Genomic DNA, 61,323 nt, shown 5'->3' on the forward strand with positions numbered 1-61,323 from the left:
CTTTTTTTCCATGTCTCTTACCACTGCTTCAACCTTGGACGGCTTCACAGCTACATTCTGCCTTGCCTATGCCTCTTACAGCACAATGCTGCTGCCAAAAGGGCTGAAGCCTGAAAGCAGCTTCACACTCTGCAGCTGAGTGCCAGGCAATGATGCAGACCCAGCACCTCCACTTCATAAAGCTCCTAATCACCACAAGCCAAGGAATTGGGAAATTCAACCCCAGGTCTCCCACCCAGTGCCACATCACACAGTCACTTCAGCCATGGAGAGATTATTTCTGCTGTGGCTGCTCCTAAACAATTCTGGCCACGGCCACTCTCCACTGCTCTCCTTTCCAGCTCCCTGAACCTGACCCAGTGGAACCCCACAGCAGAGTTCAGTGCCTCAGGACAGCAGCAGAGGAGTGAACAAGGCAAACCAAGGCACAGGACTTTACCAGAGAGGCAAGCCCTGCGTGCAGAAGGAAGACAAGGGCTCTGCTTCCTCTCTGTGGTCAATGCATTGACTGTTGAACCCAGGCCACAAAAGGGAGACATTCATTTCTCACTAGCTGAAGACATGGCAAGGCTCATTAAATTCTAGCATTTTCATGCTTTTCCATTAAGTAAATGTACTTTTCAAGGCCACTTACAACTCTATTCATCAACAGCTCAAAAAATGAAGTAGAAGGACCTACAATGAAAATCCTTTTTCTGTTGTTTCCAATGTCAAAGGGGCTTCTAAACCCTTCATTTGTAGGATTTTCATCCATTCTCACATTTATATGCACAGCATTGTATTTCCATGTATGATTATTTGCCAATGCTAAAGTTCTTAGGAATTCAAGTAATGGAGTATGATCTGAATAACTGTGACATGAACTAGGCTGCTGTAGACACCGCACGCACAGTGTGAAAAGGCAAAAGGAGGCTCTGCAAACATTAAGGTGGAAAAAATACAACCAAAGTTCATGAGCCTTACTTTCTCCTAAGTTTGGAATAATCTGCATCCTCACTAGCCCTCCACACAGTCCCAAAGTAGGCTAATTCAGAAGAACATTTATGAAATGTGGATGTAAACTAGAACAATTCCTGGAGTTCAAGGGGAGAAAAGCCTCTGCAGAGCCAAGAAGTGGCTTTACAATAGTTGACAGCTTTAAAACAAACCGAGGGAGAGTTATTGCAGTTGACGCAGCATTGCTTCCAGTTTGATTTTCCTTCCAGGGCCAGCAGAGGAGCTGTCACAGGCAAACATGTGGGAAGGGGAGTTGTGCTGAAATTCCCGCTGCGGGCGCGTTCCGCGCCCCGGGCTCGGAGCGGCCCCTGCGGGAGAGCGGCCGCACCGCACCCGCACCGCGGAGCGCCGGCCCCGGGACGGGGCTGCTGGAGCTCTGACACCGCTCCTCCTCCAGCAGGGCATGGGGACGGGGCTGCTGGAGCTCTGACACCGCTCCTCCTCCAGCAGGGCATGGGGACGGGGCTCCTGGAGCTCTGACACCGCTCCTCCTCCAGCAGGGCATGGGGACGGGGCTGCTGGAGCCCTGACACCCATTCCTCCTCCAGCAGGGCATGGGGACGGGGCTGCTGGAGCACTGACACCCATTCCTCCTCCAGCAGGGCACGGGGACGGGGCTGCTGGAGCTCTGACACCGCTCCTCCTCCAGCAGGGCATGGGGACGGGGCTGCTGGAGCTCTGACACCCATTCCTCCTCCAGCAGGGCATGGGGACGGGGCTGCTGGAGCTCTGACACCGCTCCTCCTCCAGCAGGGCATGGGGACGGGGCTGCTGGAGCTCTGACACCCATTCCTCCTCCAGCAGGGCATGGGGACGGGGCTGCTGGAGCACTGACACCGCTCCTCCTACAGCACCAGGACAGGGCTCTCCAGCACTGACACCCACTCCTCCTCTCCTCCTCCAGCACGGCCCCACAAGAGCCCCTGCAGCAAAGGCAGACACAGAACAGCTGCGTCCCTCGGAGTCCTCACTGTAAAACGCTGCCGAGCAGGAGGCTTGAAGGGCCAGTTATTTTGGGGTAATACCAAGCTATTAAAAAAGATAAAGAGTGCTTAAACATCAAAAGGAAAGCACATTTTGTTCGGAATAAGTGTGAAAATTCTTTTACAGAATCAATTCTGTAAAGAGAGAGGGAGAACTGTTGAATCCCATTCCACAACTCCCATATACACTCTGCCATATGTACACTCCATACTCATTGAGGGGAAGCTTTTTCCCTGAGTTTGTCTCTCCTTCCTCATGTCCCTCAGGCTCTTCATTTCAGCCACCATCCCTTCAAGCCAAACCAGGAAAGTCATCCAAAGCTGCACAGCCTTCAGCCAGGACAGGCTGGGAAATGACTGGGCCAGGCTCAAGGAATTTCCTCTCTGTAGGAGGTAAGTCCCCCACAGCAACTCTTGCCAGTCCAAAGAGCAAATATTGTCCTTATAGCAGCACAGTGTGCTGCCAGTAGACCTCTGGCCACATCTCAGCACTATCTCCACCACACACTATGGGTATTCCAACCTATTATCTATATTTTTTCCAGAGTTGTTAAAGTCTTTGTTCTTTAAACTGATACTACCTGAATGTAATTTTAACAGGTCACCTTGGTGCAATTCTCTGGTATAATTCAACATTCTTATGGAAAACGTAAATGCTTCCTACTGAGGAGTGATAAGCGCTCAGAAATAAATCCTGTGCCATACCATCTCGTTTGAAAGTGAAGCTATAGAATCTGAGGCAAGTCATAAAACAACAAAGAGGCAAAATGAGCTTATTAGCACCCTTTCATGCATTTTGGATTCCTCTCTTCTCTCTTATTTTCAAAACTTGAACGTACATGAGAACGTTGAGAAAATCAGTTCCCTAAGGCATTCTTGCCCTACGGCCACAACTGGCACCCCAACAAGCATAGAGAGAGGTTTCAAAGATTTTATTCCATATCTCATGGCTTAAACTGTGCCTTAGTTTGCTTGTAGGATTTATTACATCAGTGGAATACAGTTTTTTTTTTTAAAGTCAAACACTGCTATTTACATAGAAAACACATCTCTTTGCCTACTGAAGCACAAGCTTTTAAGAAAAGTGTTTATTAAAATTTAAGTATAATAAAAGCAGTGGTTCGGTAAATTTCAGATATTCATGGCAGTACATTTTCTTTGAGAGGTTCTTGGGTTTGCTTTATCATTTCTGACATTTCATATAGCACGTTATAAGCTTTTGCAGGGGAACAGCACTTTTACTAGAGCAGCAAATTGCACAGGTGGGAGAGGTTGATGCTAAACATTATTAAAAGATCTTCCTTCCCAAAACAAGAAATGAATGCAAAAGCATAAAATCATCTGGGAGCACAAATTCTTTAGAAAAACATTAGAAATAAATAAGGAATAGTCTGGTTTTTAATAAGAAAGTCACCTGTGCATCTGTCTGTTAACTCTGCTTACTATACACATCTTCAATCGTCAGATGAAACACTGCACTGTGATTTAACAAGACAGTACAGGTAGTTTAGAATACTTTCCAGATTTCTGTCATTTATATGTCAAAAGACTCCAGCTGACATGGCTACAGCACAATTTTCCAAGATCATTTCCAAGGAGTTCTAAGGCCCCATAACAAAATCAAAATCAGATTTTATTTAAAATACAGACATTAATATTCACTTTTGTAACAACACTGAGATTATCACTACTTATAAATTCTGATAATGGCAGCTTCTGGAAACGATTTGTTGCTCTGCCTCTCCAGCCCATTTGGTGACTGCTTTGATATATAAATTGTTTGCAGATCTACACACTCTGAAATTCTTCAGAGAAATATCCATCCTTCTTGTTTAAGTTCATAACTGTCAGAGGCATCTCCCAAGTATCAATACATTTTCAACTTGATTTACATTGGGGTAAATTTTCACAAGGCCTTTTTTATTTTGTGTTTGTGGAGATTTCCCTGTTTGTTTTTCTGTTGTTGTCTCTCCATCTACTGTCACTTTTCAGTTTCCACAACAGTGGTGGAAACACTGTGTTTATTTCTAAGTTCTTTCATAGATTGTATGATCCATTTTAATGGCACACATCCTTTTGAAATTACTGTCCTCTGTTCAATTAACACATTTTATGTTCACTTTCTGCCAAAATGCCTAGGGTATGTGAACCTTCTTCACTCTGCATGTTTTGCTTGCAGACAGAAATGAAGCAAGCAGTTTTCTTTAAATTTCAAGTTAATAAATCCCTGAGTAATTAATTGACATAAAATGTCTATACTATACCATTGGGCTACCAAGGCAAGGACTGGCACTGCACAATTTAGCCTTCCAAAAGCCCCAGATCCTTAGTCTTGGAAAGTCTTGTGTTTACCTAAGGCCTCTTGATAAAGCTGCCTGATCCTCTTCCTGCTGAAATCAGTGCTGGAATTGCCAGTGACCTCAATAAGAACAAGGTTCCAACACCACTACCCCAAGGCTTTATTATTTCCAATTGTCTCGGTACACATCACAGGCATTAAGAAATGTGTCTCCACCTCAAAAGTAAATCCTGTGGGTGTGCAGCAGTAGATAAAACCACTTTGCACTGAGATAGCACTTTCTGTTTCAATACATTTTACAACCGATTATGCCTTTCAATCCTTCCAGTAAGATAACCACTTCATACTACAGGCTGGAAAACCAGCACAGAGTTACTGTCATTTGCCCAGTGAAGCAGGGGGGAAATTCCAACATCCAGCCCCTTTGAGTCCATGCCCCTCTGCTGCTGGGAAGGAAGCAGAGAGCCTCTGTAACTAATCACCATTTCTCTTTATGAGAACTGAGCTACAGCTTCATAATCCTTTGTTAACATCCACATCTGTGATCTGATTCCACAGAAGAAAAAGAGGTTATTTTACTGTTCAAGGCCCAGTCTCAGTTTTTTGAACCTGTCTTACATATCAGTATCCAAAAGCTTCTCCAAGCCAGCTGGGTAGAGTTTAGACAGTGTTTCTAATCCCACAGCACAATTCCAGACTCAAACCTTCTTTGAAATAAAGAATGAAAAGCTTGGGCAAAGCACCTGTAATCAGCATCTGAAATGTCCTGTTAGGACACACACTTTCCTCAGAGCTTCCCCTGCCTTTTTGCTGGCCACAAACTTTGGCTACAGTCAGCAGAAAAGCAGAATGTTTATTCTTCAGGCACAACTAGCAGCACATCTCTGAAAACTGCCAAGTAATAGCAAGCCTGTTTCCTAGCATTCACTCCCTTTTTTGCAAGACTCATTGTTTCCAGCCTTCCTGCCCTTTTCCTCTAGATTTTTTTTTTAACCTGTATTCCAAAGCTTATAAGAGATAACTGCTTTGGGCTTCACAGCATGTGTCTAGGCTGGTCCCTATGTCAGATCAACCTTATCTATGAGTACCTGTGCAGAAGAGACACTGCTGTAGTCTTCAAGGATCCCAACTGCTAGACAGCAGAAATACTTGGTCTTGTTTTAAATTACCCAATATCCTCCCCTTCAGTATTTGAAGATGCACTGTGGCTCAGGGAAGATTATGTTAGCATTAACTGATCTCACACACCTGAATTTTGCCATTGTCCTTACAATCTTGCATCCTCACCTGTCAAATTAATATCATTAGAATGGCTTCAGTGATAGCATTTAAAAAAGCAGAAAGTGGTTTGAGCAAAGCAGATACCTGTTAACAGGTACTACAGAAGGAATAAGTGGGAGAATCTTCCTCCAGTTGCTAAATAAAAAAAGGAATTACTGCATGCCTTCCACTCCCCCCTTAATTCTAGTTACCAAGTTCTTGCTCTCATTAGATACCTCAGCTGAGTCACACTTGGTGGGTCAGTTGGAAATGCCTCATTTACTCTTGCTTGTTCACTCTCAACTCCTCTTTATTTCTTGGAATGGTATAAAAAGAATTGGCCCATTTGCATACTTACTCTCCTACTATCATGGTGTACTTAAAACTCCAAATAATATGACAAAAATATCACTTAAGTATCCTCCTGACATACTGATGGAGTTCTGAAGGGTGAGTTTCTGTGGTAAGAAAAGTTTGTTTTCCTTGGCTGGAAACACATGAGTTATACATTACAGTGAGGCAGATCATATTTACAATTGAATGTGCCTATTAAGATTTTCATACCCCAGACACACAGCAGAGCTGGGGCTGCATCTGCCAAGGCAGTCAGGAGATACTAATGAAGCACACAGAACTCTGCTGCTGTCCAGAGGAAAGCTGATAGTAAACCAACAGACACAGTCACATGGGTTTGTTACATAATTTTGGTCTTTACTAAAATAGCCAAAATGCCTGGCTGTACTGAGAGAATCTCTGTGGAGGAGTTTGTGTTTACAGTGGTTCTCCCAACCTGGAACTACTGACTGTAAAACACCCATTAAAACACTCCAGTTTTAGAGTTAACAAAAAACAGTGAAGAGGCCACAGGCCTACCAGGTGATTAGGAAAGGCACAGGGCAGACTCTAATTTCCCTTCAACAGGGTAAATTTTTCTCCCCAGAGCTGCAATCTGCACCTCTCCCCAGCTGTGCCTGTTGCCCAGTCCTGCTCCCGTTGGCATCCCAGCTGCCAGAGCACACACCCAGCACTGCACTCCAGGACAGCTCTGCCCTTGCACTGGTGCAGCCCTCAGGCACCACTGCAGGAGGGCTGCAGGGGAATTGTGAAGGTTACAGGCAAGATAATACCAAAATAAATAAGCTGTTGGTAGCCCTGATTTCTAAGAGCTCCCTCGTACTGCAGGCCTGAGGTAATCAACAGCTGGGCAAGGGGCCAGGCAAGGCTGAGTCTCTGCAAGCACACACAGCTGAAGCTGTTGAAAGACAATATAAAGGTGGTTTTGTCTCAGCTGTCTGAGACAGCCCCAGAACTCCACTGAGACTGTGGAAGGGACCTCAAGAGTCATGGACTTGTCTTATTATTTAAGGAAGTCACATCAGCTGAGGCCCTTAAACTCAGTTGGACACTGTGCTAACACATTGAGCAAATACTTCAGTGCATTGCTAGAGACTCTCAGCATTTATTTATTTTTCATATTGAGATACAAAGTGAAAACATTCTTCAGAGGCCATATTAACCGTAAATTATTAAGAATTTGTTCTAATACTGACAGTTTAAAAACTGCATGGGCTGGGTCATGGAGCTTTGGAACTGGAAGAAAACCAGCTCCTTCAAACACAGGAGCTGGAATGAACTCAGATAACACCAACAGAGACATCAAATTTAGCACACTGAACAAGTTGTTCTTTTTTCTTTTCCTTATTCCATGTAAGACTCCTGAAACCATTCTTCTTATACAATGTGAAATAGAAACTATTAAAAAGAGATAGTGAATGTGAATAAATATAAATATTGGAAATGTAATAGCATGTTAATAGATTACAAAACTGTCAACAAAAATAGAGAAATCACAGTTCTTATGACAGCTGTCCATACTGATACTGTGACCACAGAAGGCTTGGTTTTAGATGAAATAACATTATACTTAAAGGGAAGGTTCAAAGCAAAATATACTTTAAATCAAGAAAAATATTAACATTAAGAAACAGAAGGTTCTGATTACCAAAGAAAATTTCAATATGAAATTTTCAATTTCAAATAAACATACACAAAAACCTTTAGGTTATGGGAAATTCTCCTGAATGCTCTGCTCAAAACCACTTCTTTATTATGTGCTTGACATTTGTCTGAATTTAATACCTGTATGTGTACCAGGAAGAAAACATTTGCAGTGTGTGGTGGATGGATATTATAAATAACTTTTCCTCATCTAGTTTTTACTCATAGTAGGATCTGCAGTGGGATGAAATAAACAGAGCATAGCTTAAGCTCCCCATAAACCAAAACAAAAGGCACCACAATATTTCATACAGGTTATATACCTATATATCCGTTTTCTGACAGCAAGCTGGTCCTTATGGCGTTTTGCAGTGAGGTACTGAACACTGCATAAAGATGACTGGGGATTTATCGCCCTCTTGTGAACAAGGGAACAGTTACAATCTTCCTGAAAGTGAACTGTGCAGTTGTTGCTGCTGCTAAATAACCCTATAGTAAAAACACATCTGTACAATTAGTAAACAGAAATTCAGGTTAATAAAAAGGCAGGTCTGCTGGTTAATTTAATAAACTATAATAATTTTATCAGAAAATGATAAATTTCAAAATTAAAAATAATTCTAATTCAAATCAGAACAAGCAAGATATTTTTTCTATGCAAGCAGGAAGACAGTAATCTAAATTCCACAAAATCACTGCCTAAAGCACTGATATCAAATATACAGACTAGCTCAAAGGTGTGTTAATCCCTGACTGCAGCCCCAAAACATCCTTCAACTTCAAACGGAGCAGGAGGATGAAAACACCTATTTTTGCCGTGCAGAAGATGTGGCCTTTTAACTGCAAAGACCAATCATGGGTGTAAATCCAAATTTGTTTGCAGATGCCAGTGAAGTTTGCAGACAGGAGCAGGGGTTCTTGGTCCAGCACTCCACAGCAGCTCCAGAGGAAACAGGCTAGCTCAGCGCTGGGAAGCCATCACACTGCTACTGAGTTATTTTTACAGAGCTTCCTCTTTGTGGTACTCCTTTCTTCCCTGAGGCTCTGCACCCACTCAGGGTGTCACTGCTGCTTTCCTGCTCCATCTCTGTCTGCTGTCCCTCTCCTTTACCAAGAGAGCACTGAAATCAGGGCAAAAGCCATAAAATGTTCAGGCAAAGTCACCACCCCTCATCAGACAAAACTCCAAGGCCAAGGAGCTGCTGGACACCAGGGTTTCCATTTCACACCCTGCCCTAAGGATGGGCAGCTACATCAATCCTTCCTTCTATCTTCCCTTCTTCATGCACCCCTCACTAACTAAATGCTCCAAAGGGAACCCTTCAACCTAAACAACCCTGCTGTCGCAGACATCTTTTATGAAAAATCCTTTCCTGAGGATTTTTCCTCCTGAGAAGCTGAGAGGCCTCAGGAACAAAATGTAAACACTGATTATCTGCTGCTGTGGAATGCAACAGGTGGATCTGTGATTGGCCCATGTTGGTTGTTTCTAATTAATGGCCAATCACAGTCAGCTGGCTCGGACAGAGAGTCTGAGCCACAAGCCTTTGTTATCATTCTTTCCTATTCTATTCTTAGCTAGCCTTCTGATGAAATCCTTTCTTCTATTCTTTTAGTATAGTTTTAATGTAATATATATCATAAAATAATAAATTAAGCCTTCTGAAACATGGAGTCAAATCCTCATCTCTTCCCTCAACCTGAGACCCCTGTGAACACCGTCACACCCTGCAACTGCTCACTGCACACACTTCCCTTTGTCCCTCACCAGCCAGAGTGCCCATGGGGACCATGGTTCCCTCTCAGGCCCAGCCTAGGATGTCCCCACATAAGCACAGCCTTCCCTGGGCAGCCACGGGCCCTTCCTGGGTGCGTGCACAGCACACCCTGAGTGTTTATACAAACGCCTTCTGGTCTTCTGTCACCACACCTACTAACAAGATGGCTCTCTACTGCACATCTGCAACAAAGAAACCTCACCAAAACTCTCTCCTGAGAGTATTATCAAGGTATGATATCAAGAAGCCAAGTGTTATTTGATCACAAGTAACAGAGGACCCTCGTCCTGAGAAGCAATAACAACACTGCCTTAGAGGAAGCTGGGAGCTTCTGTTTGTTTGTGCTGCCTTCCCTAATTTAAAGTAAATAAAGCATAAATCCTATCCAAATGAAGGCATCACCGAGCCCTACTAGCACAACATAATAACCATTTCCCTGAAAAACTATGTATTAATACCACTTAGCATAATGAATATTTAAAATGATACTGCAGTAAAGAATATAAATTCACCTATGTCTTTCCTCTTCTTAGTAGTGACTGTTAATAAACAGCTTTATAGCTACTATATTTAAATGCAATTAGTTCCATACGTTTCCAGCTTAATAAGAAATAATACATATTCATTTCTGCTCATTAACAGTCAGTATATAACTCTTAGCTAATGAACATTCAATTATGTTCTCTGAATACATTGTGGGATAAATTCTCTTTTTGTTGCTCATATCAGTTCACTTCAATTCAGTTGCTGCTAATTAAAATTCTTTTGCCTCATGCAGTCAAACCTGGGTTTTTTGGAGTCCCTGGAGACTTTTTTAGGAGTTCTGTTTTATCTTTATGTACAGTCAGCTCCCTAATTAATGCTTTAAATAGGGTAAACTTTACTGAGGCTCCTGGGTTCAGTTCAAAGGAAAAAAAAACCCAACCAGTAATTTTATATCTCATTCTCACACAAATCACTAGAGTCTCTCTTTTTCTTGTAAATCAACTTTTTTCCTTTTGTTTTCAGGTGAGTTCAATAATCAGGGAAGGTGCCAGTTTGAGAGCACTGGGAGCTGGAGATGCCCTATCATCAGTTGAGAGCTTTCCTTTCCCAGAGGAACAGAAGAGAAATTCTTGTCAAGTTGTCTAGTTCTGCAGCCAGCTCAGGTGAGGAAGGAGCAATCTCCAAGGGTACGTACCCAATGGACTCCTTGAGACAATACCACCTCCATTTTCACTCAGCATCAGCAAGAGTCAATGCTATTTTTCCCTAAATTGTTATCAGAGCTGGCTCAGCAATCTATCTGCCTGTCTAGGACCAAAAATCCAACCAAGTCCTGCCTACTCCACTGAGACTAACACCACACAAGCTGAGCATCTGCTGAAGTGTCTCCCTTTGCAGAGGTCATTATCAGGTATGACTTGCTAAATGAAGTGATAGGTTCTTGTCTCTGATTTATTTGCCTTAGTAAGCATTGAAAAGAGAAGGGAATTCAGCAGAAGAAGCTTCAGGGAACTTTCAGTATAAAGTTCTCCTCTTTGGTGCAGCATGCTAGGACTCCTTTACCTGCACTTCTGGGCTGGCATGGATAACGTACTGGGGACAGCAAGCTCCCTGGGACGAAAACAGCTAAAAAAATCTCTCAAATTGAACAAAGCATTTGAAAACTTACCAAGCAAACACTGTGAACCTTATGTGTATCAATATAAGGAATATAACACAAACACAGAAAGTCTAACTTTTAGGGAAGAAGGGACAGAGGCAGAGAAACAAATGTCTGTAAGAGAAAACATCTAGGAATACCCAAGAGAAATATTAGCTTAATGGGTGTTTCAATTCTATTTAACATTAAATGAAAACTCCAAGATACATCTATCTCAGCACCTGCCTTAGAAGAAAAGAAAAGGTATGTCTTGGTTTGTGTATACATGCATGCCCCATGTGTGCCTGCTTGGATGGGTAGATGCAAGCAAGTCAGCACCTCATCCACTCCCCAGGTGCCTGAGCACTGTGAAATGAACAGTCCAGAACTGCTTTCCTTGCTTGAAGTCTCACTAAACCAGTGAATTCTACTGAGAGACATGCAGATCTGGATTCCCAGGAGACTGAAGTTTATTGACAGAACCCTAAGGACTTTCACACCCTGCGTTATCCAGCCTGCCACAGTGCCATTTATGTGGCATGAGCCTGTATGGTGCACAGGCAGGGCATAAAGGCCTTACCAGGATAACCCTGGAAGAGCGTCCCAGGTGGAGAAAGACAAATTCCAAAACTTGTGTCCCACTTTTTGGCTGCCCAAACTCCAAAGACAAACTCCAAAACTTGTGTCCCACTTTTTGGCTGCCCTGACTGCTGCAGAGACCATGCTGTCAGCTGGGCACAGCTGGGCACATACAAGGTGCATTCTATGTGAGCATTCTTCCAGGAGGGGGCACAAACTCAACCAGCACTAGGCCACCATGGCCTAGGCAGCAAGCAAGAAAGCAGGAGAGATGGAAAGCCAGAAAGCAAGCCAGAAAACGAGAAAGAAAGCAAGAAAGCAATCAAGCAAGAAGTTGTTGAATTGAGAACAGAAACACATGGCCATCTACTGCTGTCCGCATACACATTTCTCACAAGTAGTTCACATTTGGTACCACAGAAAGAAACTGTAAAATCAGAATGGCACTTTGCATGATGAAGTTTTTTAGCTAGTCCTTGAGAGGAGTTGTTTTTCTCACAAGCAGTGAACAGATGCTGCCCAACTGCTGTGTGCAGCAGTGTTACACGGCCAGGCCAGGAGATGGCAGATTTTTGTCAGACAACAGCAGGGAGCAGGTCAAACACGAGCAGGTTTTCAATTTCTGTATCAAAAATGTCTTTGTACATGTGTTTTTTCAAGGTAAAACAACAGCCCTGATCAAAAGAATTAAACAGAAAATTGTTAAAAAGGGAACGTCCTTTTAGCCTCTGGTTCAGATAAGGAATTACTGACAGAAGAGTTAAAAAAATGTTTGCAAATATTTCATATTCTTAGCATATGCTTTTGCCTATCACACATTTTATGATAAGAAGATAAGTTAGGGTATATTTTTACAAAAATTAAGAAGAGAGTAAACTGTCCCAAAGGCAGCTACAATAAGGCAGATATCTTAGTCCATTTTAGACTGCATATATACAATTTATATTAAAAACTATAAAGCTGCATGCACTTAAGAAAAAGAGCTGTATCTGTCTATGAGAGAGAAAAATTCCTGTCTTACACTAGGGAAATGTGTACTGGGTTTTCACGTATCACTAATATGATTCATTTGGATTGTATACAGAAGCTACACCCGCTCCAGAGCCACTTTTCTACAGTTTCTAGACAGAATCAAGGTATAGGGTAAGCTTCTCAGGAAAAACATACGCTGTCCTAGTGACCTGCAGAACTAAAGCTGTAGTTTCAACTAAGAAAATTAATGAGTAGCAAGCTAATGCTACTTATTCCACTGATGTCTATCTTTAGCACCATATAAAGCTTTTGGTGAAAGATTCCACATATCAGCTTTGCACAAACTTGGTGGTGTTTTATGTTAGCAGTCCAATTGATCAAGATTCAATTTACCACAGATTCATACACAAAAAAGGAATTAGTATTCAAAAGAGATGCTGACCCTAGTTTAGCCAAAGAATTAAATATAATCTCACTGTATTATGTGTTCTGAACATTAAAGGTTCTTCTGCACTGTGCTTGTATTTTGGTACTTGTGATGTTAAGCCTTTCAAATGGTGCTATAGCTAATCAGCCTTAGAAGAGTAGAAATTTTATAATCAATATTATTGTTTTTCATAAATGTACAAGTCACCAGAAGCACTAATCTAGATATGAATAGCATCATGTCTGCAAGGCCACAGTGTGAGTCACAGTATCAGGCTAGTGGTAAAAAAAAAATTCTAAAAATAAAAGCAGACACTATTATATAGTGATATAATAATATAATTTGTCAGACACAAATTAATCCTGCCCACCCAGTTGCACTGGTCAGACCTCGTAGCAGTAGCGTTTCCTGTTTGGGTACCTCAAGAAAGATGTGGATTTATTGGAGAAAAGCCAGAGGAAAGCTTTAAGAATGCTCAGATATGTAGAAACGAGCACCTGGGAGGGAAAATCTGAACACATTAGTCTGGTGAAAGCATAAGAGAATCATAACATTACACAAGTGTACAAAAACTAGCTGCAGAGAGGAAAGGGACCAGTTCTTGCATCCACTGAGGGCGGATAGCATCTGCAATGAGAGAAATTCTTCTCAGATACAGAAAAAAATCATTTCAAGACATTACCAGAGAAGTGCTGGAATGGATCCACTAGGGAAGTCATGAGCTTTTAAAAAGAGTTTATAAAATCATCTGCCGAGAGTGATGGAGGTGGAATTGATCTTTCTCCTCTGGAGTTCCCCCCAGAGTTACTTTCTGTGACAATTGTGCTGATCCAGTTCGTTCTCAGCTCTCAGCTTTTTCAGAAGACAATGCTGGTTTCAAGGACTGGCAACCACAGCGAAAGCCTGGAAACCAGCCAAGGGAAATCCTACACTCATCAAGCTTCCATTATAGGCAGGCTTCAGTTAGCCCAAATATATCATTATGACTACTCCTTAAGCACCTGCAGTTGCAAAACACAAATAATTATTCTATAATAATGAAGTTTTATGAATGCTGATGGTATCTTTGTGGAAGCAGAGACGTCAAAGTGGGAACGGAACCATGAGATGTTTATAATTAGTTTCATTAGAGCAACATGAACAGTCTGGCAACATAAAGACAACTGTTGTGCCAGGAAGTACCAATATATTCATGGGAAGGACAAATTGGAAAAGCACCACAGCAAAATGAAGTGTTTGAACCAATGTCACACAAGAAGCCAGTGGGCTGAGCCCAGTGTGCACTGCACAGACAGACTGACGGCTCAGCCCCACCACTGGACCGGATTCCTGTGAGAACCAAGAAAAGCCTGCTTCCTAAATGTGGTCAGCGTGGAACTTCCTCTGGGGTGAAACCGGCAGCAGCCAGGCAGGCGGGCAGAAGGTGCCGGAGGACGCTGTGGTACCGCACGGCCGGCCCTGCACGGCTGCTCCTGGCGCATCCCTCAGGGCACACCCGCGGGAAGGGACCCCACGGGCATCCGGCACGCCGCGAAAGGCTGCAGCGGATCTGCGGACCTCACGTGCTCCAGAACCGGAATGACTGTACCAGCCTCAGCAGCGGTGAAAATGCACCTAGAATTGCACCTAAAATTGCCCTAGAAAAATTGCCCTCTGCCGTGCGCCACGACCGCGCCGGCCCCTCTCCTCACCTCTCCCAGCTAACGGCCCGCGTTACTCCCAATGCTTACGAACATCGCCCTGCGATCGCACCCGGCCAACGTGGCTCAGCTGCGGAGCCTGCAGCGCGCACGGCGCGGGGCAGGGCACGGCACGGCAGGGCAGGGCTGCGGGGACACGACCCCGGCGCGGGGCCGGGCACGGGCAGGCACGGCCGGGGCTGCGGGGACACGGAACCCGGCGCGGGGCCGGGCACGGGCAGGGCACGGCCGGGGCTGCGGGGACACGGAACCCGGCGCGGGGCCGGGCACGGGTAGCGCTGCGGGCACATGGAACTCGGCGCTGCCACCGCCCGCCCTCGGCCGCGGCGCAGCGGCGGCCGCCCGCCCTCACCTGCCCGAGGCGGGGCTCCCGCGGTGGGCAGGGCCGGCCGGAGCCGCTGGCCCCGGGCTCCGCCGCCGGCTCATGCGCAGCCGCCGGGGGTGGCGGTGGCGATGGCGCCGCGGGTGTTGCCGCTGCCCAGGCAGCAGTCCTTCAACCCGCCCATCGTCCTCAACCCCTTCGTGCACCCGGGCTCCCTCAGCACCGGCGACAAGCTGCGGGTAAGGCTGGGGGGCGGGCGGGAGAGGCCGCCGGGGCCGGGCCGCGCTGCCCGGGCTGGGATGCGCACGGCAGCGCGGCGGGCACGGCGCCCCGGGGCACGGCTCAGCCCGGGCGCGGCTCCGAACCAGCGCTCCGTGCCGCGCCCGGGCCTCCGCGGGGCTGTCAGCGCTGAGGGCTGGGGGCACCGGCCGCTTTCGAGCCCCCTTGCCAGGGCAGAGCGCGGTGTGAGCGATCGAGGTTTGAAAGTGCCGCCGGCAGCCGGGGCTGCGGGGCCCGGCCTGCCCTGCATCGCCTGTGCCCAGCGCCGCCCGTGTCCCGCGCCCGCAGCGGAGCGGAGCAGCCCCGGCTCTGGTCACATCCACAGCTCCCGGCTTGGCCGGGAACAGGCTGCTAGTGACAGCATTTCCTTCCCTGTACGGCACAGTTTGCTTCCTGCTCTAACCTAGAGAGCGGATACACGGGGAAGTTATGTAAACGGTCAAAGATGCAATGGGTAATCAGCATAAAAAAGTCACTGTTTTTGAAATTAAGTTCTTCAACCTTTCAGAGTCCTCAAGCTGCATGCTTGCTCAGTGCATACACAGGGGCTTCACACTGCATGCACACTGACTTCAAACTTAAAACTTTAAAGACAAGATTCAAAACAAGCTTTTGGAGATATTTGTGCAATCATTGCTGATAACACATCATGCCTAGAGAAAACAGCGGTCCTGTTTCGATAATAAGCATTACCCATCAGTCAGTCATGTCAGATGCCTCAGCTTTAGAGTTGAGATGTCAATTCCTCTCTGATATGAAAAGCTAAAACAGAAGATAACTTTTTTAGTCATGCTGTTTCAGATGCTTAACTGGCCTTAAGCTGATTTTAAGCCTGGGATGGGGTGGGGAGAGTGAATCTCTTGGTTCCATATTGCAGGATGTACAAGAGGAAATGGTACCCCATATTCCACTGGGTCACTGACTGGTGTCACTGGGGGAATTGGATCAGGCCTCTGAGCTGAGTCCTGTCCTAGTATGACTTGTGTACAAGCACACACTAGACTTAGAGGATTCTCATACAACTAAAAAAGCTTTGATTCTTAAAAACATTCTTTAAAAATTAGCTTATGAACCTAACATGAATATACAATTGAGGACAATGAGGACATCAGTGCGTAGGTGAAATTACAGCATTTTCTGCTGATGTTTATAAATATATGAAACTGACATACAGCTAAATATTTTATGTTTCATATAGATCTTTGTCAAGTTATAAACAATGTTTGCCCTGAAGATAGCTGAGTAGAGGAAATGTGAGAAAGCTGGAAAACAATTTCAAGTCCTTTTATCCCCTTGTTTTACTAGAAGCCTGGAACACATTTCAAGTGCATCTGGATCAGTAGCTTTAGGCATGAACCCTGAAGAAGCCAGTTTCTTAATGAGGTTCCAGAAATGAACAGCTTTCTGTGCTGCCTGTCCTTTTTGGAGGGTGCACACACTACTTTCAAAAGCTTGCATTTTTAAGTTACTCCATACAGCACCTGGAAGGAAAAGCAATCATCTGGGTTAGGGCCTGGTGCTAGTGAGCTGAGGAGCAAAACAGCCACAGAATTGTAAAGCAGAAAAACACATAAGAGAACTTTTTGTATTGTGGTTTGCTCCCTTCTGTTCTTTTCCCCTTTGGTCATAAGGACTGGAATACTTCCTGCTGATTGCTTTGTGCTGTGAACCTCTGCTCCTCTCTTGCTCAGCACTGCCAGTCAGACCTGCTGGGAATCAAGGCCTTACCAGACAGTGTTACTATAAACTTCAGAAAAGGGAAGTCTCCCTTCCTGTTCACATCAAGTGTAGTGTTTCTCCATTCTTGCATGTTAAAGATAGTCTTGTTATGTCTCCCCATTCTGTACTATTCCTTTAACATACACTAAACAGACATACAATTTGAAAACCCTCTTTCTTTGGGAATCCACAGCAGGATTTCCATGTGCTGGTGACCTTGCAAGTAAAGGCTGCTGTGTGCCTGATGAATGGAACTTGAAATGAGACAGGGTAGCTGTTTGCATTTCATTCAGCTTCAAATATAAAAACAGCCAGACTGAAAAGTGAGTGAGAAGATTTTACAATTTCTTGCCAGTCCTTTTTAATAGTTTACAAGCCACCCTTTATTTGTCATTCTTTAGAATGTGCAAAGCAAGGATCAGTTGGGCTGTGCTAAACATTTTCATGTGCCAAACGATTTTAAGCAGTTGTCAAATACTTCTGGTTTCCATCCTCTGACTGAAGTTGGCTGCAATTCCTTGTTGAGATTTTTACTGGGTTTTAGTTCTTTTGCTCCTGATTGCTCCCTTGCTGTCCTAACTTCTGAACTGCGAATCTAAAGCAGAAATTCTAGTTAAGTCATTACTGGATTCCAGTTTATTCAGAAGTGATGCTCAGTGGACTTTGCAGTGGTGAACATGCTAAAAGCAGTATTTTTGGAAGCAAGCAGCTGGGCTGCCTGGCAGAGCTGTGACATCCTCTGGATGCTCATGGAGCACTGTCTTGTCCTGTGTGTACTGCTGGGGGACAGTCCATCTGATCACAGCTTCAGATGTCAGAGTATTGCAGTGGGAGCTGGGCTTCACTCTGCTCCCCAGCCTGCTCTGCTGCTGCTTCTGAGATAACTTGACAGCAGCTACAGTTGAACAAAATTGTATATGGAATTGTGTGGCTTTCTGATACACCTGCTTTTCCACTTTTAAGGTTCCTGCTATCAGTGGAGGTATAATCCCATGTATTGATCAAAGATCAATCAGCTATGGGAGCGGGACCTGGACTGCCAGCACTGCTGCAGTGACAGGATGTGCAGTTATTGCAGACACAGTAAACAGAAAGTACATGGGTGATTCAGTATGTGGGAAAAGGTTCTTTGGATGACTCAGAATAATTCTATCTTGGTGATTACTGCACAGAAGCTGGAGTGGCTTTGATCCTACTGAGTAGTAACTACACTTTGCATTTTTCTTTGTATGTTTTTATCCTATGCTTTCCCTTTTCTAGTCTAGCTTGACCTTCCTTTTTTCTGTCCTTTTCTTACCATGCTCTGCAGCTGATGGAGCAGAAACCAACTCTGCCTCATTACACAGTGACCTAGAAAGCCAATAGCTTGCATCAGCAAATCAGTACCACCTGTGCATCTGCCTAAAATAGATTAATGAATTTATTAAAGTTTTGAAGAAAAGATTGTTTTGCTTTTGCTATTGCATCCTTTATCTTTCATTTTAGGTCAGTACATATATTTTTTTTTTTCATTAAGAAAAACATTAAGTCAAACCACACTGACTTATGCTCATGCTGCCCATTTTGGATAACTGAATGCAGCTGAGATGTTGAACTGGACTATAGATCATAGTAAAAGAGGATGCATATAGAGAAAAAAACTCCAAATCTAATTTTGGGAGACAAGCAAGGAGTCCTTTTTGGTTTATCTTCCTAGCTGACTTTTTCAGATTTGCCACAACTGGCACCAGAGTGAGTGAGAGCAATAGGGTCAAACCCGTCATGGTCATTTTTGTGATCCAGAGCAGTCCTTTGCCCATAAAGTTATGGTTAAAATCCCATAGCTACTTACACAGAAATGTTAAATAAAAGAAAGAAGTAATCAGACCTAAATGTTCAGATCTCTCCTGGAAACACACTGTGTGGCAGTGCTTGCAGAACATAAACATCAACACAGTGTACCTGCTTATCGTGCTCATCTTAATTTACTCTGTGTATCCACTGTCATGTTTGGACTGTTGCCACTGTGCCTGTGGTAACACAGAAGCGAGTCCTGAAGGCCCCAAATTCATCTTAATCCTCATCAGTATCAGAGGGTTTAGAGCCAGATGGCACAGCCTCTCCTGAAGAGTGACAAGGGGAGGGTAAGAGGACATTACATGAAGATGGAAGGGATTTGGTGGGAGGGAAAGGACTGTGTTGGTGGAAGGAAAATTAGAAACAACTGACTATCAAAAAATTGGATAAAGTATACACTAAGGTGCTTATTTTCAAATATACCACAGTTGTTCCTTTTTAAAGAAAAGAGGTAAATTAAAATCCACTGTGATGTTAATAATCACAGCTCTAGGAGGTTGCAAACTGTTTTGTAAAGCTGTCTTACAAAAAGCCTTGCTTTTTCTGTACAGTAAGAGGCCATTGTTAGAGCTGACTAGAAAGGTTGATTTTGAGAGAGGAACACTGTTGTTCCATTGTAGATTTTCTTAAAAACCAGTAAAGCATAAAACGTAGTAAGCTCACAAGAATAAGTTAAACTCTCTTAACTCTCCTTCAGTAACTTATCCCATACACTTGAACTGGTGGAGCTGTTGGTGTGTGACACACTCTCAGATAAGTTTTGGGGGACTTGAAGAAACAGCCCAAATAAATTTTTTAAATGACTATTACAGGTTTTTTGGGTGTGTTTTGTTTTTGTGCATAGGTTTGCACACAAACTGGTCCTCATCAGTGAGTGCCAGCAGAGCTGGATTAGTGCCAAAGGGAGTTGAACCCCTTACTGGTTTCCCAGGAGTGCTGGGCTCTGACCTGCTCACACAGCTCACCTGCCTCCCAGCCCCAGCCTTGCTCAGTCTGCAGAGTGTTTGTTGCACCATAAAGCCAACCTTCAGGATACAGTTTCCAACCTAATGTGCTGGGGTAAAACAATTACGAATTTCTTCCTGCCCTGCCCTGTATCAGAGCTGCCTGTGGTGCAACATGGTGCCAACACACCTGTTTCCCGGAGCTATGCATGAAAATAAGCAAGCTAAATATTCCTGTGGGAGGGCTGGGGATGATGTTTGAGGATTATTTGCAATCAGGACATCTAAAACCTGGGTTTTGTTAAAGTCCCAACTGGGGGAAATGATGTTGTGCTGTGTGTGCACAGCTCCCTGGAGCAGCAGTAAGGACCACTTGCAGCAATATTGTGACTCAACACAGGATTTGTCATTTGAAAGGGCAAGACTACAATTAGTCATTTTAAGGATCCTACTTGACTTCTAGATAGGCAGCTAGTGATAGAAAGCTCTGGAGTGGAGATATATGTCAGCTGGGCAAACTCATCTGAGCTGGTTGTGTGCTGCAGACCAGGACCAAATATAAACTGGAGCCAGCAAACTTAGTTTACCTTCTGTGTCTAGCTACATCCAAGCCAAAAACATAAATACTCAGATACTCCAGTTCTTCCTGAAATGGGAACTCAGAAGTGAAAATGAAATACCATTAATTACTTCCCATAAGAGCACTGGAATCATTAAATCTTCCCTTAAATCATAAAGCAATAATGGTAATGGTAGTACTTTAAAATCGTTGTAAAGTAACTATACAGATAGCAGAGTCCTTTCTTTGTTGATACCATTTCTTAAGATTTTTCACCTCTTCTTTTCCAGATTGCTCTCCAGGGGATTATTTTGCTTCCCCTCCGTCTCATTTCCATCACATTCCTTTTACTGCTAGCTTGGCTGTCTGCGTCAATTGCAACTTTCTGTCAGCCTGGAAGAGGATTTCTGCCACTGGAAGGATGGAGAAGGTGAAAAACTGACCAATATTTGTGAAAACTAAGCTTTTTTTTTTTTTTTCTAATAACACAAAGCCACAGTCAAAAGCTTTTTTTTCCTTTCACTCCTCCTTTTGATTAAAGAGGATTCCTCAGTTTTACCCATTTATATGAAGCAAATTTTTAATAAGTGTATTTTACAAGAATAGTGGACCTTTTTAAATAGGTATATTTTCAGTTGTCTTGAAGCTAAAAAAAAAATTATAAAAACATTTATAGACTATCTGTAAGCCAGGACTTATTTCAGTAATAATCCTTACAGGAATATTTGAGAAAATAAATTCATTTAGCAAGTATTTTGTAACATGTCATAAGCTGAGCTCCTGTGTAGCCTTTGTCATTTCTGCTATGCTATGATTCTATGACAAAATTAGCTTTGACAGCTCCTCTCAGCTGCAATGCCCTTGAAGTGGTATTTCACAGCTGCTTCTGTGGGTTCTGGGTTTCAGTCCCTCACTTCTGACCTCAAAGTACTGAAGTTCCTTTCTAGCCACAATGCACTGCAGCTGCAGGAGGAGGAGGAGACACAGGAGGTGAATTCTAGCAAGACCAGAAGTTTAGGGAGAGTCCCTTTAAAGGAATGTGTCCTCTCTCATGGGAACATGTTCCAGTAAGGAAACATTGTTATTTAATCTTAATTAAAACTGACATTAAAAAAACAGTATCAGTTGCATAAATTCTTATAGAAAGACACTAAATCTGCTAATTACCCCACTCAAAATAGTGTTATGGTACAATGCCATGAAATATGCCATGAGAAATAGTGTACCTGGGAAGAGGCTGTACCCTGCCTTATCTTCCATCAGGAAAAGTGATGTCCCCTTCCCCACTTCCCTTTAGCCCTGCATTCTGCTGGTGAGTAGCATTGCTACCCTGTGTGAGGCCCCACTGCTGGTTACAACTAGGAAATCTTTTAGGGGCTTTTCTTTTGAAGAACAAAATAAAAACTGACTGTAAGCTGAACAAGATTTTTGTGTTTCTGTTTCCAAGGAGGATGGTCCAGACCACCCTGTCCGGGCTGACTCGCACGGCGTACTTCGTGATGGGATTCCAGGTTAAAGTCAAAGGCAAGGTGGCAAGTCTACCAGAAGCACCAATCTTTGTTGCAGCTCCTCATTCAAGCTTTTTTGATGGCATTGTTTGTGCCCTGACTGGAATGCCATCAATAGTGTCTAGAGCGGAGAATTTGTCAACTCCGGTATTTGGCAGTAAGTATTTATAAAAAAACCTGAAAGTTACAAGTTAACAACTCGACATTGGGCCAAAAATTTTATCTCCTAAAGTGATTTAAGGGCAGACTTTTAAGCTCTATCTTGCAAAGATACTGACAAATTATTTTCCAGTGAAATTCCTATGACACATTATCTTTTTGAATTGGTAAAAATGCCTAGAAATTATGCTGTTTCTTTTCAGGTATGAAATATGATATCATTTTGAACTTCTTTGATACTGAAAGCATGTTTTGCAGCTGCTCAGACTGGAAACTTTCTCTTTCATTCTCACAGTAGTAGCTCAAAAAATCTGTTCCACTGCTGTCTTTTAAGAGTGTAGCCCACAAATCTGAGTGAAGGTTATTTCAAAACAGACCCAAACTACAGTAGTCTGGAAAATACCATATTGATAAGATTAAACTTGCAGGCAATGTTATGGATTTTTTAATAGGAGCAAGACCAGGAAGGAATAAAAGAGGAGTTACTCAAAAAGGAAATGCAGGGAATGGAAAAGATCAGATGAGTCATGCTTCTATTATTTTCTCCTCCTTCTGGCACAAAAAGAATCTCCATTTGCATTATTGCTAGAATCAGCTGTAGACTTTCTGCTGGCTATACAGTAACCCAAAACTAAACACAGCAGGCAATATAGCAAAGTGTTTTTGTAGAAAAGAAATGGACAGGCAATATATTGATTTTAGCTTAAAAGCACAGGATTGGGGCAGAGAAGATAATTCTTCACCAGGTTTCTCATCACAAAGGTCCACATATTCTGATGTAGACTTCTGATTAAATAAGGGGGGTTTTTTTCTGTAATATACATCAAAGCTGTGCATCCTTTGTAACAGAAAAGGGAAGGCTAAAACTACATTTTGGGTGCAGTCTGCCTAAGTTAGGCCTGAGCGTGGCCCGTGAGCAGACCCAGTCAGGTCACTCTTTGGAATTGCATGGAAATGCTTAGTGAAAAATAACAGCAATATTATTAGAATGTCTTTGGGTAAATTTTGCATGTTTATATCTACTGTAAAGCTCCTCAGCTGGCAGGCCGGGTATGTCTTCTGTGTCTTATTTCCCATTTTGCAGAAAGAGAATAACAATGCTCTTATCAATTTAGTCTGGAAGTTGTTTGTGTGGAGTCTGTCTCCTAGTATATAAATAACATGGTTTTGCTAAAAGGAAGCCTTGAACCCATGTGTTTTCTAAGCACTAGGATAAGGCATTTTTTTCAATCTGTTTCACAGCCATTTTGAGATCCCTTCAGCCTGTAGTAGTTTCTCGTCAGGACCATGACTCACGGAAGAACACGGTTGCTGAGATAACCAGGCGGGCACTGTCGAGAGGCCAGTGGCCACAGGTAATAAATACACCACTAACTTCTCTTCTGTCATGTGTTCCTGTTCCCTGTTCATTGTGCATCACAATGGCACAAGTGACCAGCTGGGTAGGATTCTTAAAGTGTACAGAAATGGAGTCAGCCCTCAGGTAGATGACTGGGTAAAGAAGGGAAAAATCTGCTGTCCGGAAGGAGTTTTGTTGTGACAAATGGATCAGTTGAATCCAACCAGTACCAATTGCTGTTGCAAATGCAGATGCTCTTGCCTTTCTCTTTTCCCTTTTCAAGTCTTAACATGCTGCCTTCAGTGTAGCAGGTGAATTGCATTGGTGTGTGTGGATCAGTATTCTGAAGTCAGACCACAGAGCTGTGCTCGCACCAGGTAGAGGATGAGCAGTTGATGAGATGGGTAACCCAGACTGTCCAAGATCAGTACAAACAGTACTTTAGCCCAAAACTTCAGTTTCTCACATAGAGTATAGACAAGGTGGAAGAATTTTCCTTCACTTTTGTTCCACTGAGTAAATTTTGATTAAAATTAAGAGGAAGTGAAGATAATAGACTTCAGTAGGAGGTATCTGTGACAGCTAGACCTGCTGTTTACTGCTCCACTTTCTGAACAGTCTCTAGAAACAGAGACCATTTAAGCAGGAAAGACCAACACTTTTTTTTTTTGGAAGACATAATAGAAAAATGTAGGAAGACCTACATTTTTTTTGTAATGGCATTATTTACACATTTCATACATTTTTACTTCATAAGTACCTTTCTAAAAGCTTTCTTAACATTTAAGGTACTTTGACTCATAAATGTATTTTTCTAATACAATTGCTCTAAATCATTTCAGAGCCTCCATTCTTTTTTGAAATTTGTCAGTTAAACATGCACATGCCAATTTTTTTTAATACTGGGCTTACAGACAACCCCGGTGCTTGTGATTTGCTAAACTGTTTTAGGTGAATGCCCTGGGAGACCTGATTTCTGCTGGAAGCAGCATGGGGAGGAAAGGGAAATGGGCTCCTGCACCAGTGCTGCACTAGATATGTATTGTGGCATAAATAGATTATGTGTCAAGTGATCTGGGAATCTCCAAGACTGAGTCAGCAGTACAACTGAAGGTGTCACTGGGTGATTCCTATCCTGAGCCCTGGCCACACTTTCTGATTACAGGATGTGTCATGGAGGACTGGCTGGAACTTGCTGTGTGCAGTTGCCTCTGTCATACCCTTGAACAGTGTGTGTCCCTTGGGTGTGACCTGCTGAGGCCTCTCTCACAGCTGGCCTTGATCTGTTCATTCAGACTGAAGTGGGAGCACACCTTGGTCCAGACCATTTTGTGCTAGGGTGTTTTTAGAATGCTGGTTATGATCCTGTAGTGTTACAAGAAAATACAAAGCTTGTGTTCCATAGGGGGCCAGATTCAGTGTGTCACTGCAGTTCCCAGTGCACTTCATTTACTGTCTCAGACACTGATCCAGAAACTTTCTGGGTGCTGGTGTGTCTGAGTCACTGGGGTTCAGAGCTGCTGTGGTGTGTAGTGCTTTCAGAGCTCTGCCTCACAGCAAATGCCTTCTCTGCCTTTTGCTCTGCTGCTCAAGCTGTGTTCTCATCACAGCTGGCATCTCACTGATAGCATCTTCACTGTAAATGCCCAAGTACCTCATGTACTTCCTTTCAGCCCAAACTCCTCTATTTATACACCCAGCAACTCAGTAAGAAACTGCTGTCAGAGGAACAATTTATTATTACCAACACTAAAATGACAAGTGAAACACTTAAAGCCTTTTGTACCATAATTTTGAACTGATAAAGGCCTTTCCCCAGAACACCTTTCTTGGAGAGCATTGGTTTCCAAGTCAAGAGGGATTGGGTTAATAATATTGTAAGCATCCTTCCTTAATACGTTTGTTTCCTTTGGAAACAGTAGTGATATTCTTGTAATACAGTACAACAGAGCTTGCATAAGGTCAGCCTGTGCCTAACAGATACTAAGGTATAATCCTTTTATGAAATATATGTGTGTGTATATATTTTTCATTCTCTTTAAATCCAAGATCCTGATTTTCCCAGAAGGCACCTGCACAAACCGATCCTGTCTGATCACATTTAAACAAGGTGAGAGATTTTATCCTGCTGTTGTTGGAAAAAAAGATGTGATACTAATTTGATAGTTGTAGCAAGGACTGAACTTGTGAAGATATATCATCCACAACAGCACTGTTGTAATCCCTTACATTATTAAAGTTTCAGAGGTACTAAACCCACTCTTTTATACTAGCCAGCTTACTTCTCTGGTTTGTGCTGTTGTGTAGGATTCAAAATGTCTGTGACATATATGAGTAGTTAGTTGGGGGATTTTTCTGGGTACAGTTTTCATCTAATATATTTACTAAGAAACTCAACTGTGATTGTTATGAGATGAATGTATGAACTTAGATGTTGTTCTTTTATCTCATCTAACAGGTGGGCTATCTTACATTCCTGTAAATTTTGCCGTGCAAGACTTAGCAGCCAAGTTACAAAATGTCTTTGCATAGCACTTAGCAAGCCTGGACAACAAATCATTTTTAACAGAGAAACATTTTTCATTGCACCACTGATCATTAGATTGTTGTGCTGCCCTTCAGTTAAGAAGGAGAGCAACATGACTTTAACTGTTTTACAGTGTCTTGGGTAGAAGTGTTAAAAACCATTACTCTGTGGCCTGATCCGAATCACTTGTGATGATCAGACCACAGAGTGATTCAGGAAATGCTTAGAAGCCTTGTGAGCATCTCATCCTTTGAAATTAATGCCCATCAGTGGGGAAATAATGCACAGGAATGCAGAAAATGAGTTTGAACAGCCCACGGATCTTAGGCAGCTTTCTCCTTGAGATGGAGCCAAACCCTTTTCTGTCCCGACATCTTGCTGGTTGTGCTGCTGATTTAAAAACAAAAAAAAAAACCAAAAACCCAAGCTACAATACACATAAACCCAAATCAAACAACAAACAAAAAACTGAAGTAGAACACTTCTCATTTTCCTTGTGTTTTAAAAAATGTCTCCTTCCAGGTACTGTTGTCTGAAATAAATCACTTAAAGCTCCCAGTTGCTGTATTAAGCTTAGTTGTAACAATTAGTTCTGATTTGTTGCTGCAGGTGCCTTTATTCCACGAGTCCTGTCCAACCTGTGTTACTCCGATACCCCAACAAGCTGGTGAGCAGAACACTCCTCTGTTACTAACTAATAGTATAGAAGGCAAAAGTCTGACTTAAGTGGTACCTACAATAAATACTTTGCATTGTCACTGAAGAATATTTTGTCCTGAGCTTTGGCATTGCTAAAGCTAAGCTAAGCAGCCAGGCTTTCCCAAGTGTGACCATGGTGTAGTTGCTATTCTGACTTTGAAAAATTACTGCAGGGCTTCTTAGCTAAAGGGGGAGACAGGAAAATGTTGTGGCAGAAGTTGGAAACTTCCCTGCAGTGCCACAGAGCCTGTACTTTGAAATCTAAAATGGACACAACTTCCCCATTAGTCATCATTTTCTGGTTAACCTCAAGATAGCCTTACTGCAAAAGGACTTGTAAAGTTTCTGAACAGAAGCAAAGCTGAGCCATGCAGTACATCCAGCACCCCACCTCAGGAGAGCAGCTTTGCAGATGTTGTTTTCATGCAGCATTCCTTGTGCAGCTTCACTGTACTCTGCCTGTAAGGCTGGGACCTTTTCAACTTTTTTTAAATTACCTGGTCATCCAACAAATCCAGGAATGACCAAACTTTCACTTCCTAATGTTTTGTTAGGATTGGTTAATATGGTTGTTATTGTTATTTGCAAAGACTCCTTTGTGTAATCCTTTTACAAATGAATGTCAAAAGTGAATCACTCAAGGGGATTGGTGTTGCATTTCACTGATAAGATTTAAGGATCTGCCAGTACACACTGTAAAAACAATGTACAAGAAGTAATAAACACAGAGAGAAGGGAAGAAAGAAAAACAAAATATCAAAAAAAAGGTATGGTAAATTATGCAGAAATGTCGTTAACTAAATGAGACATGTTTATGAGAATGCCTCTCTAAAGGGACTGCTAAGGCCCACTGACAAAGTCTTACCCATTTTTCTTTTCCCTGCTTCTGTTGTTTAGATCAAAGTGAATGATTTACAATATCTAACTAACTATAAATGTTATTCCCAATTGTTTAGAAAAGTCTGCCATGCTTATTTCCAATTTTTAAGGCAGGGAATCCTATTTGCCTTAACACCTTTATTTATTTTTATTATAGGCCTATAAAAACATCATCCAGTTTTACTAAACTTGGGCCTGTTTTAAATTGTAACTTACTTGCTCGCTAACTTTCATCTGGTTTTGTCATACATTTCTGTGTTTTCTTTTTTCCTTAGGATACTGTGACCTGGACATGGCAGGGCTATTCGTTGTAAGTTGAAAATTACATACAGAAATTTTTCCCCTGTTGCTAAACAGTCTGCCAAACAGATTCCACTAAGCCAAGACACATGTTCTTCTAGATCTGTTTTTATGAGGGGGAAATACCAGGGATAATGCTGTCATGCAGTAGATTTCATATCTGAATGGCTAGAGAAGGGTTAGCAAAGTATTATTTCCAGTTCCACCACTCTTTTTTTGGTTTTTTTTTTAATTTTCTCCTGTTTCGCACATTAAATTAGAACAAAGGAAAGAAAAGTATTAAAGAACCTTCACAACTGCACTGAAAATATGTCTGGAAAATACTTTTCACTTTACAAACATTCATTAAGATGTGCATTTTCAGAATCCATATACCACATTTTCATATGGAATATGTAGTGTATCTAGGTACAGTAGTCCTGATTTGTAAAGATCAAGTGTGCATTTCTGCTTTAAAATCACAGTGAAATGAGTAATTCAGAAGTAGAAGTGACTACGCTTATTCTCTTTAGCAGTTTCTTCCTCCCCCAAGTTTATCTGTTGATCCTAAAATTTGTGACTTTTTAAAAAAGCCCTGATGATCCTGACCCTACTGGCACTTCATTAACACTTCTGTGTAAATGTTACTGTAATTTGAAAAGTGATTAGCAAATACTAACAAATCCAATTCTGCATAATGAAGTTACTGGTCCTATTTTGCAGCTGAGAGAATAAAAGATAAAGTAAAGCTTCTTCTCAAAATCAAAGCTCTTAAAGTTTAAAATCCAATGTCCATGGACCTCCTTAAAGAGAGGGAGATGTTTTACTGGCCAAAGAGCTGTGCAGAATTGTTAATGTGCATGAGAGCAGACAATAAGTTGCCTGCCTGTGAGCAAGCAGCAGCTATATACAGAAGCCCTGTTAGAAAAAATGTGAAAAGTAACTTTTTGGGAAACTTCACTGCAAGGTACTTAAAAACCTTGCCTAATACTAGCTTTGGTTTTTTGTGCTTTGAAATGTTTAATCTACTGACATGCAAATTCTTTTATTTTAAATAAGTAAAATTTATTTTTCTTCGTCTTTTTGCCTGCAGTAAAGAGCTCTGCATAATGACAATGTGTCAGATCTTCACAAGAATAGAAGTTGAGGTAAGAATTGGAAATATTTTTGTATTAAGATTTAGCAGCCAGGGAATTTCTGCTTTAATATAAATGCATTCTTCACATTATTAGTTATTTTTAGTGAAAAATAAATGTCTCAGAAACAAGAACAAGCATCATAGTAAATAATAGATTTAATTGGTTGTCCATATGTATGTATCATACTGATGAGTTTCTAAGACAGCTGCCAGAAATGACTTTATTTTTAGAGCATTATAAAATCACTGTTAATTATCACCACATGAAATGGTGATAATGTAAAAATGTTCTACAGATGTTAAAACCAAAAATTAACATACATTCTTTCAAAGGTAACAGCTTCTTTTTCCCACCTCCCCATTTCTCTGATCCCTTCAAAGTAACCTTCTCTTCCTCACCATCTCCCCAGACTGGACTCTCATAGATTTCTACAACTAAGAGCTCATTCAAGTACTTATGCTGAGCCTCATATAAGGAACCAGTTCCCTTGATCATTAAATCCACTGCACAGCACAGGGACAGGTGAATGACAACTGAAACAACATCCACACTTCTTCATGTGAGCACCCACACTCTAACTGCTCCCTGCCAAAGAGGCAACTTTCAAAATACATTCCTTACCAGACCACAAAGGATTGTCAGTGTGGACTGAGGTGGTTTAGGAACCTGAGGAAGGGGAGAAAATGACATGTTTTGCTGTTTATTTGCAAAACACAGAATTTAGCAGAATCCAAAGCTTTATGAATACAAGCAGTGTTATTAATGCTAACAATTGGCAATCTAGTCTGTGTTGTGGAACAGTGAAATTAATTTTAAGGGAGCATCTTATTACTGTATAGTGCATGCATTAGACACATTTTTAGAGGGTGTAATCAAGAGACAATTCTCCTAATAATTTTGTTCAGTTGGGCATAGCTATGTGATTTATATACATGGGAGCAAGGAACAATTAATGCAGCCCTTCCAATAGAAGGAAGAGCATTATTTTCCCTACTTCAGAACAGAACTCAAACTTGTTTTTAAAAAAATAAATTTCATGTTCCAAGAGATGAAACTGAAACATGAAAAAATTTGCAGCACAGCAGCGTGTGTCCCTAAAATGAAACTAATTTCTTAGCAGCAGTGCAAAAGCCTTTCAGTTTCTAAAAGGAGAAGGGACACATTCTCCTGTGGAAGGAGGGACTCCAGCTACTCTTTTTAGAAATGGACATTTCTGTTGCTGTTCCATCCTGTGTGTAAGTAGCCTCCCCACTCCCACCAGTCTTGGAGTGCCTGTACCTGCTGTGCAGGAGCAGTGATGGGCTCCAGGGCTGTGTGTCCATGTCCAGTCCAGCTCTAACACACTGGGATATTGCACATGGAACTGAGCCTGGCAGGAAGCTTTAGGGCTGCAAAAAATACAGCAATTGCCAAATTCTGTAAGAAGAGAGACTAAGTCACAAGGAGATCAGAGAAATATTTTTGCTGCTGAAAGAGGTGTGAAGAATTTTTTTACAGGACTGAATTTGACTGGGAAGCTGTACTTGCCACTCTCCAGCAGAGCTGTGAGATCATGCAGCCACTGCAGGAGGTCAAGAAACCAAATTCTTGCTCCTCAACTGTTGTTTCTAGCAAACAGGTTTTATGAATAATTGTAGGGGGGGTTTTTGAAGGGGATGAAGGTGGTGTTTAAGCTGCCAGGAATTTACCTCAGCCTCAAGTGAAGTCATGACCACTGTCAAAGCCATGGCCATGTTTGCGTAGATAAACCCAGAGTTATGACTTCATCTCACCCAGGGGTGTCAGAGATTCCTGTGTGCTGTGTGCCTGTGCTTTCTCAGTTTAAGAGTTATGTGACTTCTGAATGGAGTTATAATAACCAGGGACCTATTCCAGACCTTGAACAAAGCTTGCAACTGCTTACAAAAGGAATGAAATCTCAAATATTCCTGTCAACAGCTGGACCTCTACTTTCCTTACAGGGGAGACAACTTTTAATTATAAACAGAAAATTTTTATGGTTATTTGACAGATAACCAATTCTATAAACTCACTGGTTTTAATCATAAAGACAAAGCATTCCTTAAAAGCAAACTTTAAATGTCTGCTCAGGATAAACTGTGTTTATATGGGACAGTTAGCACTGTAGTGCAGTGTAACTAAAGCGACACACTGGCACATAATTAACAACTTTCCTCCAATGAACCATGAGCAGCACTGTATTTTGGAATCTTTATATTCTAGGAATTAAGGGCAGGGTGCAGAGCAGCAGAACTCAGATTAATGACAACCATAGCTGGGAAAAGGCACAGTAAACAGAGCTGTGAGCAAACACTGTAGACTGAAGTAGGAAGAGCAAAGCACTCCTACACACAAACCACTTTGCAAACAGGTGCTGGTTCATGCCACAATAGATAATAGTTCATCCTGAGGCTGTTTTGGTGAAAAGGTGCTTCCAAGTCCTTACATAATATTACTGAATCCTCAATAGTAAACAAGTTTCCATTTAGATAACTGGGGTGTTTCCTAGGTGTGGTGGGAGAGGGTTTGTTGGGATTTTTACCTTCTGCTTAGAGTTCCAAAATTGTATCCAGTTAGTGTGCTACTTACAACACAGAACTATGATTCCTTAATGTTTTTGTCAGGGGGGAAAAATGTACAGAAAACGTATCAGTCACATGCTGACAGATAAAAGGTATGAGTTGGGACTACAGCGTGTATTTTAAAACACTAAAACTCTCTCACACACTAGTCTAATATATATCACTTAAAAAGGATCTCTGAAAAGAAGTATTCAGTATTTCAAGCTCACATTCTTAACAGTACAGCATTTAATCTTCTAAGTGTGTATTTATTATACTTTCCTTCTTTGGAGGGTTGATTGTACATCTTAAAGAAGCTTCTACCAGTCCTTGAGAGTTTTGCAGTAAATCTCATTTGTGTGGGGAGGGCAGAAGAGCCTGAGCAGTTTCTGAGGTGGCTGAGACCTCTAGTGCCCAGTCCTTTCATTGCATGGCTGATGCTTTTCTCCTGTTCTCCCGCACTCAAAACAAAAAGAAGAAAGTGCTCATGTTCCTAATGAAGTGGTAACTATTGAATTGATTGGATAACTCATCCCTTTCAGTTTCTGCCTGTTCATGTTCCTACTGAGGAAGAAAAGAGTGATCCAATTCTTTTTGCCAACAGAGTCCGACAAACCATGGCAAAGTGAGTAACTGATCATCAGTAAAACCTCTGAGAACTGTTCTTTTATATCCAGCAATTCTATATACAGCCTAACCATAAAGTACAATTTAATCAAGTTCTGGGTATTACACATAGGAATTGCTCTAGATTTTCACTAAGAGGTGTCAAAATCCTATACTAAATTACCCCGATTGTTTTTACATGGAACACAAAAAAGATATACATTGGAACATAGTATGTTCAATTCATAGAAAACTGGAATAAAATGATCTCTCCTTGCTTAGAAAGGACAAGTGGGTAGTGGTTTGTTCTCCAGCATTACTGGGCTGCATTTGCAAGACTGTAAATCTTAAAAGCTCATGGTGCTGCCATAAAGTAGTTTCACGGTGTGGTTTCACAGTTTCATGAAATGGTGTATATTGCTTTGTCCTACTTGCAGCAGTGCAAGAGTGAATTAACATTTGTTTTGCATATCAGAGAAGGGCAACTGCCTACAATAAGTTACTTTCATATATAAGAAATTGATTTTGATTTTCCTTAATTTTATTTCAGTGCTTTGAATTTGCCAATCACTGATCACACTTTTGAAGATTGCAGACTGATGATTTCAGCAGGACAGTTGACTTTACCCATGGAAGCTGGGCTGGTGGAGTTCACCAAAATTAGCAAGAAACTCAAGTAAGGGAAGTTTTATTGTTTGGTAGCATAAATACTAAAGTGCTGCAGGTGTTGATGGCCATCTGCCAAAGGTTAAATAACCAGACTACAGACTTGGCCATGTGTAACATAGTGTATTTAAGCATACAACTTACATAAACTACAAGGAAATCAGAGATGAGGAAAATCCCAGTAAGGACTAATCCCGAGTAATTTTTGTTGCCAGCGTTGCCAGAGAAAAGATTGTTCTCACCAAAGGGTGAGTAAAGCAGAGCAGTACCTATTTGAAGCCCTCAATAGTAATCTTGGTGGAAATTTAAATTGCTTTAGTGGTGAGGCACTGACAGCTTGTGGCAGGAAGTAAAAAGCCTTCTTTCCAGCCTGAAACTTCAGCTTACTGTTCTTAGTTTTACTGTGCAGCCATGTGTCACTAGTGATGTCAGTTTTTTCTGTCTGGATACGGTGGAATTTGAGGACTGAGCCATGTAACCATACTCCATCAAATAACCTGGCATGGCTGTGGTGAAATCTGAGTGTGTCCAATAAATCTTGACTTATTATTAAGTGCTATATATCCATTTATAGAATTCTATCTGGAATAGTTACATGGCAGCCCTAATTATTCTTACCGAGGTGCAGTGGTGTTTTTTGCAGAGATCTGACAGTTCTGAGGCTCTAGCACTACTGCTGTTTGGGTAGAGAGCTTGCTAATAGAGCTGAGACCTGCTCCCTCTGTCAAGGAAATACTTACCCTAGAGCATGATGCAGAAAAATACTATTAGACCTGAAAATATGGTAATGAAAAGCTCTCTGCTGGAGCAGCCTAGTAATTGAACAGACAATTCTAGGTTTGGGAAGTTATTCTGTGGAAGTCTGATGTACCCAAGCATAGAACTGCCTGCTTTTAATATTAATAACCAGACGGGAGCAGTCCTTAATTACTGATTTAAAGTAAAATATCTTGTCTGAACTACAGCATTAGAAATGCTGTACACACATGCCCTGTTTGGCAGTTTTTCATCTTTGAACACTGTAATAACTCCTACTGAATTCCATCTGTCCAAGAACTGCTGTATAGAAATATCTCCTCTCTCTCATGTTTCCATAGCCTAAAATGGAATCATGTCAGAGAGCAGCTGGATACTTTTGCTGCTATTGCAAGTGCTTCCAAAGGGGGAAGAATTGGAATTGAGGAGTTTGCTGAGTACTTGAAGCTGCCTATTTCAGATGTCCTCAAAGAGCTTTTTCTACTTTTTGACAGGGTGAGTAATTGGTTAACTGACTTGTTGACAATATTTTGTTAGACATCACGTACCAAAACTATATTTATTATAATTCATTATGTCCAGCTTAGTAAATGCTTCTTGGTTAACAGTTTCTGTAAGCAAGGTAGGTGACTTACGGTTTTTTTCATAAGTTTCAGTGGAGAAAATATTCATTATTTTCTGCCTTGTGAGATAGCAGCCATCTGGCAGTATCAGACAATAATCTTCACGCTGGTAATAGCTGAATATTTTCCTTGGCCAACTGCAGATTTTGATCTTATGTATATTTTGATAGCTTAGTTAGCTGTTGTAATTAATTAGATAATTTAAGGCAGAGTGAAGCTAACTGGAGTGTTCAGGAACACTGGAGTGTTCCTGCTGTGCTTGTGAATGCTGCTGTTAGACTGCACAGGGACTCCTCTTGCTTCTCTCCATCAGTAAAGGGAGTTGTGTGTTAACATGATCATTTAGGCTTTACCCCTAGTCAGTGCTAATCTCTCCAATTTTCTTCTTCTCTCTGAGGATGACAAAAATGGCTCCATTTCTCTCTATACCAGAAGCATCAATGACTAGAGCAGAGATAGATTAATCTTAATTCTAGTCCTCAACTTGTGCTGCAGTGCACACAGCCTGTTGTCCTGCAGGTGCCTGTGGACTGGAGGTTTTCTGTTACCATCAAAGCTTTCCCAGCTCACCATCACTCTTGCTGATCAGTTAGCCTTAGCAGTACACCTGTCCTTGGGAGGGCATGGTATATGCTCATTAAAACTCTTTCAGGATCTTTCCACATAAAATCTTGTACAAGCTCTAAAATAGGAAAGAGTGAAATGTATTTCTTGAACTGCTGAATGCCTTGAAGCTCCTAGGTACTCATTCTTTTGTCATTCCTGCTTCCCCATCTTGGACCATTGGCTCCTGAGGCATGTGGTCTGAGTCCTGATGCACAGTACCTACATCAGAAATGTGCAGTGGCAACCAGAGTAATTAAGGGCAATCATACTCCTTTCACTTTCTGTATATGGTGCAACGTCAATGACTAGAACTAGTAAAGTAATGCTCAATTCACTAAAATTTTGAGGGACTAAAAGATGGTGAAAACAAAGAAGTGCAAGGCTGCGTTCACCTTTAAGGAGATCAGCACAACTGGGGAACAGTCAGGCTCATCTAACAGGGATGGTTTCAGATTGCTTCAGGTATGAGCACAAGCATTCGGAGACTTCTGCTTTGTGGGTTTCAACCTCATTATGTTTTTTCTCTAAAATGGTTCCTTCCTCAAATCACATAAACATAACAACGCAAAGAAGAAAAGAAATAGGGGCGTATCTACACCTGACAGAAACTAATGAGGCGTAACTGGCAGCCAGAAACATGCACAGACACGGTGAAGTCTAAGCATGCAGATAAGCTGTGTTTTACCCACGCCCAAGTCAGACACAAAACAGCTTCAGAGAGCTACAGAACACTGGATCTCCGAGTAACTCACTTCAGAAAATCTTCACGATGTTCCTTGCTAAAGCTTTGCTGAGTGGAGGAAGTGGAGGAAGTGGTAGCAGTCGTGGAGGAAACCTTGTACGTGGCCTTGGAGGGCTCCTGACAGGAGGTGGAGGTGCAGGGAATATTGGAGGACTTGTTGGAGGTCTCGTCAACCTTATAAGTGAAGCAGCAGCTCAGTATAATCCAGAGCCACCTCCACCTCCTCGCAGTCATTTTACAAATGTGGAAGCTCAGGAGAGTGATGAGATCAGACAATTTCGTCGCCTGTTTGCCCAGCTGGCTGGAGATGATATGGAAGTGTGTGCCACCGAGCTAAGGGACATCCTGAACAAAGTCCTCTCCAGACACCAAGACATGAGGGCGGATGGCTTCAGCCTGGACACCTGCCGCAGCATGGTCGCCGTCATGGACAGCGACACGAGCGGGAAGCTGGGCTTTGAGGAGTTCAAGTACCTGTGGAACAACGTCAAGAAGTGGCAAGGTGTGTACAAGCAGTATGACACTGATCAGTCAGGCACTGTTGGGAGAGCCCAGCTGCCCAGCGCCTTGAGGGCTGCGGGGTTCCAGCTGAACGAGCAGCTGTGCCAGGTGATCGTGCGCAGGTACGGCGCCGAGGACGGCAGCATGGACTTCAACAGCTTCATCAGCTGCCTGGTGCGCCTGGACAGCATGTTCAGGGCCTTCAAGTCCCTGGACCAGGATGGAAGTGGCCACGTCAGAGTGACCATTGAAGACTGGCTGCAGCTGACCATGTATTCATGAAGGCGTGCAAAGAAGAGGCTTCGTGTGGAAGATACGCCTGGACGACTACACTGCTCTGCTACACTGCTGTGGTCTTTGCCTGTAGTCTTTCTAGGGCAGATGTAGCAGTGGATGGCTCAGCTTAGAGTGTAGTGATTCCTCTTGTGCTTGCACTAGTCTGCTTTTCTGAGGGGTTTCTGTAGGTTGTTGATTGGGCTGTTGCATAAGTTAAGAAAATTCTAAACTCTAAGGTTAGGGAATATATTGGAAGGATCGAAGCTTAGTTACTGTGTCATGTAAAGTAGCTTGTATACTAGTATAGCTATTTTGTTAAAAAGCTCCTAAGTTCGGTGTTGATGTTGATGTTGCTGTTCTGATTTGTCAGCAGTCACTAAGCTGGAATAAAGGCTGTTTGCCTGAAGGCAGTCACTGGTAGAGTCTTGTGCAGTTATTTCTAACAAGGGGAACAACATTAGAGTTGCAATAACTGTAATGATCAGTGAACTTACATAATCATTCAATTTCCTTTCTACTTCTGCTTTTTCATGCTTGGCTGCTGAAGCAAAGCCTCAGTTTTACTGCCAGTTCTATCTGGTGGCCAGGACAAAATTGAAGACTTGTATGAGGCTACTTTGCAATGATCTCCTTCTACAGTTCCATGAACTAGTCTTTTCTCTCCTTCCTTCAAGCCTAAACATAGTTATAAAGCAAACAACTTAAAATACTACATTTATATTTAGAGAAACTTGAAATAATTATGCAGTCACATAGCAGAGAGAGAGCCAAAGTCAACCTTTGGCTATCTGAGTGAAATTTTATCAGAGTGCAGCATCCCACTCAAGGTAGTTATGCAGTTCTGGCTAAGATGTCAACTTCTGAGTAAAAAAATAAAAGGAATAACATGAACTGTCAAAAGTGCATTTCTTTGAATTAAGGATTACATTGTTGATCACAGCTCTTGCACAAGGCAGATTTCTTGGCAAGGCTCTGCTGCTTTAAACGAAAATTGTCTTGGGTGTGTGTGAGCTGGCTGGAATGTGAAAGGAGGAGTTAAATCGGCAGCCAGGCACTAGAGGCAGTATCCAGATGTGAGAGAGAGCCTCTCTCGAATGTCCCTGCCCTTCCCCAGGGACACAGCAGTGATTCATTGAGAAATACCACACAATACCTGCAGGCCATCTGCATATTAATGGGATGCTCTGGTTTGGTTTGATTTGGTCTGTTAATTTCCATAGGTTTGATTTCTAAATCTTGCACTTAGCAAATAGTGTTTTTCAAATTGATGAGATATCCTCCCTGGTAAACTTGCAGAAACCTTTTACTTGAAACTAACTTAAAATTTGTGCCCAGATTTTTTTCTTCCTGCGCTTTGTCTAATAGCAAACAGAAAAATATTCATACTATCCCAGAGAAAGGAGGCCAGTTCCTTCCTAATGGCATTCAGCCTCCTCCCAGGTCTTCAGTGGAAAAGCACTCAGTTATCCATTGTGCCATGTAGTGCCATTTGGGCTCTGAGTAATAGAAAAGTGAAGAGGAGGTAAAGTGTGATATCCTCCTCTAAAGTATTGATGCAGTAATACTTTATACTGCATCTGGCTTGCAGTCCATGTGCAAATCTAAATATACTTATGACAGTGCAACTTTCTTGTTTTCCAAAGTCTAAGATTTACTGTATTATATAAAAAAACCAACAACAAAACCCCAGTTACCACAGCATGCTATAGAGAAAATAGTAGCAAAAAATTGGCTTCCCTAAAGAAAACAAGAATCCTTAATTATGTTTTGATTGCTTTGTGTAGCATAACTACAAATACCCAAGTTCTGATGTTCTACTTTACCATGAAGAGAACTGAAGGTTAGCTCACACATTGCTTCCTTAAAATATTTTTGGGTACATAGGCTGCAGACACAGTTAGATATGCATAGAAAGACAATTGCAGTGATGTTACACAAGCACTTAAAGTTTTCCTGTATTTTCAGTTTAACTTCCATTTCTTTTCCCAGGCAGCAACCCCATAATTTCTCCTTAACCAGAATGCCAGAGCATTTGGAAGTTAGCCAGCATCCTAGAGTTTAGTAGAACTAGTTGCAACATGATCTTGCAAGCATAGTAACTTTATTTCCTACTAAAATGGCTGGAGTTCTGTCTATCAGACTGCACTCAGATTTGATTACTGAGTTTTCACATTCTAATGAAAGTAATATAACCTTTTTTTGTCTTTTTTCTTGTCATATTTCCATGTGCAGCCACAACTGTGTTAACTTCTTTCAGAAGTTGTTCATAATTAAATTATTTTAAATTATTTTACTTCCCAGTTCTTTTACTGTGATGCATATTCTTAGCTTTGAAAATAAATTTTAAAAATATTCAAATCCCATCAAACAATCCTTTGCTAAGAATACGGTCTGCAAAAGTGTCCAAAATAATATTCTATGGAGCTTTGAACAGTTATTATCTGCACTGTCGCTTCAGTTGTTTTAAGACTTTATGTTTGTAATGTTACACTTTAAATTTAGATCTCTTACCTCTGAGAACCACAGTGTGAAGAAAATACTGAAAGTCAAACTCTGCACCACAATGAGAGCACAGATTTGTAAATAAAACAATGTGTATGGGACAGCCTTTTCCTTTTCTAATGATTAAAAACTGTCAAAGTTATAACCCTTAGACACCCATGAAAGTAACTTAAAAGTTCATATCTTATTCAGATCTTTGCTCAAAAGTTTACCTGAAAGTCACAGGTTTATGAAGTACAAGATGTTCAAAATCAATCAAAAGATCAATCAAAAAGATTGGTTAGACCATCAATATAAGAAAATAGCAGTTATCTATGCAAAAGAGTCCTGCATTGGTTTTGAAGGCTCAATAAAATTACATCTTAGAAGTTTTAAAATCTGTGAAATAGCTTGATGATGACAGGTTAGTAATACTAATTTCATTATATTATTACACATATTTTGTTAGTCAAGAACTATCCGAAAATCTAAACTCAATTACTAAAATCCCTGTTTCATAGCACCAAAAATTTTCAAAGCAGTCTACAGGGCAGCCTTAGCTCCCCTGGCATAATATACTGTTCAGCAGCAGAAAACCAAGAGTAGAAAGGTTTAAGGTTGGTATTAATGTCCACTCAAGTGGACATTAGAAGCTGGTAGGAGAGCCAGAAATAGAATCCTGGTCTGGCTCTTCGCTGCAGATTTACCCAGCTGACCACCCCTCACTCACTTGGCTGGAAAAGTTTTGTGTTGTTCTCATACATAGGGACTCCACTTCTTAAGAAAATGTTTGTCTTGTTGAAATGCAAAACATATTATCCACAAAGGGAACTCTGCTTTACACTTCAGTTTGCTTTCAAAACATTTTTGATGAATGCCCTTATTGTGAATATTCAAAACAATGTCTTCTTGTCTACTTGTCAACTCTATTATGCTGTCATTACCTGCTCCGTGTCCCACCATGTAAGTTTTGCAGGTGCCTTTTGCCCAGACAGATGTTTCCCAAAACACTCAAGAAACTTCCGGTGTGGTGGCAGAAACACCACTGACATAAGCATAGATTTCATCAGGCATCTGCCATTCTCCTTAATGTAATGCAGCTTACACAGAATTAATCATAAATCCCATCAAAGCAAGCTTCAAATGTTTTGTTGATGTAACTTTGTAGTTAACACATTGAAATGTTTGTTCAGATCAAAACTGGAATTATTACAGAGGCTGTTTCAATGAATTCCTTGCCTTTCTCTGGCTTAAAAGGTAGGACAGTGCACTGGCTTCCAAATAGCATTCAGGGCAGTGCATAGGCTTCAGAGGAAAGCTTATGATAAACCAGGTAGATGTGGTTGTCCTTTCACTGACATATATTTTATTGCTGAAGGTTCAAACTCAAAACAGCGTCCTCACTCTCATCCTGTTGATGCTGCTTTGTCTTTCATTGGTCTCTGAACTTCAGCAAGTGCCAGCGCTGCATGCTCTGCTACAGTTACCTCAAACATGTGGATTCCAGTTATTTTTAGAGCCTTCCTGAAGGCCATGTATTAAAGAAAAAACTTTAGTTTGTTTTAAATCTTTGTGTTTTGTTTGTTCATAAAATAGAAATCCATACCCAGATTGTAGCTATTGAAAGCATGTATGTTGCTACTCCAGCCTCAGTATGACAGATTTAGTGAGCTCTTAGGGTTTTTCCCGGGAAGAACAAAAACCTCGAGTATTGTAAACTGTCTTAGTGCATGTGTTGTGTTTGATTCACAGAAGAGCTTTTAAAGTGATTTGCAGTATTAACTCTAACTGCTGCCATGCATGTTTGGGTTACAGAATGGAGATGGCACCATTGACTTCAGAGAGTATGTAATTGGTCTGTCTATCCTTTGTAACCCAGCCAACACAGAGGAGACTATTCGGATGGCATTTGAGGTAAGTTCAATTTAGCGTAAATCTACAAACCTGACAAATCAACACTGACTGTAAGTCTGTTAGCTTTCAAATCATAAGTTTATTGCTTCAATCTGTTATGCAAATGTGAGTAATTCTCTTAAATCAATTGACATTTAGAGTGTGAAAGGTAGGGGAAGAATTGCAGGCATCACAGAGAAGAGTTTCAAAAGCCATCTAAAGGCACTAATGAATATGTAACTTGGCAGGCTAACTCCAAAAATGATTCAGCAGCACTTGTAGTTTTTTTTGCCTGAGGTTTTTTCTGCTGTGATTCTTCAATGTCACAATAGATGGAGTAATATCCTCTTGTGGGTCAAGCTTCACTAGAGTCATTGTTCTTAACAAAGAGGAGGAATAAAAAAGATCCAGGGCTGTTCAGGACTGGCACATTGAAAACTGGGCTGCATCTAAGAGCTGCTAGCTTGTCCTCTGGTGCCCTGATAGTACAAGCAGTAAAGGAGCAGTAGCTCCTTTCACATCTCAGGTGCATGCAGACAATACATGACCAGGCATGCCCATGTTGTGAATCCTTGGCTCTTTTTTTAGTAGCTCTTTGACACAGATCCAGTTGTTTTACCCATTAATCTGGTCTTATGAACTGTACTGAACAACATATTGAGATACCACTCATGTTCATTGTAAGCTGGATGCTTCCTAGTATTGATGCATACTTGGGAAGTACCAGAGATTTTTTGGCAATCCATTATATCCACTGGCTTCTTTTCAGATAAGCACTAGAGCTTTTCAAGGTGATTTGTTAATTTTTGGGGATGTTTTATCAGTACAGGTTCCAATGAAGAAGAAAGCCTAGCAGCTATTGTTGCTGTTCTATTGTGTTGTTTCCTAGACTATACTGTTCGGTATGTTAACAGATGTGCTGATTATAAAATCAGTAATTTGTTTTAATTTCCAGTTTCAGCACAAAACAACTCATTTAGCTGGTTAAAGCCTGCTTCAGTGTAAAATGGAACTGTGGGTTCCTTTTGCTACTTGTTTTCTGTGCCACTAAATGTCTTTTCTTTCACAATGGCAAAGTTTGCCTGTAGGAAGTATTTAAGAATTACAGCCATCCGTCCCTTGTATTTCTCCAGGGGTGATTCATAGCAGATGGTTACTGTCACTGCACTGGGCAGGATGGGATGATCAGTGTACATCAACTGCCTGCATTCCAGGAACCAAAATTCCTTGTTAATTACAATAACATTGATTATTAATTCCTTAGTGAGTGATCAATCACATACACTAAAATTTAGGTATGTCAGAGCATAAACTATGATAGCAAATTTAATCTGTCAGCAGATTATCTTTGCTATAACCTAACAAAAATGGAGACTAAAACCGAAGATGTTCCAGTATCAACTGGCTGAATCCAGTAGACTCTTAGCATAGCTCATGGTGGCAATAAACATACATCTTTGTTTATGTTTTATCCGTGAACCAACGCTGTGAGGTTTGTTTGTTTGTTTTGGCAGAATGTCCTATTCCAAGCTATAGCATGGGCATTGCTCTGTAAGTGTCTGCTTAGTCTTATTCCAGGCTCTTCAAATCCCAGGCATTGTTCACAGAGCTGCTGAGTGCTAGAAAGCCACGATGAGTGGCTAATGTGCACAGAGGGTTCATAGCAAAGTGATGCCAAAGTATTTCTGCCCATTTTGTCTCTTCCAGCTCTTTGACATGGATGAGGATGGCACTATAACAGAAGATGAGTTTGCTTCTATCATTCAGTCAGCACTGAGGCTGCCTGAGCTTGATGTTTCTGTGCTCTTTAAAGAAATAGATGCAGATGAAACCGGGAAGCTCTCGTATGGTAAGTTACATCCTTTTGTTAGAAAGAATTCTCTGATTGTCATATTGACAGGGGGTTTCATTTTTTAATTCCCTCAACGTCCCTGATGGTTCTCATACTTTGTTTCTGGGGAGAGCTGTTGAAGCACAGACTTAGATACTTCATGTGATATTCCTGTGTTTTCTTAGAGGGAACTAACTTGAGATCAGCTTCAGTAAAAGAAGCAGGCATTGAAGTTTTCTTTGATTCTATTGCTGCACTATAGTATCTGTGTTTTTTAATGTTTTTCAGAGGAGTTCAAGAACTTTGCACTCAAGCATCCAGAATATGCTTCATTGTTTACTACATACATAGATCTACAGAGACACCAGTTAGGTATGTTTGAGGAGCATAGCACTGAGCCACCAGCCCTGATCTCAGAAACAACACCACTTGCAAGAAATAAAGTCTGTCCAGAAGGCAGTGAAGATAGCTCAACTACCTCTGACAAAAAAGATGACTGAGAAGAGTTAAATAATTCAGCTCTTGAATTCTACAGAATTTTTTTCCCCAGCTGTTCATAAGCACAACTGATGTAGAGATGGAAGTTACAACTTAAAAAAAGCTTGGTTTTTTTTTGTTTGTTTGTTTTCATATCAGAATGAGTTATTCCTGTTTGATTGTAAGGGAAAAACCACTGTTCAATCCTTCATGTCAGTATCACAGTACTGGGAATGTTGTTCAGTGTCTTCCAAGTTCATGCTTCCACAAAAGTAACAGGTGTGCTAGGAGGGGTACGAGGCTCCAGCACTGCAGTGACCTCTCAGAATGGAGACTGAGGAGTCCACTTGTCTCAAAACAAGTGGTATTTTTGGTGCTGCTCAATTCCTCTACATCCCCAACATCACTTAAGGGAAAAAAATTATGCTAGAGTGTTATAATTTGCAATATCACTTAGCTATTCTCAAGTTTCTGAAACACACAAATGAGTAACAGGAAGCTGAGAATTTAAGATTTTGGTTTTTGGCTGTCCTTGGATTGCCCTTAACTCCTTAGGAACCAGAAAGCCTAAGCTTCTGAACAAGACATGCTGGTTCACTGTCGTCAACAAAAACCACTTTAGGCCTAAAAGCTGGTGGCAGATGGAAATGGCTGCACTTCTAACAACAATAAACAAATTGGAATTCCAAGATAGCAGCTTACAGTCTAGAGGAAAATGCAGACAGTAAGACCTAAGAATTAATTGACTATTTCAAAATAAATACCATGTTGTTTACTGTAAAAACTGTTCAGGATCACATTGGGAGGAGCATTTCAAACTTCAGCATATTTTTTTTATTCTCACAATTATCAACAGAGGAATGTGACCTTGTTCTGCAAAGCTCAAAAGGCAAATATGCTGTCCAACCTTAGTTCTAGTACTTAGTATCTATCTAAAGCTGTCTCCTAGAAACCATATTTGCATTACTGTGCCATTACTCAGTGTTCTTGGGGCTTGGTTCAAAACCAAGCTCTTTCTAGTCAATTATTTGAATATATTTTGCCTCCGTCCTCTCTAGTGCACTGGAAATTGGGCCTTTACCTTTTTCCATCCTTTATCTGAATGCACTTTATGCAGTATTTAAAATATATAGCTATTTAGGCAAATACTTCTCAATAAAAACTTAGAAGGGATGAAATGAGAAGATATTTTCAAATTATAACTGAGATGAGCAAAGCCTAGACTGTCTAGTACCAATAATAACCAACTTTCAGCAGGTTTTCATATATGAACCTCTGCCTCTAAGTTATTGCTTGAAGTCTGGCCACAAGTTCATTGCCATGTTTTACTTTCTCTGTTTATAATTGTGCCTCTCCTGATGTTTCATGTGCTTAAAATAAATCTATATTTTTTAAAAGACTTTACTTGAGCAGCTGAGTCTTGTTATTTTTAGTACAGTGGGAAAGGTACTATGTCTACCATGAGGGGCTGGAGGGAGTTTCCAGGAAACCATGCTTAAGATGTCTTAGCTAGGTAAACTCAGTGCAGCCTGAAATTGTCATTTTCAGTTCTTTGTATGGTGGCACTTTGCTTTATGGTAGGACTGGAAGAGCAGGACAGGTAAGACTCTTCCAGAGATTTACTTCTGGTGGCTACCTTGACAAGAGGGATTGTGATATAAAGGTCTGGAAATCCATGGAGAGAGAGTGCCATTTTTTGATGGAAAATAAGGTGTCACCATTTACATGTAAAATGGATTATCTCAACCACAGTTGAGATGGAACAATTATGGCTTTGAGTATTGTGAACATTAGGAGAGTATTTTCTCCCAGTTAGAGAAGAAGAAGCAGGAATACAGTTAACTGGAATTCATGTTAATTCTTAGCAAGGATGCTTTTGCCTAGCATGTTAACCAAAGTCTCAGCTTTTCAACCAGCACTAATCTCTTCAAAGATGACTTCTATTCCAACCAGCAAGAAAAAGATGGGTGGGCAAAGATGACAAAGGAAAGCACTTAAAGGTCTTGGGATGCAAAGGCTTCCCTGCACACGCTCCTGCTGAATCCAGCCACATTTAGCACCAGGAGCTGTGCTGTCCAATAGCACAGCAGGTTTAGAGATTTTATAAAAATCTGCAAGTCACACAAGCCCTTTGCACTTACAGCTAAAAATATTATGCATATAAATCTACCTATTCCTGTAGTTAGAGGAAAGGCCACAAATGGGTTTGGTATGTAGCAGTGATTCAACCATGCTCTGAAGAGAAATTAGCTAAACACTAGAGACACTAACTCAATATACACACATCTGCTGGGTGTGCAGGAAGGGAATACATTAATTTCTAGGCATCATCGTGCCTCAGGGAGCTTTTAAAAGGACCAAACTAAAAGCAGTCTGCAATAAACAGGCATTACATTAAGTGGTAGAGCAGGAACTAAACAGAAGGAGAAGGTTAAAAATACTAAAGAGAAAATGGCTCTCAATCAGGCATTGAGGGATGACACTTTCTGCCTCTGACTTCCCAAGGTGTAAATTCATAAGTCTACAGGCTGCTTTAGGATCATTGTGAGTCCTGCACTGCAGAAAGGATATTTGGCCCATGTCACCATAGAACACATCATTTATTGAACCAGGACCTCTCTGTCTTGCTTTGACATGGATATGATGATAAGTTCTTCATGGATACAAAAATAAGACACTTTAAAGTGTGCAGAAACTCAGCAATCTTTAACAGCAACAAGACTCAAACAAGGACAAGTCTATTACAAGAGGGAAACACAACCTATTCACAAGAATACAGGCTCATGGGATGCTGTTATTCATGAGGTTTGATGACTATGTACACTATGAATAAATATCATTTACATTTTTAAATCTAGGCTCTTGTTTCTGAACACATGAAAGGCAATGGTGGGTCACCTAGAAACGTGAGCCTTCTTTGTACACCCTGGAACAAAAAAGACACAAATACTGTAAGTTTAAGAAGGTGAATTAATAGAGTGCCCACTGGCCACACCAGGGGTTGATTTCTGAGACAAAGACCTTTCAATCCAAGAAAATTAAAACTATTTGTACTTCCTTTGCTACATCAGTGTTACTGCCTAAATAAGTAGAAACAGAGATGACACATCCAGGTTTCATGTCAGGTTATACCTCTATAAGATCTGGCACTAAACTGCCAAAACCACATAATTCCTGGCTGGTTGCTGTCCATCAGAACTGTGAGGAGTAGCAACACTTTGATGGAAAGCATCTGAAAATGGCTCTCCTCACAGTCAGTAACTGGGCAGCACTAATCAGGCACCAAACCATCAATGCCTGCTGCTCCTGAACTCTTGTGCTCATCAGCATCAGAACAAGTGAGGTGCCAAATCATATTGCACAATATTCCTGTGAGAGTTACATCCTCTTCCCCCACCAGCTTGCTCCATGGGGATGCAGAGGAGGCAAAGCTCTGTGATTCCTGAATGGTTTAAAGGGAAACTCTGCACAGCAGCTGTGTGCTCTGCCCATTCTTCCCTTGTCAAGACCCCAGCAGGACTAAGAGCCCCAGGAGTCCAGCCAAGGGCTCTGTTGTGGGACAGCTCTATTGACCATTCATGGAAGAGCTGCACAGGGCAAGGGCTGCTTGGCCATATCTGCCATCTCCCTTGCAATTCCATCTAAAACAAAGTATTCCCTGGCTATCACAAGTCTGAGAACCTTTGTCAAGACCTTGCTTCTATGGTGGTCAGCCCACCAGGGCCCTGTTCCTGGGTAATTCCTCAGGCATCATGCCAGTGCAAATAAATACACCATTCTGCCTGAGCAGGCTCCTCTTGCATAGGTGCCAAGAGCTACTCAGAGCCTGTGGATGTGAAAAATCAGGGCCTGAAGCTTAGAAACTAAATGTAAAAAATGTCCCTACATATACAAACACACCCACACAGACAGTGCTGTGAACTGTTTGTCCACAGCCTTCAGCAAGGAATGCAGCCTGAGATTTCATGCTGAGAATTACACAACTCTCACTTTGAGAATGCCACAGGAGAAATTCTAAGGAAAGGTTTGGGAGGTTGGTAGCTACACTCTGTGTGATTTGCTGGAAGGTTGGACTCTGGTCAGTGCCCTTAGGCTTACCTGTTTCATATCTCTTAGAACAGCCTACCTTTCTCTCCACTTTCTCCCTCCACATTTCCACCTCAAACATAGCTACCACCATAAAAAGTTATATTCCAAAATTATTAAAGTTAAATTTTAATATTAAAACATAAAAATTACCAAATCTGGTAGGATTCAGGGGCACATGCAGTATTCAGGTAGCTACTTTTACTGGTCTGCAGTAAGAGCAAACTTGTCAAAGGTTGCAAGGGATTTTAATGACATGGAATTAATTAATTTTAAATCTTTACTCAATGAAATAACATTTATTAGACTGACTAGCAGTAGGGAGACGTTTGTCAGCAGTGCTTAAGTTTGCAGACTCTCTGTTACTATACATAGCCAGAGAGGCAGAAAGTAAACATCTTATAGGATTAGCAGCTATGTTCATAGCTGAGATGAAATTTGAACATTTCATTAGTATAAGATTAATTCTGACATTTCATAAAGCCAAAATGCAAACAATAAAATGTGTCTGATATAAATACAGTATGCAGCACTTACTCAGATAAAGTTCAAGAAGCACGGCAGGTTTAGTGCCATGACAAAGGAAATACAGGAGGGTCATTTAAGGACCCAACTTCTGCAAGCACTTCAGTGAATGCTTAATCCTGTAGGTATCAACCAGATACTTTGTACTTATCAAAAGCAGAAAATAATACTAATAATAAGAAAACAAGAAAACTTTCCATGGCCAGTTATTGTAAGGATACTGAGAATTTCATCACCATCATCAAGAACTCAATACCACAACTGATTAAATTTTATTTATTATGCCATCCTCTTAGTTTGGGATATTCTGTAACAACTACGGCTTTACTGGTGAGACTTCAGAGACACATGACAATGTTATAATAGAAAATACTTCATTACCTTGGTAAAGCACTGCTTTTAAAGCCCCTTCTTGCTATAACAGGTTGAAAGTAAATATATGCCCCTCCTTTATTCTCATTTCATGATTTTTCTTGGTTTTCATGCTATTACATGTTTTACCATGCTGATAATAAATCAATGTTAACTTTTTTTCATGTGTTATCTTTTATTATAATTTTTATTCCTGGAAAGAGTCAGTTGAGAATTTTCCTTTTAAGATTGAAAATTATATGTTAAAAAGAGTTCAAGCAAGGCTCACCTCCAAAGCTGCAGCTGCATGTGCATTGCTTTGTTCTATACTGGGCATGGGTAAGAGCATTCATGTGAAGGAGTGAGCATCCACTAGGTTAAACTTGCCATTAAAGGCCTCCACAAAGGAACAGTGCACAGCCTTGCCCATCTAATCCATTGCTCAACAATTTCTGCTATTAGAAAAGTTTTCCTTCTGGTCTAGCCTGAGTACTTTTGCAGCTGAAGTCTTGTGTTCACCTTGCTCAAGGAGAATTGATGAATTTCTATTTTTCTGCTGGGTGACTATTTATAACTGCACATACCTATATCCAGATCTTATCATCATGCCTGTTTCACTCTTGCCTCTCCCATCCTTTCTTAAGTCAAAAAGAAAATCTCTTTCTTTTTTTCCTCACAGGTTGCACTTTCTAGACTACTGATTATTTTCATTTAGGTTCTCCAGAGAGAGAAGCTCTCAGCTTCAGCTCCAGACCTACCATCCTCAGTAGACAAGAAGACTTTCTGTAGTTTGTAGTCGATGCTCCTGTTCATACACACCCAGTGCAAAGCTTGGCTTTTTAAAAACAGCACAGCATTGCCCACTGTAGAACTGCTCCCCCTTTCTCTCTTCCTACAGCTGCTCATTCCTGCCTACTGCTGTATCTTAGTTTTATCCTTATGGAATTTAAAAGACAGGTTTATCAATAACATTTTGATCAGCTCAAGTTATTGTTAAAAATAGCTTTCTTATTTTAAAAAACCCTTTATTTCCCTTTTGTTAAGGAGATAATCTTCCTAAAACTTCACTAAGTATCTGACAGTGCACTAGAAGCAAAGCTTCTACAGATTAGAGAGACATGATGAAAGCTTAGAGGCTATAATTGTTCAAAAAGAATAATTTCCTTTTCAAAGGTAAACATCAGCCTTGCAGACAAAGATAAGGCCAAGTGCACAATTAGATACACAAGTCTGTGTTTCTGCTCATATCTCCTGATATCAAAGATTGCAGGAAAATTCAAAGTGTTTTCTTAAAATGTAAAAAAAGAAATGAACAGGAAAAAGTGTAGGAGACTAGAAGGAGTCATGCCAGAGCTGCAGCAGCTTTAGAAAAGCTGTTTTCCTCAATGCAGGAAGTCTTTGAAACAGGAGATAACCAGCCATGAGCTGCAGCAGCCATTCAAAGCAGAAATCATTTCAAATGTTTACATTTTGTCCACTGGCCTTTCAAATGAAAGCATGCCAAATTCCATAATGTTATTTAATCACGTCCTTAACAGCCCATCTCTTGTAAGCAGAGAAGAATATTGTCAATACACACAGTGGGGATGGAAACAGTGTCATTGTCACCTGGGTGGTTTAAGTTCAGGTTTGAACTATTATTAACTCAAAGCTGCACTAAACCTAAAGCAACCTTTGAAATAAACACAGGCAGGAGCCATTCTTTCTACCTTTGGTATTATCAAATTTAAGACAAAAGTCTATGCTTTATATAGTGTAAACTTCTCTTTTAGTAGAAAAGATACTTAGTGGACCAAAGAGAACCAGCCCTTTGGGCAACAAGTACTAGGAGACACCTTTGACAATACTCCCCATTTATTATTCATTTTATTAAAATGGACTTTGCAGCTTAAGCAGAAGAAACAGCCATTGGAGTATTGTATAAAGCACATAAGAACAGCTTCCACCTTTCCTGGCTATTTAACAGTTTATAAATAGACAAAGCAAAAAGAAAGGACCTACCCTGCCAAAAATTGCAAAGGAGAGCACTGGTGTAGCAAACATAGAAACTCAAGAGTTCTGACTCATTAATTACCTATAGGCACTCATGGTGTTCCAAACCCTGTAGTCCAATTAGACAGTTTTTGTTTTAACACTCCCACTAATTACTTTTTCCAGATGCAAGAAGATGAATTCACCATCAGAAAATGAAAAGCACAGATAAAACAGATTTGACAGTTATGGCATTATGATGCATTTAGACTCTTAGTATCTTTTAATCTATCAAAATACTTGTACCTCTAACCTGCAGCTCTCTCTGACTTTCTTGCTGTCCCTAGGCATTTTTGTGATACCAAGCCTGATTCTTCCCACCATGACTCAGGGCACACCAAGGTGCAAGGGAAAGAAATCTCAGCTCTCTGCACAGTCACAGGGGCACAGCAGAAGCTCTGGCCTAGCAGCCAGGTCAGTGGCTGACCTTCTGGTGGAGCCTGTCTGTCTCCATTTACTCTTCTTCCAGCCTAATGTGAACAATTTCACAGCAGACAAAAAACCCCTCCCCTCCATCTAATCTCTTATTATTTTCCCTAGTGGAGTCCATCTAGCTTACATCAAAGAACTGGTCTCGTTAAGCCATTGTTTTATAAATCTGCTAATATTTTTCCTATCCATAATACAGAAGACACTGCTGATAGAAATATGTCAACAGGAAGACAAACAGGCAGCATTTGACATGCTATTAGTCTAAGTCTGGGTGGATAAATAAATCATGGGTCACATATTCACAAGGGGGAAAACACTGTTTATTTCCACTGGATTTATTACGCACACATCTCCCATACAGCCCGGTGACAAAACACTCCCCACACAAAAGGATGTCACAATGTACCCAAGAAAGGACTGTTGATGCAACCAGGACAAAGTATTCTCTCCTTAGGAAGGGCTTCAGTCTCTTGGGAGTATATCACACCGGTCACACAAAATAAAGACAGCTGGAAGTGTCCTTCAGCTATATCACTGTATATGGCAGGGTAATTCATCAAGGCTGAATCATTCCTAAACACTGGATGTTTCTCTGGAAGTAATTTGTTCTATAAGTGCAATAATTATTAAGTATTTCACCCCTTTCTTTAAAATATTGCAAATTCCCACACTATTCTTAGATGAAAAATATATGCTAATCCAGTCTGATTCTGAATCAGGTCCTCCCAAAATGTATCCCACCATCTCCTAAATGAGAAAATACAAAACAACTTAATGATGGTTTTGGAACATGGTACCTACATTTCAGCTCACCATGCTCTCCATAATAAATGATACTGGTACTGCAAAACTGAACCCAATTTGTTTTGGTGACACTTCCTAATTAAGAACAGCAGTAAAGAAACCACCTTGGCAATTGTTTCAGATGCAACCTTAGCTATAAAAAAAAGCCAGGATTATAAGGTTAGCATCTCTTCTCTCTTAAAAAGGGCACTTTGCAATCAGGTCACCGAAAATCTAAGGAATAAAACACACACAGATGTGGAGTCTTCAGTTAAAAGAACTTCATAGCTGTAGTCTTTACTGGTGTAATAGACCATCAAAAGAAAATATTTACTTTGGCTTAGCAGTTTGTCATTACACAGGTGCCTGTGACCCACTGGTGCCATCCACTTTCAGACAGTGGGAAATTATTTTAAAAAATCAAGAGCTCTTTATTTTTTTCAGAAGCAGCTACTTCAGAGGAAGTGTCTCAGGTAAAAATTTACCTTGATCTCTAGATAAATGCTGTATGGAAGTATTCAGAGACAGAAGATCATTTTGTTTAAAGGGCAAAGGCGCCCCTGTGCCTAATGTACCACGTTCCAAAAGCTGCCTACAGCTCAGAGGACCAAGTATCAATAAAATACATTTTCAGTCTGTTTCTTCAGAAAACACAGCCCAGGGCACAAAGATGGTATGATAGAAGAGAAGAAAATCCCTATTAAATCCATTTTAATTGTGAAAATAAACACTCTGGAGGACCAAAGCACAGGACTGGTAAGAAAGCACAAACCTCTCTTCCTCCACTGCTTTCTTAGGGCAAACAAAGACTGATGAGAAGCCAGGCATCCTTCACAGTCCTGCTGGAAGAACAACTTCCATCCAGGTAATCAGGCAACCAGAATCACAGCAGAGCAGCACAACACAGACCTGTAGGCTCACAGGAGTAAGGCAGGGAGCTTCCAGGCAGCCCTACAGTGGGTGCAGTGCAAGGGGTTTGCACCCAGTGCCACCAACCCTGAGCCCCTTCTGTGCTGAGAGCCTCAGCTGTGCTCATCTCATTTGTGTGGCACAGCCCCACTCTGAGCTGGGTTTTGCTGCTGAGGCTCAGGGCTGGCTCACAGGACAGCTCTGTGTGTGTTGGCTCTTTTCCATCAATGGCAACTTCTGCTCAATCCTTTCCTTATTCAGGCCTGGGTGAGGGAGCACTGCCACTGTGCCATATTCTGCTGTGAGCTCCTCTTGCTTTCACTGTAACTAACCAGTGTTCATCACCACACTCATCTTTGGGCTCTCATTTATTGATAAATGGCTCAAAAGCCAGGGCTGCTGATCCCTGAATCCACTCATCACAAAAGAACATCTAATGGAGAACTTCAGTGGAACACATTCAGCCCTGGGTTACACCACAGCTCAAGCCTTACTCACCAGTCTTGCCACACAGCTGCAATCACATATTGTTTCCCCTACTCTTTGAATGAATAAAAGTATTTTTAAAATCCCACACCATCAAAAAAAAAAAAAGAGGAAATACAAGTCACTAACCTAAACCACAGCCTTCCAGGAAATATTAATGCTAAAATCATGGTAACTTTAGTTGCATAATTATTTCACTCACGGTGTGACCACCAGCAATCTGAGGCTTTCTCAGAAGCAGGTGAAATGAGAGCTCCTCACTACAGGGAAAGGTATCCCTCATTTATTTGTTTTAGATATCATTAAACAACCCTGAAACTCAACTGCATCCCTCTAGGGAAAAGTTAAAGGTGATTTTTTTATACATATTACAGGCAAATGTTCACCATTACAAACATGTGGGTTTTTCCTAAGAAACTCTAAATAAAATCATACATTAGTTATGTTATCAGGATCCTTCCCTTACAGCAATTCAATAAAGATAACATAGAAAATTTTAACAAATTCAGCAAACTTCAAGGAAGATTCAAAGAATGGCTGCTTCATTCCTGCAAAAGGAACCAATTAAAAACCCAGCACTAAAAGGAATTTTGAATGTATTGCTCTTGAATGAAACAATGTTTGAAGAAGGAAATGAATTTGTTTATGAGACACATTGTTGGCTTTGCTGAGTTTTACTACCACAGTTCTCCTCCAAGAGGAAATACATTATTAAACAAGAAAGAAGACTATCAATCCCAGTAAAGCAGCCTAGTGCTAATGTCAGCAGTGACATGGCAAGGTTCTACCAGAGTTTCATTTGGTATTCTTAATTATAAATACTCCAGAGCTTCCAAGATCCAATTTACATCCAAATTTCTCCCAAAAGGTTGGGATTTTGCTGTGAGCTTATTACATGTTCTTATACGATTATTTTTTTACCTTGAATTTTCTTTAGGGTTTGGTCTGGCCTTTATTTTGGGCATTTGACAGAGCCTGTAACAACAGGAGCCAAACCCCACCAAAATACAAATAATAATTTATTCAGCACAGAAACCTGACCTTTTCATGTACATTTTTGGAAGCTGCAGGTACACATTATCAGGTAGATCTGCCAAGAAACAGAACCCAGAAAATGGGTCCTACAAACTGTATACCAGAATCAGAAAATTACATTGTATGATAATGAACCAGCGCAGTTAAGGAAGCATCAGTACTGCTTTAGTGGTTCCTAAAAGTAAAAAAACTGAATTAGTGTGCCATCAGAGCTGTGCTGTTATACCACAGAAACACAGCACAAAGCTTCCAGCACTTCTCTGTTCCTGGCCTCAGACTTGTTCCAGTAAGAAGATTGTGCCCTGCTGCTGCCTCTGTAGCTCTGACCCATTTTCTCCTTCTCCCTGCAGGGTCTGCAACAAAGTTTTGCTGAGATCAACACAGAAGAGGGAAGAAAGAATGAGGATAAGAGAAAACAGGGAAAAGTATAAAATGAATAATGTGAGAGTCATCGGTGGTCAGTGTTAATTATTAATTGATTGAGAAAGAGAATACTGAAGTGCTGTCACTGCATTAAACCCTGTTTGTGCCTCCTTACAGACACACAGATCAAGAGCTGCAGGGATGAAGCCCACAGGAAAGGGGAATGTTGAAGACAACTGCAGCAATTCTGTACCAAAAGAAAAGCAGACAACCTAGTCTCTGGCCTAGATGTTGTAAAAGATGGGTAGTTTTGCTTTCAGTAGCCCTCTCCCTGATGAAGTTATTGACCACACTGACTTCCTTTGGTTCTTTCTTATTTTTTCTCTTCTAGTCTTGCTAAATCAGCATATACTGATGTATGTATTCCTTCAGTATTCCTTCATCGTAGAGTTTTCCTTCCAAGTCTGACCTAGGGACTCCTAGAGCACAGCCCTGATGAAGGAAATAAAAGATGTAGGAAGAATCTTCCCACTCTCAAACAACTCATCCTCCCAACCTCAAACTACACCCTGATTTCCTCCCTACTTGTGAAGTTATTGGAAGGACTCCTGTGCTAGCTGGAGCTCAGAGTTTAGCAAATACACTATTCCTTCTTCCAGCCTAAATAAACAAGCCAGCTCTTAGCTGCCAGCACACAGTCCTAACCAAGCAGTACCTACCCCTATCTTCTTTTTTTCTATTTTTTACTCTCTGTAAAGAAAGAAAGACAAGACAAGATAAAAGAAAACAAGACAAGAAAACATAAGAAGCCATGTTTCTCAACTTCCTCTGAAAGTTTTGAGTCTAGCTCTGCTTACTTGCATCAGACTGCCTCAGTTCAGAGCCCTTCCTTCTGCAGTGTGTGGAAGCTCGAGGCTGATCTTTGCCCAAACTAATATTTAACAGCAGCCTGCCATTAATCTAAAAGCTTCTTTGAAGAATTAGTGAGTGAGGATGTACAACTCACTGTTCTGTGGTAAGATGGGACTTTGACCACAAGGAGTTATACACTTGGACACCAAGAGATTGCAGCATGAAATCTTCAGAAAGTGAGAGATATTTTTCTATGTTGAGGATACATCTGAATATTCCATTTTTCCTTCAGAATATGTCTCACAAAGAATATCTCACGGTGATTAATCTTCTGGTACCACTGCTATTTCAAAACATAAACAAAAACTTAAGGTCTAGCTGGCCAAAGCAACATCATCTTTTTAATTACATAATTTTATGTTTAGACATTTCTATGGTTATGTTTGCTGAGATGCAAGAAAATTACTTTGATTAGGAGCAGCTTGAAAACTAAATAATCACAGCAAGGAAGGATGACTGCATGTTTACCTGCTGGTTACCTCTCAGCTCATTTGTTTGAAAGGAAGTAAGAAACCAACTGATTCTTCCAATCTACGTCTAGCTTCCAAATCAGAATTTCCATTCCCTTTTCTTTTGCATCAAAGACTCCTCCCTGCAGAGGACAAGACACAACCAGACAAAATTTCTTACTGGCTTCAGCAGATCTGCATGGAATTAATAGGTCACAAAAGTTTTACTTCTTGGAGGTGGCAGAGCCAGAAGATATCTGGTGTGCAAGAGAGTGGCTGTCAGAGGAATGTCAGGCAGAGGCATGTTGTAATATCACTTCTTCTATTAATTTGTGCCACAGCAAAATCTTAACTAAAACATTATTTTAACAACATTTCCTAAACTTTGATTGCCTGGTTTTGCATCCAGAACAGACCTTTAAGCATAGCTATTCACAGGTCTCAAGTGTATGCTTTAAATCAGCATATTTGCTGCAGCATTAAGGAAGTTGGCCCTTCCTCATTTTCAAAGCTGGTGTCTCTAATTTCTGCGGGAAACCCCTGAGCCCTGTCGGGGCTCCGCGCAGTCCGGCTGGAAGCAGAGCCCAGTCCCGGCTCGGCTGGGGGCGGCTCGGCTGCAGGAGCCGCTGGGGCCGGGCTGCTCCGCTCCGTGCCGGGCTGCAGGGAGCGCATCCAGCAGATGGAGCTTCAGGGCAGCCCAAAGGCCGCTCGCTCTCCGCCTCTCAGCACCGAGCGCTGCTCCCACCCGCAGCCCCGCAGGAGCCGGGCGCGATTTTCCCTTTGAGCAGCGCAGCAAAGCCGGTCTGGACAGAGCCGAGCCCTCCCCAGGGCACCTGCGGCTCCTGCTCGGGGGACTCCGGGAACACACCCGGCTCAAGCTGCCCCTGCCGGCTCCGGGAGCCTGCGAGCGCCCGCCAGTTTCATGTATCCACACCCAAAGCACCGTCATGCGAGTTTGAGTTCACTTTGCTAGAGGTGCACCTAAAGCAATAATTCAATTTTTTTTTTTAATGTATCTTTTCACTCTTTGCAAAACAAGGTAAGTTCCTAATGAAACTATTTGTGCTTAGTCTGGAAATGGAGAAATGGAATTAGGAGTTAAGGGAGTAACAACAGGGAGATCTTGTCTTCTACTACCCTGCAGTATTTCCAGCTACATTAAATACTAGTTTATTTGAAGTTGCTCGCACCTTGTAAAGTTTTCCTCTGACTTTTAAAAAAACACTTTTAGCTACAAAAGTATGTTGTGCTTCATTTTACAGACTCCTCCTCCAGTACCTCTACTTTTGCTAATGTTCAGGCACTGGGTGTCTCCAGAAGGAATTTACTGTCTCCTACATTAGTGGCCAACATTTTGGGCTTGCCTGCTTCTTTGAACACACATGCACACACACACTGCACTCTAAAACCCTCATCTGCTCAGTGAAATGTCGTTTTTACAGTGCAGCCTTCCCTTTGAATCCTTGAGCTGAGCAGCAGAGATAGATACAGGTACATGTGAGAGCCCTGTGCATCACGTGTGGTTTTCAGTGATAAATGGCTGTAGATGCACAAATTAACACAGAGGTGGCTAATTATAATTTTCTGCTTCTCACATAGAAAATGCAACCCTTCCTTCACATCCCTCAACACTCCCTAGGGCTCTGCTGATTTGGAAATTCATAGCCACTGTACCTAGAGAAATCATGTGTCCATAGTCCCTACCATATTTAGGACATAAAAGTTAACTTGTTTTACTTAGAGTTCCTTTTTTTCCAAGTCCACCTTCCTTCAATTCAGCTTCTTGCTTCTAACCTTTCAGCTTATCAGCATTGATTTATTTAATATAAAGTAGTGAGGTTACCTTAGATCAATTATACCTTTTTTTCTGTGCAATTTCCAATGCCTAATACATCTGTTACTGCTCAGCCGCAGGGACAACTTGTCCAGCTGGATCCTAAATTATTTCAATCCTTAATTCAATTGTATTTTTGCCACAGCCCAGCCAATGAGCATAATTCTTTTATGGCTAAGAAGCCTCTTTAGAAATAATCCAATAGCCCATATTAAAATATAGGTCATTGTGAAAACTGCCAAGTGCCTGACTTGTCATAACTTTGAGGATAGGCTCTGAGTCTCCTTTGGCATTGCTGATTCTTTCAGTGCTTGGAGGCTTAATTTTAAAACAATCAGCTCAACAAAAACAATTTACTTAGAACTGTCCAAACTACTCAATGTTAGTTGGAAAGCTAAATTGCTACTTGGTGTTGCACTTGGATTAATGCTACAACTAAGGGCAACTGGAGGTTTCCAAGTACTAAATCAGTTCACAACTTGATGTGGCTGTTGCTATAGAACTGCAAAGGTTTTGGACAGTAAAAGCAGGTAAAACCCACTCAAACCTATACATGAGTGAAGACACCTGTAAGATCAATGTGTAAACTTTCATAAGGCAAAACATACAAAAAGTTCTTAAGCTTTGGGGAGAAACTATTTTTTGCTCTTCAACTAATACCCATTATGGGACTTGAATCCTCAAAAGTTTATATTTTTAGAGATTTACTTTCTTCTCAAAAGAAATAATTCACCTTTTTCAGTGTTTTAGAGGAGACTACTTTTGATTAGCTACTGGATTTTTGTGTTTCTGTCTCAAAGACATGGAATCACAGTATCAAAAGCTTAAGGAAATGAGTTGCCTTAGGACCACTGACAGCCACAATGATCTTTCTCTCAAGTAACAGCAATGGAAAGCTCACTGCTTCTAGGTAGATTAGGTGACTCTAACTTTTTTCTGTCCTTGTGGATGTCCAGCACCTAGCACAACAGAATTCTGATTTGGACATAGCCATAGTGTAAACCTTGGGCAACTGTAGTGTGAACCTCTGCTTACATGCATTCTCTTAGTGAAAAAGCAACTTTATTTAGCATAATTTGATTGTTTCCGAGTACTCTTAGAAAATGAGAAACAGAACTTTGTTAAGTGAGGTTTTTATTTCCACATATCATTCTCACTGGCCACAGAGAGTTCTGGTTCTGTACCAAAGGAAGAAATTTGATCCCGAATATTTGGCCCAGTAGAAAGCGTCAACCATGATTAATTTAAATATTTTCACTCTTTGTTTGGACTATATTGTAATCAGTGAAATCACCTGCTTTGCAATTGGAAAAATAATTTATCCTATTGTGCCTTCAGATACAGGAGCATGATCCCTCTTAAACTGAATGAGGCTACATAAAGATTGGCTTTGAATGTTAATGATCATAAATAAACTTAAGATCAGTAGCCTGTATTAAAGTACTTACTTTTAGTTAAGCAAGATAAAGCTCAATCTCAGTCTTTTTTTGCAGCCTTCACAATTGGACATATTTTATTTGCTGTACAAGCAGCGATATCAGCAAGAGACTGGCAGCAAAAGTAAGGACAGGTCCTCCCAGCAAGAAAGAACAGATTGCTTCTGGCTTTTTGTTTAGTCTTTTCAACAGGAGGAAAATAATACCCAGCACCTGGCCATCAGCAGTGCAGTTAAAAATCACCTTAGGATCATATGAAATTCAGCAAATTTTTATATCACTGGATATTTTGGGTCATATCCCAGTCTAGCTTCGGACATCAAGCAAGGTGTCTTGGTCAGAGTCTGCAGATGACAGAAATGATGAAGTACCTTACAAAAACCTTGATTTAGGCAGGTGAAAATAATGCTATGACCACATGGAGCTCCCAAATTAAAACACTTTTCACGAATTCTACCCACAGGTGTATAAGCACAGAAAACTCCTACATGCAAAACCAGCTTCCCAAAGGAAGACAGATTAATCCGGTACCTTTTTCTCATAACTGCCTTTTATAAAAGCAAGGAAAATGAGGTAGATATTAATCTATCACGACTTTACAAAAGTAGCTGTTACAATGACATTTGTAATTGTTAGTCTGAGCAGAAGACATGGAGATAAATAGAATTGTTAAGACAGGAAAGGAACTGACTAAAGAGGATATAATACTATGTTGTGCTGTAAGGATAATTACAGGCTTGGAGTGAGATTACCCATCTTGAAAGATCTGTTAGTAGGAATGATTTTATTAAATATTTGCATTAATAATATGCACCCAAAAGTTTGTGTTTGCTAATGAAATTTGGAGATGATGAAGTTGGCAGGCAACATTTAATCAGTGAAGAATGGGACTCACACAGGGAAAAAAGGAAACCTAGCATAACAGAGATGGGATGGAAGCAAATAGAATAAAATTATAAACCTGGTCTTGAAGAATTAGAGAAGTGACAGAGAAGAATGGCTTGGGTGTTTATAGCCTGTCTGTGGACAGACATTTAGTACAGATGTGAAAAAGGCAAGTGAGATCTCCTTCTCATTAGAATCTTGGCTGGTAGTCCTAGGAATTATTACTATTTCACTAAATCTTGGTAAGACTTCGTCTAAAATCTAGGCCATTTTTGCTCAAGAAAGGTTTATTCCAACCAGAAGAGAGAAAGATTACACGGATACATAACCTGGTGAACCCAGAGGAAGGAACTACAGCACAGCCAACTGTACTGGTTCTCCTGCTGTTCAAAGCTGAGATGAGGTCAGTGGGTGCTCTTGCTCCCTTTTGGACCCTGAACCCTGATAAGGGAGGAGTGCACCTCATGCACAGTCAGACTGAAACTGGGAGTGCCCCCAGTTCCACCCCACTTAGATGCAGCTCTGCAAATCAGCCTCATGCAGCTATCTCTGAGACAGAATGAGCCTGGTGCTAAAGCAGCACCAGGAGGTGGTGATCCAAAACAGGTAGCAAGAAGGAATGTGCTGAAGTTGAAACCTAACTACTGTGTGAAATGTTCCAAAGGAGATTTAAATCTTTAAAAGACACTAAGTGCTAGTAAACCTGGAAAGAGGTCAAAGGGAAGTGAAAAAGTTATGCCTATAGAGAAGGGGCGGTGGTGTAATTATGAGGGGTAAAAACTCCTGGACTTTAACGTCATCCTCTCCACACACACATATTCTATACTTAGAATATACTTATTCTATAATTAGAAAATTATGAAGATGCCGTGGGACAGCCTGCTTGGGTGACACTGATGCTCTTGTCATCTGATCCCAGGTAAAAGGTGCTTTGAAGGTGTGCATTTGTGACAATTTCAGGCAATTTGATAAGGAAATTACAAAAGCTACTGTAATGAGAAACAGGGAGAAGCCTTGTCTTCCCCTAGTGCTTGGCATTCTTGCACGAACAGAATACTAAAATACTGTGAAGTGTTTCTGTAATATTTATTTTCAGTCTGAAGACAGTTTGTAATGTGACAGACACTGTCAAAACGCAGGGTAGGACCAACCCAAACAAACCCTTCTCAGTGAAAGAGATGCATTTCTTTAGCTCTAGGGAAGAGATACTATGACAGCAGCCTGCAAACAATAAAACACGGAAGCTTTAAATACTAAATAAACATTGCATTTGGAATGGCATTGTGATTTTAGAGACACTGTGGAGCAAACCTGCCCAACCCTCTCTTAAAAGTCCAAGAAGCTGAGGCTGATATATCTCCTGTCATTAAAAGATGCCCAGCATAGTCCATGGCATCCTTTACCTGCTAACCTAGAAAGATGGGCACCCCTGCCAATGCCATGTTCTTACCACTGTGAAATCCTTTTACCATTGATTTAGTCAGAAGGCTTTGTTCCCTGTTCCTGCAGCAACTGGCTATTCCTCAAGTTTCTTCTATTACAGAATAGCCAAACCTAACTTCATTCAACTTATGCACTTTGTTTGAAAAATGTTTAGTTTTTTTAGTGCTGGCGAGCCTCAAGGCCAGATTGAGTTTCTGTGGATTTACCAGGACATGAAATTAAATACTTGATGTATATATCCATTGCCCCTTTTACTTTTTTCACTGTATCTTGGATTATAATAAGAAACTGATGCCCCAAGTCTTCAAATCTGAACCAACTTTGTCATACAAACCTACTCATAAAAAAAATCCCAAACCCCAAGTCTTTAGTTCCCATTGCATTCACTGCTCTGATAGCTAGAACTCTTTTCATTTTCCTACTAAACTTATTGTGATTCCTTTAGTTTAAACAGTGGTGGGGTTTTTTTCTCAGTGACATTTACCTCAATTACTTACAAAACAATTATATCCTCTCTCAGTTACTGTTTTGCTTGGCTTA

At 41.2% G+C, this 61,323-nt stretch overlaps 2 protein-coding genes across 2 annotated transcripts; both read left to right on the forward strand.

Moving 5' to 3' along the window:
* Positions 1-15,045: 15,045 nt before the first annotated feature.
* LPCAT2 (lysophosphatidylcholine acyltransferase 2) lies at positions 15,046-44,222 on the forward strand. The gene is given in 15 exon segments (XM_036390487.2): positions 15,046-15,177; positions 20,566-20,705; positions 21,723-21,940; positions 23,185-23,297; positions 25,331-25,391; positions 26,418-26,429; positions 26,432-26,475; positions 27,662-27,696; positions 28,759-28,813; positions 31,908-31,990; positions 32,522-32,647; positions 33,735-33,888; positions 40,438-40,536; positions 42,223-42,364; positions 42,635-44,222. Coding segments are annotated over 15 exon segments (1,602 nt in total). The 5' UTR covers positions 15,046-15,069; the 3' UTR covers positions 42,847-44,222.
* On the forward strand, positions 35,377-36,197 carry CAPNS2 (calpain small subunit 2). The gene has a single exon (XM_036390489.2). The coding sequence runs from the start codon at positions 35,392-35,394 to the stop codon at positions 36,145-36,147; it is 756 nt and encodes a 251-aa protein (XP_036246382.1). The 5' UTR covers positions 35,377-35,391; the 3' UTR covers positions 36,148-36,197.
* Positions 44,223-61,323: the final 17,101 nt, after the last annotated feature.

Source organism: Molothrus ater, chromosome 12 (genome assembly GCF_012460135.2).
Source record: "Molothrus ater isolate BHLD 08-10-18 breed brown headed cowbird chromosome 12, BPBGC_Mater_1.1, whole genome shotgun sequence".
NCBI lineage: Eukaryota > Metazoa > Chordata > Aves > Passeriformes > Icteridae > Molothrus > Molothrus ater.

What these genes read in the sequence shown, in the direction of transcription:
- CAPNS2 (XM_036390489.2), top strand. Translation starts at nt 35,392, where the DNA reads ATGTTCCTTGCTAAAGCTTTGCTGAGTGGAGGAAGTGGAGGAAGTGGT.